The sequence below is a fragment of the Camellia sinensis genome, chromosome 13, assembly GCF_055761805.1.
Source record: "Camellia sinensis isolate YWXY chromosome 13, ASM5576180v1, whole genome shotgun sequence".
Lineage (NCBI taxonomy): Eukaryota > Viridiplantae > Streptophyta > Magnoliopsida > Ericales > Theaceae > Camellia > Camellia sinensis.
In genome coordinates, this window is record NC_138973.1 from 3,504,704 (window position 1) to 3,576,792 (window position 72,089).

Below are 72,089 nucleotides of genomic sequence, written 5' to 3' on the forward strand. Positions count from 1 at the left end.
GACTCGACAAAAAATGTAAAGCCTATCAATACAATTTACTCTATAAATAATATATATGTGTATATAAGGACTGATTAGAGAATTTAAGTTGAAATCCAAAACTTGCAGCTATATATTTATTTATTTATGATGAAGAATTTAAATTCCGTTTATTGTTTTGACTCTCAATTTCACAAAAATATAAAAATAAAAATAAAATGCAGACCGGCTGTCTTCTGAAAACTAGCTATATATGACGGATACATACATACAAGACTAGGGTCTCTATTCTTTTTTTTCTTTTTCTTTTTTGATTCATTGGAATTTAATAAACAAAGAGTATTATATCTTGGACTTGACGTCTAGATTTTTATGGACTTGCAATCTGATATTTTATTAAATTTTTTGTCACTATTTTGTTTTATTATTTATTTGTATTTATAATTGATTTTTATTTGAAAATAATCACTAAATAAATAGTGAAGACTTGTTATATATTTCATGATATAAAATTAAAAAAAAAATCCTATAAAATATAACAATCCTATTGAATACTATTTTCATATGAAAAAAAAATCAAAAAAAGAAAAAAGAAAAGTAGAGTATGAATGTCAACAAGAATATAGGTAGCCACATGAGCCTCCGTTTTGGAAGTGGGTTGGCTTTTTGACTTTTTGGTTTTTTTGGCTATTTGAGTCTAGGCTCAAAAGCTTAGTTTGGGAAGGGCTTTTTGGCTTTTTTGATTTTTTTTGTGAGAGAAGAGTGTAATGATTATGGGTTGGATGTGATGTTTTGTCTGTTATGGCTCAAATAGCCTATTCTGTCTTTTGTGGCTCAAAGAGCCAAAAGAGCCCAGATGAACTCTTCCCAAACGACACCTCAAGTGAGTTGAGACCATAAAGGCCCAAAGTATGGTTCATTCCATTATAATGAAACTCAGTAAGGAGGAAATTAAAGAAAATTACAAATACTATGGTGTGATTCGCCAACATTTATAATTTTTTTTTTTTACAAATAATATTAAATAAGTTTGTTCATTTTTTATAAAAATAAAAACAAAAATCATGTTTGGTATATACATATATTTTCAAAAACTTTTTGAAAACAATTGAGAATGGCCAGAGATGGTAGACAGTTAGAGGTGTAGTTGGAGGGGCCGATTATGACAACCCTCACTACTGATTAGTGCTAATCTATGATTAAGCATGTTAACTGACTGATTGACTGAAATTCTTAACTGATTAATTTAGTGTGTTAGTTTAAATTCATTTCTATCTGTTGACCGTTAAATGATTTGTTCATGTTTTATGTTTTAAACTGCAAATTGAAGGCCTTATTGGCGGCCGAATCTGATATTGATTATCGCTTTGTGTTAATTAGAATTAATGTAATTTTATGGTATATTTAATTGAAAATTGATTTGGTATGACTAAATTAGGTTGAATAATGATAAATTACAATAGTTGGACTTATTTACCTTTGTGCCATGATAGTGGGCCACTTATCAATTCATGTTTGAAGCCTATTACATGTTTGATCCATCAATTGTTCTCTATTTTCTGAGCCTAAACCGACTAGAGAGACAGAGAGTTACGAGAAAACTTGAGTTCATCAAAAATTGCTTGGGGACTTAAGACAAATTGAAGGAGTCTCGCATAATTGAGCTTCTACACTTGAAATTTAAGATCTAAGGTAGGAGAACCATCTTCTGGAGCTTGCATTTGAGTTATATCATGCATGATTCATGGAAGTTTAGTGAGTTGAGTCTAGAATTGGCTTAATGAGTTGAATTGAGGCTTAAATCATGCATGCATGTGCATATCTTGAAGTTTAGAGTTGCTTTCATGGAAATTATTGCATGCATGTCCATATTATTGTTATAATCCATGAATTCACCATATTTTTTGAAGGATTGGCTCATTTGATCTTGTGTTTGAAGCTTTAAGTTCATACAAGCTCATGCATGTTACATTTGAGTCTTGTTCTTGAAGTTTACTGAAATTGTGTTCAAATGGAACTACATTTGGGCTTTGATTTCTCAAATTGATCTTTGAAACATGTCATATAATAAGTTTCCAAGTGTTTTCCATAAAATTAACCCGAAAGGATCGAATTTGGTACATTTAAAGTTGATTTTGAGCTTGAAGGTTCAATCTGAAATTTCTAAAATTTGGACTCACGCTGGAGCGGGGACTCCACGCTCGAGCGTACAACCTGTGTTCATGCAGTCCGCTCGAGCGGGTAAAGTGACGCTCGAGCGGGAAATGCATGTATCCAGTATTTTGCATGTGTTACAGTCCGCTCGAGCGGGGGAATGTACGCTCAAGCGAGGACTTGTGTCTCACGCTCGAGCGGGTATCGAGCACCCATCGAGCGTGAATTTTGTGCATCCAGTACTTTTACAGTCCGCTCGAGCGGAACCCTTTTTGTCTGCATGTCCGCTCGAGCAGAGAAATCTACGCTCGAGCGGAACCCCTGTTTCAGCAAAATTTTGAGAAGTGTTTAAAAATGCATCTTTGCATCCTCATTTCATCCTAGGCATTCTTAGACCTAGTTTAAGGCATCTTAATGAGGATATTAATGTAGAACCACACCGAGTCTAAGTAGGGACTAAGTCTTCGATTCCCAAATATGTGACTTAATGTATGTTCATCCTGTAACTGTGTAGGGTTGACATCCGAGGACACACACTAGCTTATATGTAGCCCAGAACTCTGTGAGTAACAATGTTGTAAAGATATGTTCAATTGAGATTATTTTCGGAACAAATGACTGTACTGCTTAATGAAATGACACTGTTTACTGAACGAATGTTTGTCCTATTTTTGAACTATATTCGTGGCATCCATAGCAATTTACTGTTACTGAGTTGTTACTGCTACTGTTACAGAGATCTCTGTCGATTTCCCAAGTTGGAACCACTACTGTTTACTGATATGATAGCCATCAACTGACTGTTCGGTCTGTTAAGACCTGCTGTACTGTTTTGCTATTGGATGTACCACTTATGACTGCTATGATCGAATAACTGATATACTGTTCAAATGACTGTTTTAAATACTGAAAGGACATTCATTTTTAACCTCTTTATGCATATGTTATTCACTGGGTTTTAGCTTACTGTTTATATATATGTGTAGGTGTCCAGGCGCCGGATCGGAGGTAGAAGCGTTGGGGTTAAGCTCCCTTTTTGTCAAGCCAACAAACGTGCCTCACTACGAGGTTCCATGTGTGTCCAAGCCAAGGTTGCTTCGGGGTGTTTTAGTTTCCCCATTTCTGGCTCTGTATCGTATAGACTTGTACTGTACTATTATGGTAGGGATTTGGTTCCTAACCTGAATGTTTGTATATGTATGTATATACTGTTTGGTTCTGAATGTGAATACGTACGAAAGTCTTTTTGCATACAGATTGTCACAGCTCATTGGACATCTTTTATTACTGTTTTGGCTTCCGCCAGCCCCTGTACTCTGTATTACTGTCTTTACTGTTAAGCAGATCTTCGGTAATCAAGGATTACTGCCCGGTTATGGTGCTAAACCCATAGAGGCGGGTTTGGGTCGTGACACCGATAGACTCTAAAGATGGTTGTTGGTGGCAAGGGTGATGGTCAGAGAGGGTTATCATTGGCAATGCTGGAGGTGAGGGTGACCTATAGCAATGTTTGTGATGAGTAGTGATTAGAGAAAGTAAAGAATGCAAATTTATATTCAAAATAAGTAGAAGTATTTTTTATTTGTAAAATTTAATATATATTTCTAATGTGTGTATATTTTTTTGGAAGCAAAAACATACATCAAACAATTTTTGCTTTTAATTTTTAATTTTTTTATAAATAATATATATATATATATATATATATATATAAGACCTAAAAAGAAATGGAATTGTATTGACAATTTTACCAAGAAAGTCAACGCATTAGATTCTATTTTTGTCGGCTTTTAGGTGTCAATGTGAGTAATAGTAAACTTTCAAGTTTGAGTTTATGAAAAATATTAATCTATATTATAATCTAATTATTAACATCCTACCATTGCTATCTTGAAAAAATATATATATGTTGTCACTTTCGCTCTCTCTCTCTTTCCCTACTTCTCAAAACTCCCCCCAAAAAACCGTATTTGGTGGATAGATTCTCACATTTTCCACCAAAATTAGCAGCTTTCCTACTATCCAATCACTTCGCTAAAAGCTAAAAATAGGTATTTTGTTTTTCCAGCACATAAATAAATACTAAATAATACGTATAATTCATACAAATAGATCAAATCTTACCAGATTTATGCGTAGAACCTACTTTTGAAAATATTATTCATTTATATATATTTGGTGTCCGATTTTGTAATTAGTTTTTTTCTAATCTCATAATAAATTAACTAATCAACCAATAATAATTTTTAATGATATCACAGATACATTTCAATTAACAATTCTGATAATATTATTGTTGTATAAGAGAACAATTACGAATTTTATTTTTTGTAAACTTTGTTGAATGACAAATTCTGACAAGCAGTATTTGTAATTTCTAAAACCACAAGAGGTAATCTGTATTTTAAACAAATTTCAGGAGTGTATTTGTCACTTACCTTGTGAAGGTATTTCTTGGAAATGAAAATCAATGGATATTAATATTGGAAAAATAAAAATGGTTAATTTATTATAACTTAAAAGTTTATAATCATAAAGTATAAGTCAAAAACACTTCCTTGTTTGGTTTTGATTACTTTTTTTGAAAATTATGTTTTTTATTTTTATTTTTATTTTTTTTAGTAATTTTTTTATTTTTAAGTAAATTTTTTTATTTTCTAGATGCACATTAATTAGATCCATCTAAAAAGTAAAATATTTGTGAAAAGTATTTTAAAAAATTATAAAAATATACTGAATTTTTATATTTTTTTTTGTATTTGATGAATTTTTAAAAAAAATTCCATAAATATTATATTTTTTAAGTATATCTAGGTTAGGTGCATCCAAAAATTCTTAAAATATTAAAATTTTTGATTAAAAATTTAAAAAATACGAAAAATAAAAAACTCAATTTTTAAGAAGTGGGCTCAATTTTCTAAAATCAAACAAGTTTCAAAGTTTTGAGATAATAATTTTTAAAAAAACTTATTTAAATTATTTTTGTTTAATAAATTATAATTAAAAACTATACCAACCAATATAGCACAGACTCTTAAAAAAATAAAATAAAATAAACTATAAACAATTCAAAAAAAATTACACCGACAGTACCAATAAAAACAGTCTGTTATCATCTTTTGCTTGCCAGTATTACATTATTTGGTTTGGTTTTGTTTTGTTTTGTTTTTTTTTTTTTTTTTTTGGGTTTTTTTGTTGGGCCCTTGTTACAGTATTTGGTTGGATATTAGTGAGTTGATGGACAATGCTAAACAATTTTTTTTTTTAAATGTATAATTTTTTCTTAATAAATAATGTGGCATTGAAGTGGTCTTAATTCAAAAGAAAATGATATATAAATCTATTTTTTAAATTCTTTTCTTTGATGTGTCAATAATATGATTGATTGATAATTAGAAAATAAATTAAAAAAATATTTAACTCAGATATTTTAATAGAATGACATGTCATTGAGTTTAAAAAATGTGACTAACTTTTAGATTTAAATAATAATACTTCATTCAAAAACAAGAGAGAGTCAAAAGATGCCTGTATTTGCTAAGCGTTCTGCATTTCCTGTCCAAGTAAAAGATTATTGAGGAATTTTTTTTAAGTTCCCTACTATTAACATTTTATAAGATAAATTACATAAAATATTTTCATAATAGTTAAGATCTCTCAACAGAAAAATTCGACTCGAAAAAATTTTGGTCCCGGGTATGATCACAGAGAAATTCATCGAGGGACCTTAGCTAATAAAAAAATATATCTTTGACCTCTTATACTATACAAAGTTGGAGAAGGATATTTCACTAATTTTTTCAATAATATTTTGTCAAGGGAACGCTGTGTATCATATGTATTCTACCACAATTGATGTAACTTTATCACGAAATTTTATGACATCAATTACAAAATGCCTAACCTCATCACAAATTAATGTAACAAAATATTCAAAATTTTGTGGTTTATGTAACAAAAATTTGTGACTTGGTTACGATATTCTTTATTATGTCAATTTGTAGCAATGTTACTCATTTTGTGATTAATATTATGAAATTTTGTGTTAAAATTACATCAAATTGTAGTACAGTACATATGGTACACATCCTTGAAAGATTGTGTACCATAGGATTTTCCTTTGTCAAATAATGCTAGAGACCCACATTTGAAACCCATAAATACACCCTTAATGATGTGAAAAAGAAATAGAATCCCACATAATTAAATGTGACAAATCAAAATTGACATTTATCATTTCACATCATTATAGATAAAAAAAAAATTACGAAAATTTGATTAGGTCACTCAAATTTTTTCTAATTTTATCGAAGTCTTTTCACCTTATGTGGGGATATATTTTCTGAGTACCAACATGTGGCAAGGTGACGCCGATGTGTCAACCGAGGTGCCACGTGTCCTGGTCGTGACGCCGAGGTGATCTCGGCAAGGCCGAGGTTATCTCCGAAGATATCGGAATCTGAGATAAGTGGATAAGGGACAAGAGTCCTAGAATGAAAAGGGAACTCAACCTGGATGAGGGACAAGAGTCCTAGAATGGGAGAAGACTTCAGTTTGGATAAAGATAAGACTCTTAGAGAGTTTATCCTAATCTTACTGGGAGTCCAAGATTAGCAGTAATCCTGAGTCCATAGAAGTTAGGCTTCTATTGGGACTAGGTTTATGTTGGCTATAAAAGAGAGGCACCCTCATGGGTCTAAGGTATGCTTTTAATATTTAAGCTTGTGAGTTTAGCTATTGATTATCTTTGAGAGATATACTGACTTCATCGTCGGAGTGCCCCCGGGTGGACGAACCATCGCGGGATTCTTATATTTCTGTTGCAGGTTAGCTGAAGCCATCTATTCAGTCGGTGCTCTCCAGCTGAATTACTAAGCGGGCAGTGTGGTCAGAAAATCACCCACACAATTTGGCGCCGTCTGTGGGAAAGAAAGAAGAATAGATGGCCAATGACGGACAAAAGGATCAGATTAGAGACAACGCTCCTGCTGGGAGTGGGAGACCTATCGATCTCGACGTTGAAGGGGACGACCGCAACACAGAAACTCATGACCAGAGTCACGGAGTGAAAGACGCCGGCCAGGAAGGTGACGCACCAAAGACAACAGATCGAAGCGGATACTACAAAAATGACCTCCAGGTATAGAAGGATAGATACCTGAGGAGGAACGAAGACCCTTCCAGAAAGGATGCAAAGATCCCAGAAGACATGATCTCGGCCTAGATGAGTAGGTCCGAGAAAAGAAGAGCTCAACCTGAATAAGCAGATCCAAGATTCCAGAAGATAAGATCTCGGCACCTGAGTCCGAGAAGAGAAGAGCACAATGAGCAGATCTCAGATCCTAGAAGATAAAAAAGAAACACACAAGATCAGACTAAAGTTGGCCAGAATTGAGAAGTATGCTAGGGCCGAGGAGGACATGCCGGGAACAAAGGCATCGGAACAAGAAAAAAGAAACGGCTCGCCGATGCGGGGCCAAAAATCAAACTCAGGTTGGAGCCAAGTAAGATCAATAGAGAAACCAAGGCTGACAACCTCGGCTTGAATTCAACCTCGGCGAAAAGGTCGAAGCTACATGTATGATGAGAACCCAAGTGGATTTTAAGTTCACACGGGGGGCGCAGAGAAGAAGAATGCATTTACCACTTGTTGAAATTTGTAGCAATTTATAAGTTGGTTAAACCGATATGATGTTTACCGCTTGTTGAAATTTGTAGCAATTTACAAGTTGGTTAAACCGATATGATGTTTACCGCTTGTTGAAATTTGTAGCAATTTACAAGTTGGTTAAACCGAGATGATACTTAACCGAAGCTAAGCCGAGATGATGCTTAACGGAAGTTAAGCCGAAGATAATGTTTAACCGAAGTTAAACCGAGATGATGGTTAACCGAAGTTAAGCCGAGATAACGTTTAACCGAAGTTAAACTGAGATAATGTTTAACCGAAGTTAAACCGAGATGATGCTTAACCGAAGTTAAGCCGAGATGATGCTTAACCAAAGTTAAGCCGAGATGATGCTTAACCGAAGTTAAGCCGAAGATGATGTTTAACCAAAGTTAAGCCGAGATGATGCTTAACCAAGTTAAGCCGAGATGATGTTTAACCAAAGTTAAACCGAGATGATGCTTAACCGAAGTTAAGCCGAGATGATGCTTAACCGAAGTTAAACCAAGATGATGCTTAACCGAAGTTAAGCCAAGATGATGCTTAACTGAAGTTAAGCCGAGATGATGTTGAAACTTAAGAAAAGTTTACAAGTTATGTTAAACCGAGAAGATGCTCAAACACTTGTTAAAACTTGAAAAGAGTTTACAAGATTGAAGACTATGGTTAAATACTTGTTGAAATTTTTTGAGCAAAAATTTACAAGTTGAACAAGCAAAAATTTACAAGTTAAATCAAGGTTATGTTGAAATAAGTATCTACATACTTACCGAGATTACCATATTGCCAAGACTTGGAAGAAGTTTGAAGACAGAAATCTTGCTAAAAGTGAAGTATCAAGTTGTAAATAACACTTGTGGAAATGTTATGATAAATATTTTTCAAGTATTAGGTCAAAAACCGAGATAAACTGATTAATGGATATAACCAAGGTGTTACACCTCGAGGAGATTACACAGTTAAAGGTGTATATTGAAGGCGGGCATATGACTCAGGTCTGCAGAAACACTAAGAGCACACTTAGAAGATCTGATGAGGCAAGGCGATCTGAAGGGACCTCGTCGATGAGACCAGAACAAGGGAAGAACAGGCAAAACTGCCTCAGGCGCCAGCAGCTCCGCCTCCCCCAGCAAAACAACCTCAGGCAGAAAGACCTCGGGTAATTAATGTAATTCACTCGAGGGTCAACGAGAACGAAATTAGGGGGGAGACTCAGCACCTGCAACATGTCTACAAAGTCGGGGACAAGAGACATCGGACAGATAAGTGCTTGGGACCAGTAGTATCTTTTACCGAAGCCGACCTCGAGATGGTCCAACACCCTCATAATGATGCTTTGGTAGTATCCCTCCAAGTTGGGGAGTGCCAAGTGAAACGCATCCTGATTGACCAAGGAAACTCTTGTGACATCATGTATGTCTGATGTTACAAGGAGCTTGGCCTTCATCCAGACGATATGGAGCAACCCAATGGCCCAATGGTTGGGTTCAATGGAACGCCGACATGGGCACTAAGAACAGTAAGCTTGGAGGTGCAGGTTGGCACTAGAAAGATCACAACATAATTCACCATCATCGACACTCCATCTCCTTACAAATCTTGGGAAGATCATAGTTGCATGCAATGGGGGCAGTTCCCTCAACATTGCATCAACTACTGCGGTTCCCAACAGAACATGGGATTGAAGAAGTCAGAGGGGATCAACTGCAGGCAGAGAACTGCTCCATGGCAGCAATGAAATCCACCTGCAGCATTCGAGAATCAAAGAAGGCAGAGATTAAAGACGAGGACATAAAGGTCTTAGATGATGTCGGCAAGGAACCAGCCGAGAAAATTGAAGAAGCACTGAAGAAAGCCCTCATCCAGGAGGATGATCAAGAACGTTTCTTTCTTATCGGCTCAGGCTTAGGCGAAGAAGAAGAAAGAGAACTGGAAACTTTTCTGAGAGCAAATATAGAGGTGTTCGCTTGGACACCTTATGAAATACCTGGCATTGACCCCGAGGTCACATGCCACAAATTGAACGTCGACAGGTCGGCCAAACCTGTAATCCAACGAGCAAGAGGGCCAACGTTAATGCACGTCGAAGCAGTAGAGGAAGAAGTAGACAGACTTCTGGAGCTTAGGGCCATCCGAGAAGTCTATTACCCGACATGGCTATCAAATACAGTGGAAAAAGGAATGATAATCAGGGAGCAAGGAATGTTAACATCGGCCAACAGCAGACATTTTTCAGAAGCAAAAAAGGTTACATATGCAAAGAAAACAAAAGTACAAAAATGAAGACCCAAGAACTAGGGACTAAGGCAAGAACGTCGGACTAATCTACATCAACGGTTGACGGTGGTTCAGCATTGACAGTCAGCTGGGAGAGCTTCTCTACCATTATCTCGGCAACAATTTCAAGAAAGGACGTGGTTCTAAGACTATGCAGAAAACAGAAACGAAGGCAAGAATATGGAAATACAATAAGAAAAACAAGAAGAGAAAAATCAGAGTCAAGAAGATGACAAAATTCAAAGAATAAAGCCAAGTACACAGGCACTAAGTAAGTATGTGAAGAACAAGAAAGTAATGAACCAGACATGATGCTAGCAACAGAAAGCGGATATGACAAGAACAGTGCCAGGCATTCAAACAATTCAAAACTTGAAGACAAACGAGAACAGAAGGCCACAGATGGCAAATAAACAGATTCAAAGTAAATCAGAAGAGTTATGAAAGATTGAGCTTAATAAAAAATTTATGAACCTACCAAATGAACGCCGATATAAAGATCGTCAGAGTCAAATAGGTGACTGGAAATCAGGAAACCCACCGGAGAGTGTGCACGGAGCAGTTGCAGAAAGCTTTAAAAGAGATCGATGAAGGATTGGGGATATTTAAAGAGAAAAGTTTTAAGAAAGCACATGAAAGAATGCAAGATGAAAAGACAAAGGGAAAGAGAGAAAGCTTTGTTGAAAACTCGAAAAGGCGACAAAGGAGTATTGAATTGTACCTTGGGTGGCGTACCTGTCAGGCGACGTGCGCAGAAAGGACGCAAACCTGATAGCGCGTACAAACCAGTAAGGGATGAACGCATGAACAAAACGGTTGAGGAGCGTATGCATGGTAGCTCATGCGCAGTTGCAAAGTTTCTGGAGTTTACGAATTGATGGAACCATAAACCTCGGCTAGGAGGTGTGATCTCAAGTAGCCTGGAAGGCATGAATCTTGATACTTGACACAAGTGGACAGTAAGGTCCAGGGAACTTTGAGGTCGGCGAGTATAATCTCGGACAGAGGGGCACAGATGAACGAACAGTGTAGGTTCCATCACCTCAGAATGCCGAGGTAATAGAACCTAGGGGACAGTTGTGGGGATATATTTTCTGAGTACCAACACGTGGCAAGGTGACGCCGACGTGTCAGCCGAGGTGCCACGTGTCCTGGTCGTGACGCCGATATGATCTCGGCAAGGACGAGGTTATCTCCGAAGATATCAAAATCCGAGATAAATGGATAAGGGACAAGAGTCCTAGAATGAAAAGGGAACTCAACCTGGATGAGGGTCAAGAGTCCTAGAATGGGAGAAGACTTCAGCTTGGATAAAGATAAGACTCTTAGAGAGTTTATCCTAATCTTACTGAGAGTCCAAGATTAGCAGTAATCCTGAGTCCATAGAAGTTAGGCTTCTATTGGGACTAGGTTTATGTTGGCTATAAAAGAGAGGCACCCTCATGGGTCTAAGGTATGCTTTTAATACTCAAGCTTGTGAGTTTAGCTATTGATTATCTTTGAGAGATATACTGACTTGATCGTCGGAGTGACCCCGGGTGGACGAACCACCGCGGGATTCTTATATTTCTGTTGCAGGTTAGCTGAAGCCATCTATTCTGCCGGTGCTCTCCAGCTGAATTACTAAGCGGGCAGTGTGGTCAGAAAATCACCTACACACCTTGCATCTTTCTCTGCCGTTTTGGAATTGGTTTCATAATTGCATTACCTTAATGAGAAAAATTTATAAAATTAATTAATTTGTATGGTACCCTACTCTTCAAGCTTATGTGGAATTCATTATAGAGCATTGTTATGTAAGACAAAAAAAATATATTCAATTTTTAAGTTTAGTAATGTAGTAATCAGTTAAGATATTAAAGGCAACACTTGCTCTCATATTTTCTCTAATCATCAATCAATCATATCACTTACACATCATCCAGTCTAGAAAATAGATATGAAAAGTAAATTTATATATCATTTTTCATTCATTAGGTCAATCGTTGTGAGACTGCCACATTAAATAAAATACTATAAATGAAATGTGATAAAAACAAAATATGATTATTATGATATTATTATTTTTTTAATATTAAGATTGATTACTAATCATTTTCACGATTAATAACATTATAATAATTATATTTTATTATCATAATTCATTTATCATCTTATGTATTGATAACAAGTAGTAGTGGCAAGAGTCATTAAATCAATATAGTATTAATATAAAAAAAAAGTTAATTATCCCAACATTATTGTTTCAAGACATGCTTTGCCAATTTTTCCATTTTAAAATCCTTTGGATAACATAAACATTAATTATCCTCAAAAGTGGTACTAGTAATAACAATAATAATAAAGAATACATTACATTGAGAATTTTGCCTATATAAACCCCATTGGTAGTAACAATTAAGGACACACACCTAATACAATACAAAGTCTCTGTTTTCCCAACAAATGAAGCTCTCTTTCGTCACTATTCTTCCCTTTGCTTTCCTCTTCGTACTCTTCTCTCTTTCCCTCACAATTTTCTTTAACCAAAAGGCCAAAGCCTCCACCGCAGCCACCGGCAACCTCCCTCCGAGGGAGACAGGGCTGCCGTTTCTCGGCGAAAGCCACGAATTCCTCTCCGATGGCTGGAAAAGGCAATCTGAGAAGTTCATACATGAGAGGATGGCTAAATTCTCTCCCCAAGCCTTCAAAACATCGTTGTTCGGAGCACCGACAGTGGTGATGTGCGGTGCACAGGGAAACAAGTTCCTCTTCCCCAACGAGAACAAGCTAGTGACGGCGTGGTGGCTGAGCTCCATCAACAAGATCTTCCCTTCCTCCAACCAAACTTCTTCCAACGACGAAATGAAGAAAATGCGAAAGCTTCTCCCTTAGTTCCTCAGGACCGAAGCCCTCCACCGATACATCGGCATCATGGATACCGTAGCCCAGAGGCACTTCGACTCCGACTAGAAAAACACTGATAATAACAATCATAACCATGACGTCAGCCTGGTAACGGTTTTTCCATTGTTGAAACTGTACACCTTCTGGCTGGCATGTCGGTTGTTTATAAGCGTGGAAGATCCCGAACACGTCGCCAAATTCTCGAAACCATTCGAGCTTGTGGCGTCCGGGATGTTCTCCATCCCAATTGACTTGCCAGGAACCGCGTTCAATAGAGATGGAAATCGGAACCCGGCCCAACGGGGACCCGATCCCCCGACCCCGAATTGAGTGGTGATTTCCCGAAAAATACCCCCGACGGGCCGGGGGTGGTATTAAAAATTAAATCCCCGATGATATACGGGCCGGGGACAGGGATACATGTTTCAGCCACGCCCCGACCCCGGCCCCGATCCCCGCCCCGTTTTCCTCGATATAAAATTACTGTTTTGCCCTTATATATATATATAACATATATAGGGTTTGGTTGAACCAAACCGCAGCCTCTTCTCCTCCCTTTTATCTTCCTCTCTCTCTCTCTCTCTCTCTCTCTCTCTCTCTCTCTTACTCTCACTCTCGCACCTCTTCGCGACGCCGATCGCCTCCTCCGTCGTCCTCCTCCGCCGTTCGTCCTCCTCCGACGCCGATCATCCTCCTCCGTCGTCCTCCTCCGCCGATCGTCCTCCACCGACACAGATCTTGTTTTGAAACAAATTTTGTGTAGAGGGTTTGTATGAAATACCATTAACCAAACCAAACCTCAGCCTCATGCCCTAGGGTTTGGTTTTGTGTAGAGGGTTTGGAAATACCATTAACATATGTGTATAGGGTTTGTATGTGCATGTATGTATGTATACAATTTTTTTTTTTAATTTTTTTTGAATGAATACAGATTTGTTTGTGTATGCAATTTTTTTTTTTTTGAACGAATATAGATCTCTGTAACAGATCTGTAAGTGAATTTTTTTATTTTTTTTTGTGTAGAGGGTTTGTATGAAATACCATAACAAAACAAATCTGTTATTTTTTTTTTTATCGGTTATTGATTTTTTGATCTGGTGGTAGTGATGTTTTTTGATCTGTTGATGAGGATCGGGGAATTTTGGGGTCGGGGAAACCCGATCCCCGTTGGAGACGGGAATGGGGACTGTGATTGGTTCCCCGCCGGGGATTGGGGACGGGGAGGGTGATCCCCGGCCCCGCCCTATCCCGTTGCCATTCCTAGCGTTCAACAAGGGAATCAAAGCCGCTAATTTGATCAGGAAAGAGCTTACACTATGTTTGGATTGAGTGATTTGGAGAGAAAAGAGAAGAAATTGAGTGATATGTATTTCTCTTATTTGTTTGGATAACATAAGTAGAGAGAAATGGGAAGAAATTGAGAGAAATGGAAAGAAACTCATTTCTCTTATAAGCTTCATTTTCAATCTTCCCAAAAGTGGAGAGATTGGGAGAGAAAAGAAACCATTATTTTCATAATACCAATTTTGTCCCTTTAAAAATAAAAGAAATAAAATGATTGAAAATATAGAAAGGTTATTTTGATAATATAACATAAAATAATTTCTTTTCTTTTCTCTTAATGAAACCTAACCAAACAAGAATGAGAGAAATCACAATCATTTCTTTTCTTTTATTTCTTCCTTATCCAAACAAAAGGAGAGAAATCACAATCATTTCTTTTCTTTTCTTTTCTTTTTTCTTATTACTTAAGTAATCATTTCTTTTCTTTTCTCTCCTAAATTCCCAAACATAGTATTAGAGCGATCATAAAGCAGCGAAAGATCGATCTGGCGGAAAATAAGGCGTCCCCAACACAAGGTATATTGTCGCACATGTTGCTGGCACCGGACGAAAGATGGGAAGTACATGCAGGAGATGGACATTGCTGACAAGATTCTAGGGTTGCTTGTTGGAGGACACGACACTGCAAGTGTTACTTTCATAATCAAATATCTTGCTGAGCTTCCTCATGTCTACGACCTAGTCTTGAAGGGTAATAAACCTTACTACCACCTCCAAATTTTAGTTTCTTTCTTACTCAAAATATATATCTAAATTTATTGAATTATGTCTCTAATCTTATTCGATAATTGTATATGTATTGGGACAGAAAAAAAGGTAGAAAAGAATATGCATTTCATTAATTAATGGTTAGATTACATATCTTTAAGGGAGAGAATAAATCTTGGATTGACATTAAAGTTGACTTAATTTCCATTTTCCATTGAATAGATAATAAATCTTGGAATAATTATTTAAACCTTTCGGTTAGGTACGTATATATTGATCGACTATGATATAATAGTCACCCATAACTCATTGAGGTCTGCTGTTTTTAATTATTCTCAATTAGAAGAAACAGTCATATGGGATGAAAATTTGATTAGGTAGAAAAGGACACATGCATAATATATATATATATATATATAGGTACGATGTTTATTTATTTTAATGCATGCACTGCACGTGTGGTTTGACAAAAAAAATGAAAGTGATGTATTTGTGTTGTGTGACAGAACAAATGGAAATTGCAAAAGCTAAAGCACCAGGAGAACTATTGAATTGGGAGGATTTACAGAAGATGAAGTATTCATGGAACGTTGCATTCGAGGTCATGAGGCTTGTACCTCCCCTTGAAGGTGCCTTCAGGGAGGCCATTACTGATTTTTTGTATGCCGGTTTCTCTGTACCTAAGGGATGGAAGGTAATAGTTAAAGCCTCACACACATACTACAATATTGATGATCAATTTTTTTCACTATATTTTATTAGTCTTTTTTTCCTTTTTCTTTTTTTATATAAAAAAAAAAGTTTATTTCTTAAGACAAATATATTAGAATTTATGACTGTATTCATGAATAATTAATACAAAAGTCTATATGAGATATACAAACCCTACTCTTATAATGTACTATATTCCCTAAATTAAAAGAAAAAGAAATTCATTTGAATGTTTAATTTGCATCCAGTTGTATTGGAGTGCACATTTAACTCATCAGAACCCTGAATACTTTCCGAAGCCAGAAAAATTCGATCCATCAAGATTTGAAGGTACCGGACCTGTTCCATACACTTATATACCGTTTGGAGGAGGGCCTCGGATGTGTCCCGGGAAAGAATATGCAAGGCTGGAAATCCTGGTTTTCATGCACAACTTGGTGACAAGATTCAAGTGGGAAAAAGTACTTCCACATGAGAAGATTGTTGTCAATCCAATGCCTATCCCTGAAAAAGGACTCCCAATTCGCCTCTTTCGTCACAACTCCTCACAAAGTGTTTAATTATTAATTGCTCAGCATATCTAGAAGCTCTTGTTCTAGCTGGCTTGGAGAGTGCTTACTTGTAGACTTTTTGTATTTTTTTTTTTTTTTTTGGGTTGATTCCTTCAATGTCACTGAATTAATTAAGAAAGTGGAAGAATGAAATAAATTTTTATGTATAATTATTCTTATTGATTTAATAGTACTCACCTTTAATACTCGTTACTAATGCATTGTTGATAGATGATGTGATAAACAAAATATGCTACGCAAACGTTAACATCATAACATTATTGATCTTAAAAACAATTAATAGTCAATCTTAATTTGGACAAGTGAAGAATGATCAATAATGTTATGATGATGACATTTTTTTTTTTATCACATGATGCGACAATCTCAGAGTTGTTTTGTATAAGTCTCACATAAACTTGAGTTTTTCTTATTACTTTGAAATTTGAGAGAATACTCTTGCAACATAAGTTTTTTGAGGGATGCTACTCGTGTGTTTGGTGTGTACCTGATAGATCTGCTATCTGTTAGCATAAGTTTTCTCTACTGTTTTAGTATTTTGGTTGCTATCTTTTTTTTTTTTTTTTTGATCGGCAAAAACGAAAAAATTTTATTGATGAAAACCAAACAAAGTAAGGAGGATACATCAATAAAGAGGAGCTATCTGTTGCTATCTGTCTTTGTGTATCTGCTATCCTTGATATTTGTCTTTGTGTATCTATTGGTCTCTCACCAACAGGTGCTTGGATTGATGCTGCCATGTGATTGTGCGAATCACTTAGTGCCAACCTAGTTGGGATTGGGTTGTCTCATTATAATGGATTTTGCATCACTCCCCCCCGCCCCCTATGTTGATGTTTTTTCCTCACGTGTAAGGTTCTCTATCATCAATAAAATTTTCTTCGTTGTTGATCCAAAAAAAATAAAAAATTACGAAATGTTCAATACTATTGCAAATTGAGAAATGTACCATTCCTAATGTCATAAGAAGGATGCAAAGTTGGAAGAACTTGGACAAGATATTCTGAGTTTGTAGACGATGTTCTCATAAAAAGTTTTGTTACAAATACAAAAATGGTGCACAGACAAGACACACCATTCTATGCACTTAGTTTTTTTCTCTCATAAATTTTGCTAATATCCAACGGATTAATGTAATAGTGCAACATCTTGTGGCAAAAGAAGATAACAAAATGTGCTCATTCTATCATTATTGTAATGTAGTCTCAGTTTTTACAAACATTTTTACAAAAAGAAAAATAAAATTTGTTTTGCTTGATTGTACATACATTTCAAATAGGTGGTTGATACCTTCAGGAATGTTGACTATTTTTATTTTTCCAAGATTAATGTTGAATGCTTGTCATTTTCAAGAAATATCTTCACAGCCTCATCAAACAAAAAATATAATAAGCTTAGAAATAAATAAATCAGTCAAGAACCAAACAAAAAATATATATAATACAACATATAAGGATTTTAAGAATTAAGTTCTTTTTACAAAATATATTAGAAGATAAATTCCTGTAGTCATGAGACTTGTCACTAATAAAACTTTAAGTAGTGGTATATGAATTAATAAAAGTTTTCAAAAATTAATGATTATATAATAATTTAATTATTTGTATGATTTAAGTGTTAGTAAAAATAAAATACCTATTTTTAACTTTTAGTGTGGAGTGATTGAATAATAGGAAAGCTGGTGGCCGTCTTTGGGGTGTCTAAAAGTCAAAGGGAAAGAGAAAGTGACCTGAATTCAATCCCAGTAATATATTATTATGTTTGATAGTAATATGTTACTCTGTCTTACAGTAACATGTTACTCTGGTTCAAAGTAACATGTTATTTTGGTAATATTATTCAAGAAAAAAGAAGAAGATATTTTACTTTGTTTTTATTCAATTATGCGCCTACTCTTTAGACAGTTTATGAAGTAAAATAAATTAGGCTGTCATTTTCACCAAACAAAGGTCTAATAGAGGAGTTTTGGTTAAATTTTTCTAATATTTTTTCATAATGAAAATAACAAATATGTACATATTTTCGTGTGTTTGTTTAAAAATTTAAACTTTGGTAAAATTTTATTTATTAATATTCAAATTTATTAAATTAATATTTAGATATAATTATGTATGAAAAAAAATAAAGCAAGAACAAGTTGAGTTAGATATACTGTGAGTCATGTTACAATCCTATGCCCGGATCTAGCTAAGAAAACTTATCTATCAAAGAGTAAACATTCGGTAAATAATTAGTTAAAAGAGTAATGTTAGAGACCCCAAATATTCTACTAAAAGTTTTACCAAATGTCTGTGGGACCCACACAATGTGGGTCCCATGTGGGTCCCACATCCATGTGAGACATTTGGTAAAACTTTTGGTAGAATTTTTGGGACCTCTAGCATTTTTGTATAACTAATATCTATTCTATTACGTTTGAAAACATTATCCAATATTAGTGGTGTTTTGAAAAGTTAATAAAAAATTGACTTTTAATTTTTTTGGCAAAAAGCTGGTAAAACTAAAAAGCCAAAAAGCTGACTTTTTACCAATCTTCCCAAAGTGTCCCTTAGACCAGACATGTGCTGTGCTTTTGGCCTAGGACTTGCTTAAGAGAAGTGAAGTGTTAATTATTAATTTAAACTTTATATTTAAAATTTTAAGTTTTAACTTTATATTTTCTTAATAGGATTAAGAAATGTATACTTGAATTTTATAACTTTTATAAATTATTGTTAAATTTTCATTTCGATTTTCTTCTAAATTTTAAACTCGTTGTAGGGTTAAGTATGTTTAATTTTTGTTTTAAATTCTATTTTCTTTTTTATTTTATTTTTTTAAATTTAAAGTTAGATATGGCTAGATATACCAATAGTTTTATGTCACACATGTTTCATAGCACATATATATTTTATTTTCAAAAAAAGTACAAATATGTTCAAATTTTATAAGGATAAATTTTCATTTGAAATATTATTTTAATTTTTTTTAATTTCAAATTAAATATGACTTAAATTTTGATAAAGGATATGGCTTTGACTTTCTATATAAGTAATTTTAAAATTTAAAATTATAGAAATAGAATATAGATATAGATAGTAAATACAATAGATACCATAAATAAATAGTTCATAAATTAATAAATTTAAAAGATTTTCCATATTAATCAAGGATTTAATTAAAATATTAAAATAGAATAACCAATGATAATGTGCCATGTATATTTTTATAATTTTTTAATTCAATAATTTGAAAAAATTACATTGAGACTTACCCAATATCGTTGTTGCTTATATTATACATATATAGGTATAATAGTGTGCATAAGATCCACATTAAACAATATTATCCATCTTTGTACATTTTGTGTTTGGTTCTATGATCATTTTCTATATTATTGGAGTTATTCATAGTAATAAGGAAGAAATTATAGAGATGTATGTCTAATCCAAGTAAAAGTTTTAGGCCATAATTTTTTAAAAAAATTAGTGAACCATCCCTCTCTAACTTTACGTAATAGGAGAGGTCCAAGATAATTTTTTTTTTTATTAGATAAGGTCCCTTAACATTTTCACAATTCAACTAAGAGAAATTTTGTTCGACTCAGAGAAATTTCGGCCTCGATTTAGAGAAATTTTGAAATTTTACAAGTATGATCACAAAGAAATTTTCAAATTTCTCTGTGAAATTAGAGAAAATTTCTCTGTGAAATTAGAGAAATTTCTTTGAGTTGGAGCAAAATTTCTCTAAGTCGGACAAAATTTTTCTAAGTCAAATTTTCTCTGTAAAAATATTGAGGGACTTTAACTACTATAAAAATATTATATGTCTGTTATCTTATAAATCTTAATATCTAGTACCTTAAAAAAAATTCCCTAATTTTCACTTATATCATACCACAAAATCATTTGTGATTTTTTAATTATTTTCGTCTCTTTCAAGGATTTATAATTCTCTAATAATAATAGTATAAAGAGGACAAAGAGAAGTGTGAAATAAATAATAATAAATAGGAAATGTTATTCCGTAAATTAAATCTATATATTATATTATATAAGGAAAATGACGTTTCTGATAAGAAACCTCCTAAGCGCTTCAAATTTTCATTTTAAAATTATTGATTTTTCAATTTATGAAATATATTAAAAAAACCTATTGACTGATTTATTTATTTAATTATTTTAGAAATAATAATTATCCCTTAATTTATGGATTTCAAATGGGAAGATAACAAAAATATTTTATAATCTCTCCATCATAATCTCGCTCACCAATTTTCAAAAAAAAATTAAAACTTGCATTCCTTTTCTCTCATTCAAAAAATTAGATAACATTTTTTATGAAAGTTATGGGTATCTATCTATATCTTATATATTATATTATAACATTACAAAAAAATTAAAAATCAGATATACAACAAATAAAATTAATAAATTTGATTTTTATTTATTCAATTAAAATATTTCTTTTGCCTCTCAATATCCAATTTTAAATTTTAAAAATCTATAAAGTTTGTTTGAACAAATCTGATTTGAAAATATCCCCACTATCATACTTTTTTTTTTTTTTTGATCGGCAAAGAAATTCTGTATTCATGAATGTATGCAAAAAAAGATACAGGAAATCAATAAAGAGGAGCTTGGAGCTTACAGAAGCTCCAAGCGCCAGTTGGTGAGAAACCAACAGCGACACAAACAAGAAATAAGAAAGAAGGAAAACAGCAGGGTTGCACTACAGACTACAACATCACTATGAACTTCACACACACTTAAGGGACAAAACCACTGCTGCTTAAAAGACATCAGGATTGCACTACAGCTACCAATCCGCTCGACTTAAAAACCTGGACAGCAACTAGCCGTAAGTAACAATGACTACAGATCAGACTGCAGATCAGGCTTCACAACAATCGATTTGCACAAATCAGACAGCAGATGAGACTTCACAACAACCAAATTGCACAACAGTTCAAACCTGCAGTAGCAGCAACGGCAAAACCACTAACAGACCAAAATTATTTTACCAAAACAGCAGATCAGATTAACACTGCATAGGCGTTCACAGACCCAAATTATTTTGCCAAAACAGAACTTATATTAAGAGCATTCCCTAGCAACACGAAGTGGATCTGTTCAGTGGCACCTACAGACCAAAATGGAGCAGCAGGCAGTGCATGTGGTTTGACCAGAATTGGACTGCCAGAGCACAGATATAGCACTGATGCACAGCTAAACCGAACCAGCAGACAAAACAACAAGGCAGGCATGCAGAAACAGAATAGTAGAACACTGACAGAGCTTCAACCCAGGTTGCACACTGGAACATAACATCAACCCAGATAGCACTAGACTGAAGCTAGAGTGCTAAATTCCGCCCCTAATCTGCCTCCAATTGTGGACGAGATCATCAACTGAGTATGGGAATTCTTTAATGGAAGCTTTGAGCCAAATGGCAGATATGTATTTTATAAGATCTAACAGTCCTGAAGGAGAGGGTTGTGTATTAGAAAATACACACTCATTTCTGAGTTTCCAAATGGACCATAGTACAATTAAGGGGATTGCTCTCCATAATAGTCTGTCAAAATTATTGAATTTCCAGCCCATCCACCAATAAAGCAGGCCCTCTACAGACTTAGGAATGCACCAATGTAGGCCCCAATCCTTAATAACCACTGACCATATTGACCAAGAGAAAGAACAATGAAGCAGTACATGGGGAGCGGTTTCTACTTCAGAGTTGCAGAAGTGGCAGAGGGGAGAAGCATTGCTGTCAAGGGATCCAATCTTGAGCAGAAAATCAGAACATTTGATTCTAGATTTCTAGGCTAGCCAGGTGAAAAAAGATACTCTGGGGGGCAAAAGTGGGTTCCAAACAAATTTGCTAACCTTGAGATGAGGGCCTAAGAGGGATGAGTAGTGAGAATAGAGGGCAGAAGCAGAGAAGCTTTGACCAGATTCTGTGCACCATACGAAGCAGTCTTCACAATCCAAACACAGAGAAGGAGCAGAGGATAAGAGAGCATTCATTCTCACCTCTTCAGCCAATTCCCATGAATATAACTCTCTTCTATGGGGGAGATTCCAATCAAATGGGCTTGACCTCCTTGCGTAATAATGATTGAGGGAACCTTCCTTATCATTTGACAAATTGAAGAGGAGGGGAAAAGAAGATTTCAAACAAAGGCCACCACACCAATTATCAAACCAAAATCTGATTCTAAAGCCATTCCCAACCTTTACACCACATTGGCCCACAAAAAAATTAAAGATAGGCCTATTGAGGGCCCCTATTGTGAGGATGTCCCTCCAGACTCTAGAGTGTTTGTATGAGAGACTCAAAGGTGGGAGCCAACAAGAGTTGTTAATTTTATATTTGCTGCACACAATTGACCTCCAGAGAGCATTGGTTTGAATACCAAACTTCCACCACCATTTGAAGAGTAGACAAACATTAACGTCTCTGACCCTTCTAATGCCAAGTCCCCCTTGTTCAATTCTCTTTGTAACTTCCTCCCATTTCAGTAAATGCACTTTCCTTTTAAGATCACTGCTACCCCATAAGAAGGCAGCCTCTAGCCTTTCTATTTCCGTAGCCACTCCTTCCGGCATTTTAAACATGGAAAGAAAGTATATAGGTAAGCTAGATAGAGTGGACTTGATTAAAGTTAATCTACCAGCAAAGGACAGTAGTTTTCTCTTCCAACCTGACAGTCTAGCCTTGATTTTTTCAATTACAGGCTTCCAAGTAGATTTCCTTCCAGGATTAGCTCCTAGAGGCAGCCCCAGAAATTTTAGTGGAAGACTCTGTACTTTGCAATTGAGAAGAGAAGCATAGATATTTAAGCAGCCTTCATCTACACCGACACCACAGACGACACTCTTATGGTAATTAATTTTGAGGCCAGATAATACTTCAAAACATCTGAGAACCCTTTTAATGGATACCAATTGAGCATAGTCAGCTTCACAAAAAAGGATTGAATCATCGGCAAATTGCAAATGTGAGATAAGAACATTGTTAGATCCAACAGCCACCCCTTTGAGAATACCAAGATTGAGGGCTCTGACTAGAAGAATGTTAAGACCTTCCGCCACAATGTTAAATAGAAAAGGTGAGAGCGGGTCCCCCTGTCTAAGGCCCCTATGAGGTGAAAATTCCTCAGTTGGTGAGCCATTCACTAAAATGGAGATTCTAGCTGTGGAGACACAAATCTTCATCCAAGCGATCCATTTATCCCCTAAACCAAAACTGCCCATCAAAGAGAACAAAAATTCCCAGTTGACAGAGTCAAAAGCTTTCTCGAAGTCCAATTTGAGAATCAACCCTTGTTTTTTGGCCTTCTTCCATCCATCCACTACCTCATTAGCAATAAACACCCCATCCAGAATATTTCTCCCTCCCAAGAAGGCTGTCTGTGTTTCACCAATTATTGAGGGGAGCACTGACTTTAACCTGGATGCTAAGACTTTGTCCAGGATTTTGTATATTGATCCCACAAGACTAATAGGTCTGTAGTCAGATAGACCAATAGGGTTGTCCACCTTGGGAACAAGGGTGATAAATGAGCTATTAATGCCATATGCAAGCTTGCTGTTAGAGTGAAACTCTTTGAAAAATTGCATTATGTCCGTCTTCATGACCTTCCAGAATTTTTGATAGCACAGTAGGTTGAACCCATCAGGGCCTGGAGCTTTGTTATTGTTACAGTCTTTAATTGCTGCAAGTACCTCAGCTGCACTGAACTCAGCTACCAGATGTTGGGAGACATATTCCGGGTCAATGGTGTTGAATGCCCCTGACAGAGAAGGCCTGTTAACCCATGATTCAGAGAATTGGGCCTTGAAGTGAATGAGAACTTGTTGCCTAACTCCAGTAGGATCCTCAATGGACACTCCATTTACTGAAATAGAGTTGATGAGATTTCGATTCTGCCGAGAACTTGCAACTACATGAAAAAACCTACTGTTTTTATCCCCATTGATAACCCAATTCAATCTAGATTTTTGATGCCACATCCATTCTACCATTCTATATAGCTTCCACAACTCGCCTTTAACCTCCCTTCTTCTTGCCTTTTCTGAAGCACTCAGTGCTCTTTCCTCTGCAGTTATATCCAGAGCATGTAATTCATCTTCTGAAGATTTTATTTTAGAAGCCATATTGCCAAACACCTGAATGTTCCAAGATTTTAAGACTTGCTTCAGATGCTTTAGCTTTTGGGAGAGTATATACCCAGACTAGCCAACAAAAGAGGTATCTGACCATGATGAGACAAAGAATTGAGCAAAGCTTGGGTGAAGAGTCCACGCATTTAGGAACCTGAAGGGTTTTGGCCCCCAATCTCTGGAATCCTCCATCATTAATAGAGGGCAATGGTCTGAGATTAGCCTGGGTAAACCCCACAGTTTCATTGAGAATTTAATCATCCATTCAGGACTTAGTAAAATCCTATCAATTCTACTCAATTTCTCTGATTCCTGGGCATTGCACCATGTGTATCTCCTCCCATGAAGTGGTAGATCATGAAGCTCACTATTACCAATGAATTCATTAAGATGCTTCATGCCCCTGTCTCTCCTAGAACAACCAACTCTTTCACTAATATGGCTAATTTCATTAAAGTCACCACCCATGCACCAAGGAAGAGGGAAAAGGGATTTAAGCTTTAAGACACTAGCCCAAAAAGAAGATCTGGCACCAACATCATTGGGGGCATGTATATTAAGCAGAACACAGTCAAAAGTGTTATATAAGGAACCTGAGAGTAGAATGTACCTCCTATTGCAGCAGCAACCAGAGAGTGTGAAAACTGCAGGATCCCATATGCATAGCAGTCCTCCGGCTGTTCCTTCAGGATCAACAGACATAAACTCCATATTTTTACTTCCCCATAGCCTTCTAGCTTCACCCTCTGTTATAATTGCCCTTTTGGTTTCTTGAAAAAAAACAATATCAACATTTCTGTCCTTTAGGAGCGTCTTGATTCTACCCTGTTTCTCCACCTTCCCCATACCCCTGATATTCCAGGATATTAACTTCATGATAAACCCATTGATTCTCTCATAGGGCCCTACTCCTTTCCTTTACTGCTGGTCCTTCCCCTCCTTGGCAATTTTCTCCTTGTCTTTAAGTTCTAGTTCAGCAATTTTGTGGAGCACAATGCCTTCCTTCCCATGGTAGTCTATTCTAAGAGACTTCCCTAATTGTATTGTAGCTGCAGCTTCAGAAAGAATCACCTGCAAATGAATTAGACTGGGCTAGAGCTTTAGCAGCAGGCCTGTAGATAACAGATTTAGAATAGTGCTTCTTGGCTGCGTTGTTTGTGTACGCATGAATCCTAGCAAAGCTAGTGAACCCCTCCATTTGTGACTTCATCTTCCCTTTATTCCTCAGGTTTCGCTGATGTTCTTTGCTGGAGACTGAGATTGAGTCTTAAGCTGACTGGGTATGAGCAAAGTCATTCCTCATACACGGGTTTAAGTTGGTCAAAGGGCCAGAAATTGAACCATTGTCTGATGCAGGTACATTGGGCCTACTGGAAGGGCCATTGGAATGAAGGGGCCTGCAGTTTACGGGCTGCTTTTCAAAGTGGGCCAGGTCCACTTCTAAATTAATGCCGGGTCCACCACCAGCATTTGCCTCATTCATACAACGTATAAACCCAGGTGTATAAACTTGTTCAATACACTTTTGTCTCTCATCATTGATATTTGAAAAGTGGTCAGCCTTTTCCATCAAATCTATCAGAGGCCTCTCAGCACACGCTCCTCCTCTGTTTACGCCTCCATCACAGGGTGTCTCCTCAACCATTGTGTCCATCGGACACGCAAGCTCAGCACCAAACATGGCCTTACCCGCTGCCACCTCATCATCTTCTTCCCTCGCCTTACCATCTATCACTGGAATATTGTCTTCCTCAACACTGCAACAGGTTGCAAGAGAATTGGCCTCGTACATGCCATTATGGTACAGGTTACTGAGATCTGGTTGGAAGTCTTCGCACACAAAGATCTTATGATCTTCACCATTGCAGTCCAAAGTTAAAGATTTAGCAATAAACTCCATATTTGTAGTGGCTATCCTAATCCTGGCGTGGGAGAATGATTTTGGCTCACACAAGTCTCCCTCAATGCTGAGTACCGAGCCCCATAAACGACCAATCTTGGTGAGAGTACTGTTATTCCAAACATGTAAGGGTATCCCACAGCATTTGAGCCATACACATCGTTCTTGGACAAAATGATTTCCAGATTTGAGCGCTGCCACAAACTGACTCAGATCCTTAAACCAAGCTTTGAGATTGTCGATGTTTGATGCCAACTCCTCCTGAGTGTTAAAAGTTAATATTACATCTCTTCCACCCCCATGCCTAACCAAAATATGCTCCAGACCTTTCTCCTTCAATGCTTCACGAACACTGTGTATGGAGTGTTCTGTATTCAGGCGGATAATGGCACTCTCATAGAGCCAACCGTTACCCTCTTCAGTGACTTTGATGGAGGTGTTCGAATTCACCCCTTGCACAACATCAGCAAAGGATCTCTGGCAAGCAAATGGATTATGTCCTCTGGATCTGTTTGCTTCAATAGTTCTCCGGATGAACTGTGGTTTCATAAGTTCTGGATTCCGCCTGTTATTCTCCTCCCTCTTTCTTCTATCAAGAGTTGCAGCTTTGACTTCTAGAACTTTGTCATCCACCAGAAGACTGTTGGCTTTTTGAATGGCTATATCAGCTGCTACATTACAATCGAACCTCACAAATCCGAACCTAGAATGTGACACTACTCGTCTTTTGGAAGGAATGAATACATCCTTGACTATGCCAAATTTTGTGAAGAACTTGAACAATGATTTAGCATCCATTTTTGATGGTATATGATCCACAAAAACAGAGAAGAGTCCATGCGATGCTTCTATGCCTTTCCTTCTTCCACCTTTCCATTGATTTACTACCGGAATCCATCCTCCTTTTCTTTGTTGCTCAATAAAACTTACATATCTTTGACATATTTAACTCGCATAATAACTTATCTAAATAATAATAATTAAAAACAAATAGAAACCACAGATAAATTAAATTTAAAAAAATAGAAACCTGCAACTCCTTCCAAAACAAATTGGAAAAAAAAATAGAAACCACACAAAAATAAAGAAGATAAGAATTTAGATACGGATCTCAAAAAGATATAATGATATTAGAATTTGAATTATAATTTAGTAATATAATTATCTATTTTTTTGTATATCTATAAAAATTTGAAATCACCTAATGGGACAAATTAATCAATTTTCTAAAATTATTGATTTTTCAATTTATAAAATAGATTAAAAAAACTTGATTTATTTATTTAATTATTTTAGAAATAATAATTATCCCGTAATTTATGAATTTCAAATGAAAAGATAACAAAAATATTTCATAATCTCTCCATCCTAATCTCTCTCACGGATTTCCAAAAAAAATTAAAACTTGCCTTCCTTCTCCCTTCTCCAAAAAATTAGATAATATTTTTCATGAAAGTTCTGGGTATCTATCTTTATCTTATATATTAGATCATAACATAATAAAATAAAATAAAAACAAAAAAACAGATATACAAACAAATAAAATTAATAAATTCGATTTTTATTTATTCAGTTAAAATCTTTCTTTTGCATCTCAATATCCAATTTTAAATTTTAAAAATCTTTGAAGTTTATCTAAACAAATCTAATTTGAAAATATCTCTCACCATCATACTTTAAATCAATAAAACTCACATGTGTATAACATATCTAACTCACATCATAACTTACCTAAATAATAATAATTAAAAAAAAATTGAAACCACAAATAAATTAAATTATAAAAAAAATAGCAACACACAACACCATCTTAAATAAATTGAAAAAAAAAATCAAATAGAGACCACACACAAAATAAAAAAGATAAGAATTTAGATATGGATTTTAAAAAAATATGGCAATATCTAAATTTGAATTATGATTTAGTAATATAATTATCTATTTTTCTGATGTATATCCACCAAAATTTTAAATCACTTAATGGGACAAATTAATCAATTTTTAAGTCTTATTTAAAGAATAATTTGATTAGTCATCTCAACTCCTAGACTAAGTTGTTGGAGGTAGCATTCTCCCACTGCATAAATTTATTTGTTTTTTAATTTTATTTTTTCCCTGTGTGATTCTCTTTTTCTGCTGTTGGTTTAGTTTTAGTTCCGATTTTAGTGAGGTTTATGTGTTTGTTTACAGGTTTATATGGTGGAAAAGAATTATTGGTGATTATGGTTGCAATCGAGTATCTATGTCCGTTTTGTGCCAATGATTTTGATCAGATTTTGTTTTCTTCAGTGAAGACCATAGAAGTGAAATAAAAAAAAATGGGTATCAAATTTTTTATTTTTCATTTGTCATTTTATTTTATTGAAAATGTGAAAATTTATTAAGAATTTCAGATTTTACTATATCATTAGATTTTTGTATAATTAGATAAATTTAAAACTTTTAAATATCATTATGTTCTTTATTTTTATCCTCTTTCTATCTCATTATATCATTACTGCTATTTGTTAGTTTGTTAATTATAATTCAATTAATTGAGAATGAAAGTTTAATATAACTTTTCATATATATTATAGTTAATTTGTTACAATTATAATTGTATGTAATAGCATAATATATAGGGATAATTTCTAAATATAATTTCTATTTTTTTTATGTGATTAAAATAGTCCATCTTAAATAGTATATAGAAGAGTTAGATGATTTTTTTTATCTCTAAAAAACCCAATCTATTTTTTTTTTACTTTTTAATTTTTTAAATTGAAACATCAATTGTTTATGTCTATAAAATAAAACTAATAAACACATATCCAAAAGCTACACATTTTTTTTCTTTTTCTTTTTCTTTTTCTTTTTTTAATATGCAAGATAGTTACAAATGGAAAATGTTTGACGCTTCAAAACTTTTTCCATAATCCGACTTTTTTAGACACACCTAACATAAATACACTTAAAAAGTATAATATTTGTGAGAAAATCTTTTAAAAATACACTAAATACCAAAAAATACAGAAATAGTACATTTTTCATATTTTTGTGTATTTATTAATTTTTAAAATATTTTTTCATAAATATTTTATTATTTAGATACATCTAATTAAGGCGCATCTAAACAAGTAAAAAAACGCTTAAAATTTGAAAAATATTCACTAAAAACAAAAAAATACAAAAAATAAAAAATTCAATTTTCAAAAAATTAAAACGAAACACACTTGTTTTTCCGTCAAAATTGGTGAAAAGAAAAAAAAAATTGGAATAAGAATGAAAGTTCTTTTAAAAATTGATAAAATTTAATGAAACAATTAAAGTAATTGATATTAAATCAAAATTTTTATTCAAGTTTAAAATCAAATTAGATAAAAAAAAATTAAAAGAAAATGATGAAAGTTTGAAAATATTTTGAAACATTCTTATTCTTAAAGATTACAAATCTATGTGTGTATTATATTCATATTGTATTTTTAGTTATGAAATTGAAATCAAAATAAATGTAACTTAAACTATTGGATTAATAATAGAAACATCATATTGATTATTGTTAAATATCACTTCACTTTACATTTAATAATAAAATTGTATATTTGCCTTAATTATAACTTTTAAATTTGTATATTTTCATAATAAGAGAGGTATGAAATAACGCATTTAATTTTAGTTAATCAGGTTTAAATTTTTTTAATACAAATTATCAAAATTGCACTAAATAGATTTAAATATATATTTTTTTAAAATTTTTTTAAACTAATAATTTAAAAAGTTATAAACATAAAAATTAACTTATAAATTTCATGTATACCACAAAATAAAATATTAAATTATTTCAAGATAATTATAATGATTTTTTTTTTAAATTTATAAAGTTGCGTGCATGATAAGGGTTACCACTAGTATATTATATAAGCAATTGGAGATTTACAATAAGAAACCATGTGGGAGTTCCAAAATCTCATTGCAAATTTTTTATTTTTTTAATTTAAAAAATAATTATTGGCTAAATTATTTACAAAAAAATCTAAAAAGATTTCTTTGAACACTCCACTTAATACTAGTTTTATCTATACTCATAATATTATCACACCTAAGTGCACACTCACCTAATTTTGCACACCCTCTCTTCTTCTTTTCTTAGTAAACGATCAATAATTGAGAGATGATTGAGAATAACAAATGATTGAGAGACGAATCGATTTCTCTCTATTTTTCTTCTCTAATAAATGATGGTCTCCTTCTTCTTGTCATCTTGAACGATAGTATCTCAATCGGAAATCTCTTTGACGATGGTATCTCAGTCGGAAATCTCTTTGACGGTCTCTTTCTTTTTCTCTCAAGCAACCTTTAACTCCCCATCACATATTATTCTTTTTTTTTTATTTCAAGGTAAAACCCTCGATACAAGAGGTTTTAGAGGGAAAAACCCTCAGAAAAAATAAAAATAGGGCAAAATCCTACAAAAATGAAAACGTTTGGCATTCCAGTGCCAAACAAAATGTTTATGTTCAGCATTGTATTGCTGAACTAAATATTTTTGTTCAGCACTGTATTACTGAATAGAACTTTAATAGTTGGTAAACCAGTACTGAACCAAAAATGACCCAGAATCGTAAATACAAGATAGATAAACTTACCAATGCAATACCAACCTCATCAGAGTTGTTGTCATCCTCCTTCATTGCTCTATAATTATCAACGAATGGTAAAGACGACCACAAATGTAGAAACTTGGAATCTATAATAAGATTGTTTGAAATGTTAACTGATTTGGAATGCCGAACACATTTGAAACCACCGAATAAAACCTTAATTGATTAAGCGGTTCAAATATTTTTCACTGAAGTTGAATACTTGGGTTTTGGATGGTGATGAAGAAGAATACGATTAGGGTTTAGATTGGTAATGAATATGCATAGATGAGGATGGTGGTGGGTGTACAATATTATAGAGTGTTATTCTAATTGTTTTCATTTGGTGGGTAGGTCTTCCATTAAAAGTTGTCTTTTAATATAATTTTACTTTAGGATATAATTGTAATTAAAAAAAATTAAGAATTTGAGGGTCCAAAGAAATTAAGTATATTCAAATAGCAACGCTCATTATATAAGCAAAAAGAGATTTATAATGAGAACTGTATGGGGAGGAAATAATTCTCCTCGTATAATCCTGTTGACCAATTCCACGCTCCTTCGTACGACGTCGCTTTATCACCTGAAAACACAAACGTGAGCTAGCCGGCGGGTGTGTGCCGGAAACCTCTCCGATGCCTAAGTCAGTAAGTTTGACAAATAGACAAAGTTTTATGTTCTCAGAAAGAATTACGTTCAATTACCTCCTCCAAGGTGATGCTTGTGGGCTTTTATCAGTTTTCCGTGGCACAATCCTAGTAGGACTTATACTTCTCCATGCAGAGTCCTCCTAGGATTCATTCTCCTAAGGATAATGCTTATCCTTTTACACCCTCCCCCACTGCTTAAACCAAGTGGGATGGTTTTCTCCATGGCCGAATTACTATTTGACCGAAGTAACATTAGCTATGCCAAGCCACAAAGTGGGCCGTACTAACAGTAGTTTGGTTTTTCTTCATGCTACACCATATCTCGGTTCTCTCATACACGAACCGTGGTATGCTTGGACCGATCTACTGAGTAGCTACATTCCGACCGACCTACCCTGAATTCATCATGACCGGACTACCTTTCTTGGGACCGTACTAACTCAAGTTGTCCAAACCGAAGCAGCTTTACGATTCCTTAGCCGAAGTAACTTCATCTCTTTTGACCGTAGTAAGTCAACATCTCGGAATAAATCTATCGTTCTTGAACCGGAGTAACTTTAACAGCTTGGGCCGGAGTATCTTTTATCTCTCCTGGGCCGGAATAACCTTGCGGCCTTTTCACCAAGTCCTTGGTGCTTTGGGCCACGAAGCCCACCACATAGCTCGGCCCAATTTTTACCAAAAATTACCCTCTCAATTGCCCCTTAATTCCATCTGCATTGCATGATTGGGATTACCAGTCCACCAGCCGAGCTGGCGCCTGTTTTAAGCTTTTCCAGCCGAACTAAAAATACTTTAGCCTCTCCAGCCGTGCTAAAAACTCTCGAACTTTTAAGCCAAGCTAAATTTTACTTCGGGCTCCGTTTTGTCCGGTAAAAAACGTCTCTTCAATCATAGCGTCTGTAACGCTTCCCATTCCAGTGACACGTGGCAGGCTCTGATAAGCCGTGGCCAACTGTTACGCCGCCCTGCAGAAATTTCGTACAATTCCCGCCTCTTTTTGCCGCCTTTTTCTCTCCCTTCTTTCACAAAACAACCTTTCTTTTTCTTGAATCACTTCACCTTTCATTCTTCACTTTCTCTTCTCCTCTGTTTCCTGAGCTTTTGAGCTTTGAGCTTGTTGTGTTCGTGCCTCTATTGCTGCCATTGCCTCCATCTCTTAGCTTCTCTCTTACTCGGGTAAGCAAGCGTATCCTTCTTGCTCTTTTGCCTGTGTTATCATCTGTTTCTGTTTTGTATGTTTTTTTGAAAACACTTTTCTCCATTTGTTGCTTTGCTTTCGTACTTTTATGAAAAAACCAGTAGAACTCCATGTGTGTATGAACTATTATGTAGAAAACCACTCTTAGATCCAAAATCACATAGCAACCGAACTAGGATCCTGTTTGCCCCCAAATAGATAGATCTTTGTAGTCAATAACCGAACTAGAACTTGAAAGTTTCAAAGGGGTTACCAGTCTAACTCGCTTTAGCCGAAATAAGATCACCAAGTTTTGAATATAGCAAACTAGGAACCTCGGTGGTCAACCGAACTAAGCTTTTGGGGCCAAGTCGGCTCTCTTGGTTCCTAAACCGAACTCAGAAAGCCGCCCCCAGAGGCTTAACCGAAGTAACTCTATTCACATTGCAGCCGATTTAGGCCTTGGGGCTAAACCAGCTCTCTTAGTCTTTTAGACCGAACTCAGAAAGCTGCCCCTAGACGTTAAACCGGTCTACCGAGCAAACTGCTCAAACCGAGCTGCCAAACCTTTTGATGAACCGAGATAGAACCAGTTAATTTGAGGCCGAAGTAGGGCTCTTATACCTTGCTTTTAAATTGTAGCACGGTCCATTGATCAGTGCTTTAACCCCCTCTGTTTTTTACTTTGCAGACTTAGGTTACCCAGGCACTCCTGTGTGCGCTCAACCGAGTTACTGAGCACGATTTTTGCACCGAAATAACTTATCCATAAATTATACAACAAATGGGTAAGTATAGGTATTTAGTTGAGACCCCTGGTAGGATGGCCGAGTTCAGGAAGGACTATAACATACCGGATGACGTCCATTTGACTTTGGCAAAAAAGAACGTTATTCCATGGGACAACGAAGGTTTTGTCCCCTTTACCCTACAATCCATAATAGAAACCGGACTACGGTTTCCTGTCCAACCATTGATCTGTGAGTTCCTTAGGCAAACTAGGCTATGCCCTACCCAACTGTCCACCAATACATACCGTATTATTATGGGAATAGCCGCACTAAACCACCAAACCGGATTAAACCTTGGCCTTGCCGAAATATTCCATCAATATTCAATCGGCTCGAAAGATGCTGGGTGGGTCTATTACTTAGGATCCGCCGCCGCCGAGAGAAGATAGTTAAACACACACCAGACAAAGATCTTAATGACGATGATTTCTTCTGGGTCTCTGGGAACTTTGAGGATTTTCAAGCTCAAATTCCTGGCCGACCTATAAATTGGAAAATGGGCGAGCCTGGTAATTTAACTTCGGTCTTGTTCCTTGTATGTTATCTCGGTTTTTTTAGTCTATTGACCGAACTAACACTTCTCTTTTTTTGCAGATTTCGCCCACCTCCGTTCCCTGTATAGCTATCCCAATCTTGCGGTTTTGCGAGCCGCACTACGGATTAAAGAACGAGGTTGGGCCAAGCTTCTAAATTTTGAACCGACCTACCGATATAGCGGTCGCCGAAAAGCAAGAGTAACCGATTTCCTACTTGAGGAAGCACCAGAACCGGACCCAACCTTGCCAGAAATACGACTTGTCCCATTAACTGCTGAAGAAGAGATGGCAAAGAGAAGCAGAGTTAGGGCCCTTCTGACCTCGACAACCAGAGCCGAAGTACCAGCGACGATTGAGGAGCAGCCTGCCGTTGTGGCCCTCCCCTCTCAACGGCCTTCTTCATCTCGCCCCTCCAAACGCGCCCGATCTACATCGACCGAACAGCCACTTGTTGATGAGGTTGAATCCATCCCCCGAAGTCCTCAACCTTCCCCCCAACCGGAGCAAACTGACCGAGCTGAATCTCCAAAGTGGGCTCCGCCGCTGACCTTCAACGACCGAGACATCAAAGCTACTGACTCGGTCGTGGCTGAAAAAGACCACCAATTGGCCTTTAACTTGGCCAAAAGTGTGTGCCTTCCCAAGGACATGGAGCACCACTTGAAGCAACTGAACACCGAAATGAAGTCAATTCAGTCTGCTTCCAAGTCCATGATCTTGGTAAGTAGCTCTGTCTGTTTTTTCTGTCTAAATTTTTCCAACTTTTACTTCGGCTGAAAAGAAATCTTTGTTTTGCCAGGCCTTGCAAAAGAACAATATTACATACAAGAAAGTCCAAGAACTAAGAAAAACTACAAGGCAAGCAATGGCGGAAGCTGAGGCCAAGGCGGCCGAACTAGCGGAGGCCGAAAGGAAACTGACCGAGCTTCAAGCAGAGAACGGTCGACTTGCCGATCTGGTTAGTTCGGCTGAAGCGGAGAGGCAAAAAGCGGCCATTGTAATGAAAGACAAATATCTGCGTGAGCTGCTAAAGCTAGAAAAGAGAAAGGATACCGAAATAAGCCAACTAAAAAAGGGTGCGGAGGTAGCCGAAAAAGAGGGTTACAAGCAGGGCTACAAGAAGGCGGAGGAAGCCTATGTGAAACAGTGTGATGCTGCCCAGGAGTTGTTCTTCAAATGTGGCTGAAGGGCGGCTGTTGAGCAGCTCGGTCATGACCAACAGACCGAGGTCTTCAACCCTCCAGACTACTTCATACCGAAGTCCCTTGCGGAGTATGCCGATACCCTGCAGCAAGAGTTTCTGGAAGACTCAGGTTCCGATGACTCCTCTTCTGAAGATACTCCGGTCGATAATGTGGACCAGCCAGTTCGGTCGGTGCCCACTGTTGAAGACCTAACTGTTGATCTTCCCAGTCAGACCGTGGTTCCAGCCGAAGTGACTCTCCCCGTTGTGAATGAGCTCCCTCCAGAAGCCGGTCTTCAGGTTGGTGGTGACGCAGGTTTTGATGCTGATATTGAAGAACTTTTTTCCTGATTTTGTACTTTTTTTTCTTTGTAACCGAACTATGCCCCTTTGTATTGACTTTTGTTTTGAATGAAAATTTTACGCAACTCTTACTCCGGTTTTGATTTGTATGTCTGCACTTTGTAATGTCTTCTATTACTCCAACTATTATTTCGGTTTTAGATGGTTAAACTATACTTGCCAGCCAACCACTCCTTAGTCGATATGCTTACTTCGGCTGAGGAGTACAAAGTGTTGTTTTATTCCGGCCAACCACTCTTCAGCCATGCACTTACTTTGGCTGAAGAGTAACAAGAGTTGGTTTATTCCAGCCAACCACTCTTCGGCCATACCCTTACTTCGGCTGAAGAGTAACAAGTGTTGGTTTATTCCAGCCAACCACTCTTCAGCCATACACTTACTTCGGCTGAAGAGTAACAAGTGTTGGTTTATTCCAGCCAACCACTCTTCAGCCTTGCACTTACTTCGGCTGCAGAGTAACAAGTCTTGGTTTATTCCAGCCAACCACTCTTTAGCCTTGCAGTTACTTCGGCTGAAGAGTAACAAGTGTTGGTTTATTCCAGCCAACCATTCTTCAGCCATGCACTTACTTCGGCTGAAAGAGTAACAAGTGTTGGTTTATTCCAGCCAACCACTCTTCAGCCATGCACTTACTTCGGCTGAAAGAGTAACAAGTGTTGGTTTATTCCAGCCAACCACCCTTCAGCCATATACTTACTTCGGCTGAAGAGTAACAAGTGTTGGTTTATTCCAACCAACCACTCCTTAGCCATGCACTTACTTTGGCTGAGGAGTAACAAGAGTTGGTTTATTCCAGCCAACTATTGAAGTTAGTTTTTCCAGCTAACTTATAGTATTTGGTTATTCCGACCAAATGTCCTGCAGCCTAGATCCTTATCCTGGGCTTAGGAAGGGTGTTGGTTTAATCCAGCCAACCTCTGAGTTAGTTTTTCCAGCTAACTTAGAATAGAACGCTTGCAATATACTTAAGTCTTGAAAGCTAACTTTTACAAAGAGTAATTTGTGCTAAAAAGAATTTCGTATTTTATTGAAAGAAGAAAAAAATTACACATGTTTGAAAAAAGAAGAGCTAAAAGTAAAATAACTTGAGATTGGCCGTATTCCATGGCCTAGGGATTGCCTTGCCATCCTTGTCTTCTAGGTGGTATGCCCCTTTGCCTGCTAACCCAACCACCTTATAAGGACCTTCCCAATTTGGGCCTAACTTGCCGTCTCCTGGGATCAAGGTGTTTCCCATTACTTTGCGTAGTACCCAATCCCCAATCTTGAATTGTCTTGGATGCACCTTTTTGCTGTATTTTCTGATTAACTCTCGTTGGTATGAGGCGATGTGGACTAGCGCTCTTTCTCTTCTTTCTTCTGCAAGGTTGAGTTCTAAGGCTATGGCTTCTCCATTTAAGTCTGGATCAAAATTTTCGCTTCGAATTGTGGGGAGGCCAACTTCTAGTGGGATTACTGCTTCCATTCCATAGGCCAAAGAGAATGGTGTTTCTCCAGTTGATCGCCGAGGCGTGGTGCGGTAAGCCCATAAGACGTGAGGAAGTTCATCTGCCCACTTGCCTTTTGCTTTCTCTAGCCTTTTCTTTAGTCCATCCAAGACGACTTTATTTGATGCTTCAGCTTGCCCATTTGCTTGAGGATATGCCGGTGTAAAATTGTAGAATTCTATCTTGTATTCTTCACAAAAGCTTCTAAAGATTCTGCCGTCGAACTGAGTTCCATTGTCTGAGATCAGTGTTTTTGGTATACCGAACCGAGTGATGATATTCTGCCAAACAAACTTCTTCACGTCTTTTTCTTTGATTGATGCCAATGCTTCTGCTTCCACCCACTTTGTGAAGTAGTCTGTTGCTGCGAGAAAGAATTTTCTGCCCCCGGGCGCTGTTGGAAGTGGTCCTACTATGTCCAAGCCCCACATTGCGAAAGGCCATGGGCTAGTTAAGGGTAGGAGTTCTCTTGCTGGTTGATGTATTTGGTGTGCGAATTTCTGGCATTTTTCACACTTCTTCACATATTTCTCTGAGTCTGCTTGCATATATGGCCACCAATATCCTTGCGAAATAGCCCTGTAAGCGAGCGACCTTCCCCCTTGATGACTTCCACACACCCCTTCGTGTATTTCAAACAGGAATGCTTCTACTTTGCTGGGATGAACGCACTTGAGGTAAGGCCCAGAGAACGACTTCTTGTATAATGCCAAAGATGGAGATAGCCAAAATCGCTGCGACTTTGCCCTTATTCTGTTGGCTTCTTTTTTCTCTTCTGGTAGGATGCCGTCTTTTAGGAATAGGATGATGGGATCCATCCAAGAAGGGCCTAATTCTGTGCAACATACTTCTTCTGCTTCGGGGTCTTCTATGCTTGGTCTTGGTAAGAAGTCGATGAGTAATGGATAAGGGATTGATGTATCTGCCAGTGAGGCAAGGCCTGCTAGCTCGTCCGATCGGCTGTTTTCCTCCCTGCCAATTTGTTCTATCCTTACCACATCAAACTTCTTGATTTCTGTTTTGACTAACTCTTGGTACTTGGCCATTCTGTCGTCCTTTGCTTCGTATTCGCCAGAAATTTGGTTTACCACCAGCAGAGAGTCACTGTATACCATTAGTTCGGTTGCTTTCATGAAGTGTGCTGACTTAAGTCCTGCGAGAAGTGCCTCATACTCTGCTTCATTGTTGGATGTTGGGAAGCCAAGGTTGATTGCTTGCTCCACAACCAGGCCGTCTGGTGAGATGAGGACTATGCCAAGCCCTGCGCCATGTTGGTTGGATGCTCCGTCCACAAAGAGCTTCCACATCTCTCCAACGAATAATTTCCAGCAAGTGGAAGGATCAGATGATGCCGTGAGGTCTAGAATGGTGTTTTCTTCAAGGTCCATGTTGGCTATCTGTCCTTCGTCCTCTGTTTGAACTGTTGGTGAGCCTTTGTTTGTCTCTTCCTTGTTGTCCTTAGTGTGGTTTGCCTTGGTGCTTGATTGACTACCTTCTACTAGGGGTTGTGCTATCCCGGCGTCAACTTCCGTCCCTAGTTCGGTTGTGTCAGTTAGGTCGACTAGGCAAATATGATGACTTCCAGGAGTAAATTCTGCGACGAAGTCTGCCAAGGATTGGGCTTTTATTGCGGTTTTAGGTTGGAATTTGATGTCGAATTGTCCCAACTCTACTGCCCACTTCAAAATTCGCCCACTAAAGTTCGCCCTTTCAAACAGAGCTTTTAATGGAAAGGCTGTGAGGACGACTATGGTGTGGGCGTGAAAGTAATGCGCCAATTTTCTGGATGCCATCATTAATGCTAATGCTAGTTTCTCCAAGGGCAAGTACCTCGTTTCGGCTCCCAACAATGTCTTGCTGACATAAAAGATGGGCAAGTGTTGTATTCCTTCTGCACGAACCAACACTGCACTGACTGCGTGCTGAGAGACTGCCAGGTACAAAAAGAGTTCTTCACCAGGTACTGGAGTAACGAGTAGTGATGGGGAAGACATGTACTCCTTCAAGCTTTCCAGAGCTCGGTCGCATTCCTCATCCCATTCAAACTTGGCCTTTAAAGCTTGGAAGAATGGTCGTAGTCTGTCTGATGACCTGCTTATGAACCGGTTGAGTGCAGCCGCCATGCCAGTGAGATGTTGCACTTCTTTGACTGAGTTTGGTCTCTCCAACTCCTGGATTGCTTTAATCTGAGAGGGGTCTGCTTCTATACCTCGGTTGGTCACCAAGAAGCCCAAGAATTTGCCAGATCCAACTCCGAATGCGCATTTGGACGCATTAAGGCGCAACTTGTGTTTCTTCAGGATCTGGAACATCTCGCCTAGATCTTTAAGATGGTAATTCTCATCCTTGCTTTTGACCACCATATCGTCGATGTAAGCCTCCATTGTTCTGCCTAACAATGGTTCAAACATCTTAGTGACCATCCTTTGGAATGTCGCCCCTGCGTTCTTTAGGCCAAACGGCATGACCTTGTAGCAATATAACCCCCTTGGAGTTGTGAAGGATGTGACCTCCTGGTCTGGTTCATGCATGGCGATCTGGTGGTAGCCTCTGTACGCATCCAGAAAGCTAAGTCGGTTATGTCCTGCCGTTAGGTCCACCAGTTGATCTATCCTTGGTAGAGGAAAGCTATCTTTTGGGCATGCCTTGTTGACTGTTTTGTAGTCGACGCAGACACGCCATTTACCATTCTTTTTTGGCACTACAACTGTGTTGGAGATCCATCTTGGGTAGTGCACTTCTCTTATTGCTCCTGCCTCCAGCAGGTTGCCTACCTCTTCTGCCACTATTTCGGCGTGGTGGAGTGCCGACCTGCGTGTGCGTTGAATGACTGGTCTGGCGGTTGGGTGGACATTGAGTTGGTGACTGATGAAGTTTGGGTCAATACCTGGCATGTCGTAGGGTGTCCAGGCAAACACTTCGATATTAGAGGTCAAGAATTCCAAGACCTCTAATCTCTCAGTGCTGGACAACGATGAGCCAAGCAAGAAGAACTTATCCGGGTTCTTCTCATCTATTTTTACCTCCACCAAATCCTCCACCGCTTTCTGATCGGCCTCTTTGCCGACGTCTGCGAATAGTTCATTACTTTCTGGTTCTTCCACCAAATGAACGTATCCCTTGGCAGCTCGGCTTCCATTCGCTGTGGTGAAGCATTGTTTTGACATGATCTGATCGCCATAGACTTCTTCAATTATGCCGGTGTCGTTGGGGAACCGCATTACCTGATGGTATGACGACGCTACCGACCGCATGGCATGCAGCCATGTTCTGCCCAGGATGATGTTGTATGTGGAGGGGACTTTTAATACCCAGAACTCCACTTGTTTTGTTACACTCCCTGCTCTGACTGGAAGGATTATTTTGCCGACAGGCCACTCTGGCATGGAGTTGAATCCAATCAGGGGAGAAACTGCAGGCGCCAAGTCTTTGTCTTGCAGCTTCAGTTGTTTGAATGTGTCGTAGTACATGATCTCGCATGAACTACCTTGGTCAATCAGAATCCGCTTGACGTCAAAATCCTTGACTCGGAGAGTGACGACCAAGGCATCATTATGGGGGCAATATATTCGATCCAAGTCCTTATCTGAAAAGGACATGACATTTGTTGCCTCTGTCTTCCCCTTCTTGGCGGCAGGTTGGGCACTTAACACTTCCCTAAAGTGCTCAGCCTTCTTTATCGATCCCCTGAGCTCGCATACACGCTCAGGTTCAAAGACTCCATGTATTACATTGATGATGCCTTGTGGTGGGGCGTCAATTGGCATTCTGTTGGGATGATTATTATGATCTTGGGGGGCTGGCTGCGTCCCTCCTTCAATGTATTCGTCCAAGTGGCCTGCTGCCACCAATTCTTCCAAGTGCTGTCTTAGTGGCGTGCAATTCTCAGTTCGGTGCCCCTTTTCTTTGTGGAAGGTGCACCGTGATCTGTCATCGTAATTTTTCTGACCTTCCCCTAACTTGGCTGGCCACTTGACAAAAGGCTCGTCTTTTATTTCGCTCAGAATCCGATATATTGGTTTTTTGAACACCGTTGTTATGGCAGTGCGGATTCTCAACCATCTTTTGTCTGGGTCTTCACTGTTATCTCGTCTGCCACGCCCGTTTTTGTTCTGCCTATCTACTGTATTGACCTTTGCTGAGGCCTTCTTTTCTGGCACCGTGGTTGCACTAGATTTTGCTTTTGCACGTGCGCCATCCTCTTCTACCCGGATGTGCTGATGCACTCTTTCCATCAGGGCCTCCATGGTGAGGGGTGGCGTCATGGTAATCGAATCCCTTAGTCTGTTCCCTACTGGTAGGCCTCTTTTATATTGCGCAATGGCTAGATTGGTGGGGCAGTCTCCAATCTGGTTGAATGTCTCCCAGTAGCGACTGTTGTAAGATTTGAGGGTCTCTTTTTCACCCATGTCGATGGAGAGTAACTGGTCTATCTCCACCGGTGTTTTAGTGTTTGTTCGAAACCTTGTTACGAACGCTTCTGCCAATTGGGCCCAGGAGGCTATGCTGCCCTCTGGGAGCTTTTCGAACCAAGTCAAGCCTAGGTCGCCAAGACTTGACGGGAAGAGTATGCACATTAAGGCCTCGTTTCACCTGTACACAGCCATGACTTGGCGAAAGTGACTTAAGTGTGAATACGGGTCCGTCTTCCCTTCATATATGGTGAATTTCGGCTGAAGGAAGCCTGATGGTAGGGGCGCGTTTTCGATTGCTGGGACAAACGGTGAAGTCTGTAGTCTTGCCAACGCCTTGTCCGTTGGTTCGTAGGCCGGTCGCGGTATCGGCATTCCAACCTCGACGCTTCCATACGTCCGAGGAGCCAACCGTTGTAAGGCTGAAACACGGTGTGGATCCCTCGCCCTAGCGTCCTCCTTGCATCGTGCTTTTTCTTCGAGCACGGTTCGTAAGTCGGATGACCTGGGCAGCTCGGTTTGTCTAGATCTGGTTTGGTGTGAATGTGAAGGCCAATACGTGCTTCCTTCAGTGTATGATCTTTCGGATCTCGTCCTCTCAGACCTGGAGTGACGAGTCCTTGATGATAAGGAATGAGTGTCGCCTGTCCTGAGGCTTCTGCTCTCTCCTTGGGAGGGTGTAGTATTCCTACTACGATTCTCTGAGTGGCGAGGGGGCGTCTTGTGCTTGCGCCCCTCTCCTGTCGCCACCTCTTTAGTCTTCATCTGGCATTTTAATGCTTCCATGTCCGCCGCCATCTTCCGAATTAGTTCATCTTGTTCCTTCACGCGATCTTCCAGGGCTTGTGGATCAATCCTCCTCCTTTGCCTGTCAGGACTTTGAGAGTGACGAGGGCTGCTATTCCGCCTTCCCCTGCCACTCCTCCTGGAGCTATGTTGTTGGGGCTCCAGATCCGCCATAAGAGGGACAGAGGGTAATCCTTCTCGCCTTGCGCCCCCGTCAGGAGTTAGCCCGTCGACGGCGGACTGCGGTAGTTCTTCAATGTGTGCCATTGATTTGAGAAAAAGGAGAAGCTTAGTCAAGAGGTTTTTGTTCTTGTCTGTTCTTCCCACAGACGGCGCCAATTGTACGGGGAGGAAATAATTCTCCTCGTATAATCCTGTGCCGGAAACCTCTCCGATGCCTAAGTCAGTAAGTTTGACAAATAGACAAAGTTTTATGTTCTCAGAAAGAATTACGTTCAATTACCTCCTCCAAGGTGATGCTTGTGGGCTTTTATCAGTTTTCCGTGGCACAATCCTAGTAGGACTTCTACTTCTCCATGCAGAGTCCTCCTAGGATTCATTCTCCTAAGGATAATGCTTATCCTTTTACACCCTCCCCCACTGCTTAAACCAAGTGGGATGGTTTTCTCCATGGCCGAATTACTATTTGACCGAAGTAACATTAGCTATGCCAAGCCACAAAGTGGGCCGTACTAACAGTAGTTTGGTTTTTCTTCATGCTACACCATATCTCGGTTCTCTCATACACGAACTGTGGTATGCTTGGACCGATCTACTGAGTAGCTACATTCCGACCGACCTACCCTGAATTCATCATGACCGGACTACCTTTCTTGGGACCGTACTAACTCAAGTTGTCCAAACCGAAGCAGCTTTACGATTCCTTAGCCGAAGTAACTTCATCTCTTTTGACCGTAGTAAGTCAACATCTCGGAATAAATCTATCGTTCTTGAACCGGAGTAACTTTAACAGCTTGGGCCGGAGTATCTTTTATCTCTCCTGGGCCGGAATAACCTTGCGGCCTTTTCACCAAGTCCTTGGTGCTTTGGGCCACGAAGCCCACCACATAGCTCGGCCCAATTTTTACCAAAAATTACCCTCTCAAGAACCCTTGTCGGAGTTTCAAAATTTCATTCCAAATTTTCTATTTTTTTAATTTAAAAAATAACTATTAGCTAAACTATCTACAAAAAAAACAATCCAAAAACTGTTGAAAAAAAAATCAATTATGCATGAAAAGGACACCTAATTAATCCAATCAACTCTTTTTAAATATATATATATATATATATATAAATCTCTTGATTTATTGTATCTCTTTCCATATCAAGTCACACTCTCTTTTTTCTCTGTATAATAGTCTATAGTTACAATATATTTCACCACCTTCATTAGAAATTATGTAGGAGAAACCATGCCACCATCACCAAAAAACAAAAAACAAAAATTCCCAATTAGAGAACCATCGATTCACATTGGTTGGAAATCGGTTGCATGCAGTGAGGTCGAGCATGGTGACGCTGGCTGAAGGGAATGATATCAACATATTCACATTTGTTGCAATACGATGAGTTTGGCAGCATGTAGATTTTATAATTTATGGATTCACGAGTGCTTTTTAAATCTACATTGTGTGATTAACACTTTACTTTTGCAATGTAAGTGTGACATGTATATCTAGATTATATATACATTTTTTTTATCAGCAAAACGAAAGACTTTATTGATGATAAAACCATACAAAGTATAAAGGATACATCAATAAAGAGGAGCTTGGAGCTAAACAAAGATCCAATCTCCTAGTTTGTGAAAAACCAACAAAGAAAACAAAAGAAAGCAACAGAGCAGAACAAAAGTGCATGAAAGCAGAACAAAAACCAGAACAGAACAACCAAAATAAAGCAGATCAGCAAACTCCAGCAGTGCATCTGCATAAGAACAACACAACAACAGAGCAAAGCTCCAAATATACATACGTATAGTAAAACATGTCCATTCAATTTAATTATATAATTTTTTTGTTAATTTTATATTTTTAGATGTTTTTGAGTTTTTTAACTGGTCTTTCAAATAAAATGCATTAGATTGATTAATTCTATTTATAAGTAGCCTAGAATCAGTTCTTTTTTTGTAGTCAACTTGGTTCTATTAATTCAGTATCTCCGTAAACCTGTATAATAATTTTGAAATAAGTACCTATGGGTTTTACGAATTTTATTAATTTGATTATTGTTCTCCATATAATGTTTAGTTTATGAAAATGTTTGATTTCATTGGACTTATTCATCAATGTCCCTAGTGACTAACGAGTTTGTCTGTACAATTTTCAAAATTTGTATATTTGATTTCTCAAAAAATGAATTTAGATTGCATGTGATAACATTACTATTTTTTATATGATTTGGTTTGTTCATCCATTTTATGCATGTCTTAATATAAAGAATCAATTCTATCTTTTACGTTTAGGACTCTTTGATAATTTAAATAAAGTTCTTGATTCACAAGTAATTGTAATTGAATAAGTCAAATCTCATGTAACACTCACAAATAAACATAAGCCAATCAAAATCAATGAGTAGTCTAAATTTGGGAATCATTGGCGTCTTTTATTAATTCTTTCAAACTCATGAAAATAAAAATTCTTCACTCATAAATAAATATAAGCCTGTTTTTTTTTTTCAAAAAAAAAAAAACAAAACAAAAACTCTTTTAGAAGGATTTTATATAAATCTTTTCTTAAATATTTAGGAGTCAAATCCCATATAAATATTTCCTTAAGTAAACTTCTAAATTTATAATTAGTAACCAAATAGGAAATAAAATTCAATATAAATAAATCTCTTAACTCACAAATGACCATAAATTAGGGATCAAATCTCTTGAAAATATGTTTTTCTTTTATTCAATAAATACAAATTTACATATGATTGGACAAAATCTTAGTAAATCGAGTGTGAGTTACGATTGATTTTTGGAGTAAATTTACGAAGACAGAGGCTTTGCAACATTAAATGAAATATATATATATATATATATATTTAAGTGAAATGATACAATTTACAATTAAAATAAATTTAAAAAAAAAAACTATCATAATAATAGATTATTGGAGCACTTTTTTTAATTGTAAATTGGAAATATCTTCAACATTCCTTTCATATTGCATTGAGAATATTATATGTCAGTCATTTTGTAATGCCAAATTACACTTAAATTATGTAATTTTTTTTTTTCAGAACCTATAACTCCATATAAAAATATACATATAGAAATATAATGCCTTTATATTGATCACAACAACACAATTATCATATATATGGAGGAAGATATGGGAAGATTGTAGTAAATCATTAGAAAAAGAGAAATATATTAACAAATCCATTTGGGAACATAACTTTTTACCCATTTTGGGTCACATCACCTCTCACATAAAACAGTAAAAAAAATTAAAAAAATCAATTTTTAACTATCTTTCCGAAACACCCTAAGCAATACATGTTCTTAACTTCTTAATAAAAACATGTGTTCAAATATTATTGGATGAAGTATCATTACTTTTTTGACAATCAATCAAATTTAGCCTCTAACGCTTTTAGTAAAATTTTTAGCATAGAATTATTCTAAACGAATATCAAATGTTGTGAAAAGAATGACTTTTTAATTTTTTATAAAAAGATGCATAAAAAAAGTAGAGGGAGGAAATGATTTTTTTACAGTGATTTTATAATTTTTTTAACTATTTTAAGTGGTTCTCAAACTTGGCCTAAAGTTGGTGGTATTAAAAAATATAGAACACGATAGCCCAATGTGAAAAAAATGATATCCAAATCATATCACAATTTTTGTTTATGAATTATTTCATTACATATGTATAAGGTTATCTATTATATTTTATTAAATTATAAAATCCAGTACATAAACGGGGCTTACCGCTACTAATACATATAAAAAGTTATTTCTTTCTTCCACTTATTAATTTAGTGCCATTGAAGGAACTAAACAAAAATCAAAATAAACAAAAATATATAAAAGGTATTACAAGTAAGCACTTTCCAAGCTAGCGCTAACAAGTGCTTCTGAGGAGAGAGGATGATAAATATAGGTGCCAATTTAATTAAGAACTTTGTGAAGGGTTATGAGGAAAGAGGCGAATTGGAAGGCCTTTTTCAGGGACAGGCATTGGATTGACAACAATCTTCTCACATGGAAGCACTTTTTCCCACCTGAATCTTTTGACTAAGTTGTGCATGAAAACTAAAATTTCCAATCTTGCATACTCCTTGCCGGGACACATCCGAGGCCCTCCTCCAAATGGAACGTAAGTGTAGGGTACTGGTCCAGTCCCTTCAAATCTTGATGGATCAAATTTTTCTGGTTCAGGAAAGTATTCAGGATTTTGGTGGGTTGAGTGTGCACTCCAATATAACTGCATACAAATCAAATGTTAAAATATATATAAGATATATGAGGAATTGTCAATAATTTTTTTTTTTTTTTTTTTGGTGATGTTATATACAAACAAAAAAGAATATGTAGAATTTATATACAAAATGATATGGTTGCATTGGAACTTATTATTTTAAAATAAAATGATAATTTAATTTTAAATATGTAACAATCGTTTTGTAAAAAAATTATGTAAAACAGTAAATATTATTTATTTATTTTTGACTTGGGAATATATTTTAAGAGGAACAAGACTGGTCAAGTTCCACCCATGGACTCACCATGAGCTCCATTCCCGTAATTTGATATATTCATTTTATAGGTATTTGCGTAGATTAAAAAAAAAAAAAAAAAAAGTCAGAAAATTGTGTAACTATGACTATTGAATTGGTGAATTGGAATGGATGAATTGGTGATAGTTTGATCTCATAAAATTCAGGTCAGTGGTTTTGTTCCATGTTGTGGTTCTGAATTGGTGAATTGGTGGGGTGGATGTTTGCTCTGCTGTCCGCCTGTATTTCTGGTGTATGTGGCATCAGTGCTATTCTGGTTTGTTGTGCATCAGTGCTGGTCTGTCGAAATACTTCAATGCCTGTTGTTCTACTTTGGTTAGGGACTGCTCCTATTGTAAGTTTGATCTGCTGGGGCGGAATGGATGAATAGTCTGCTGGGGTGAATTGGTGAGGTCAGTGGTTCTGTTCCAGGTTGTGGTTCTGAATTGGTGAATTGGTGGGGTGGATGTGTTATTCTCAATGGTTGTGTTCCTCACAGTAGTCAGTGTATAACTGCAGTGCTATAGATGCTGTCCAGGTATATCAACTCAGTGGATTGGTGATGGCTTGGGTGAATTGATGATGTCAGTGGTCTTGGTCTAGTCAGTGAAGTTTAGTTTTTCTGTTTTTGCTCCTCTTCTGCTTCTTTTTGTCTTGGTTTGTTGTTGGTTTCTCACCAACTGGCGCTTGGAGCTTCAGTTAGCTCCAAGCTCCTCTTTATTGATGTCCTGTATACTTTTTGCATACCTTCATCAATAAAGATTTTCTTTGCCGATCAAAAAAAAAAAAAAAAAAAAAAAAATGACTATTGAATCAATATTTTTTTTATGCATGTTTTATTTTATAGAATATATACACATTTCATACATAAATAAATTTTTCATTAAATTTTTTAACCACCACCACAAAGTAATTAAGTAGAGTCCACATGAATAAATACAGGTAGGATCTAATCTAAGTCTCGGGGTATATTGGTAAAAAAAAAACATTAGGTAAAAAATATATTTTATATATAATATTTGGATTTGGAGTTTTACCTTCCATCCCTTAGGAACAGAGTAACCAGCATACATAAAATCAGTAATGGCCTCCCTGAAAGCACCTTGAAGGGGAGGTACAAGTCTCATGACTTCACATGCAACGTTCCATGAATACTTCATTTTCTGTAAATCCTCCCAATTCAACAGTTCTCCTGGTGCTTTTGGTTTTGCAATCTCCATTTGTTCTGTTCACACAAGACAAATACATCACTTCATTTTTATCAGCCATATATATATATGTTTCTTCTAACCCCAACCCCAAACCCAACACACATACATCAGAATATGTTTCTTCTTTTTCTTTTTTTTTTTGGAACAGAGAATATAATTCTTCTAATATCTATATATATTCCAAGTTTTGTCATCGTATCAAACAAAAGTTAACTTTTCATGTCGATCCAAGATTTATTCTCTCTCCCTTCTAGCTATCAATTAATGAAAAATACTGTATATGTATATATCATATTTTTTCTCGTAATCATTTTGTCGTACCCCAACTTCGGGTTGGGCACGTCATACAAAAATAATTATTAAATGAGTAATGCAAGCGATTAATATAAAAAGAAAATTAAATTATATATAACATTACTGTTAATTAATTACCAACCACAATATACGTTCATATGTGGATCGATCCTATTCTGAATACTAAATTAAATACTTTTATATAGAGTATATATATTGATTTTTATTTATTAGGCACCCTAGCAAAAGTAGACTCTGGATCTCCTCTCCAATTATTTTTACAGTAGTTTTACATTTACACAATTTTTTTCCTTGTAATTCCCTTAATAAAGTGATAAGACAAAATGCACATAAGGAGAGTTTTGAAGAAATATTTAAATGTGGATCAACTTTCAAATTTTGCTTACCATGTCATTTGAGGAATTTAGGAGAGAAATTGTGTGAATGAATCATTTTTCTTCTCTTTAATTATCCCTATTTCAAAATATTTACAGTCATAAGATTATGTTAGAATCTCAAGATGGAGATATCTTGAGATATAATTCAATAATATTGTAAATATTTTAAGATAAAATAACATGAAAATTTAGAGAGAGAAAAGGGTAATCCTGTCTTGGTAGGGTTGGGAGTAAGGAGTTGTTTGGGATGACCTAAATAAGTATATTTTTTGTCTTTTTACAAAAAGATATGCAGAAAAGTAAAGAAATAATGTGATAAAAAAAGATAAAAAGATGAATTATTTTATGTATGTCAAAGTTAGACTAAGGTTTATTACCCTTCAAGACTAGGTCGTAGACATGAGGAAGCTCAGCAAGATACTTGATAATGAAAGTAACAGTGGCACTTGCAGTGTCGTGTCCTCCAACAAGCAACCCTAGAATCTTGTCTGCAATGTCCATCTCCTGCATGTACTTCCCATCCTCGTCCGGAGTGAGCAACATGTGCGACAATATATCTTGTGTCGGGGACGCTTTATTCTCCGCCAGATCGATCTTTCGCTGCTTTATGATCTCTCTAAGCTCTTTCCTGATCAAATTAGCGGCTTTGATTCCCTTGTTGAACGCGGTCCCTGGCAAGTCAATTGGGATGGAGAACATCCCGGACGCCACAAGCTCGAATGGCTTCGAGAATTTGGCGACGTGTTCGGGATCTTCCACGCTTATAAACAACCGACATGCCAGCCAGAAGGTGTACAGTTTCGACAATGGAAAAACCGTTACCAGGCTGACGTCATGGTTATGATTGTTATTATCAGTGTTTTTCCAGTCGGAGTCGAAGTGCCTCTGGGCTATGGTGTCCATGATGCCGATGTATCGGTGGAGGGCTTCGGCCCTGAGGAACTGAGGGAGAAGTTTTCGCATTTTCTTCATTTCGTCGTTGGAAGAAGTTTGGTTGGAGGAAGGGAAGATCTTGTTGATGGAGCTCGGCCACCACGCCGTCACCAGCTTGTTCTCGTTGGAGAAGAGGAACTTGTTTCCCTGTGCACCGCACATCACCACCGTCGGTGCTCCGAACAATGATGTTTTGAAGGCTTGGGGAGAGAATTTGGCCATCCTGTCATGTATGAACTTCCCTGATTGGCCTTTCCAGCCATCGGTGAGGAATTCGAGGCTTTCGCCGAGGAAAGGCAGCCCTGTCTTCCCCGGAGGGAGGTTGCTGGTGGCCTTTTGGTTGAAGAAAATTGTGAGGGAAATAGAGAAGAGTATGAATAGGAAAGCAAAGGGAAGCATAGAGAACAAAGAGAGCTCCATTTGTTGGGAAAATAGAGAACTGAGCGTGTCCTTAATTGTTGCCACAAATGGGGTTTATATAGGCAAAATTCTCAATGTAATGTAATGTGTTGTATTCTGCCTCCATTATAATATTATAAGAAAAATGATATGTAATTTTACTTTTTAATTACATTTTTTAGACTCAATGATATATTAATAAGATAATTGATTTAAAGTTAGAGAATAAATAAAATAAAATAAAGAGAGAATTGATTTAAATAATTTAATAAAATCTCAAATCATTAAATTTAAAAAATAATTTTAATTTTTATACCTGAACTTTTATTATAATAAGGTGTATCTTTGGTGGTGCAGCTGATTAGCGAGTGGAGCTTTGTTTTGGAATAAGGTGACACACTTCACAGGATAGGTGTTATTCAGTAAAAATTAGGTCAGTAGTCCGTTATATGTAATTATTTTAATCTTTATAGTTTTAATTAACTTAATTTTGATTCTTAATTTTAGATTTTGCATTAATTTGGTTCAATTGATTACGTCGTTAGGATTTTTGACAAAAAAAATTCATTCAATTGGTTGAATTTAAGTCACTAAATTGATCAAATTTTATAATTTTGTTATTAAAAGTACGACAAATGTCGTTCATGTACGCATTTTTATAAAAAAAAAAAAAAAAAAAAAAAAACTAACAATTGGAAGTAATTGAACCAATTTGAGACAATATAAAAAATTCAGGTTCAAAATTAAATGTCAAAAAAATATTTTTAATTTTTTAAAAATTATTTTTATCCACCAATGATAAAATTATGTAAAATTGATAAAATTTAATAAAAATTACATGATTAATTTTTAAAAATTAATTTTACATGATCATCATCCAAACACATAATAAAAATTAACTTGGTAAAAAAAAATAAATATCTAAAAGATTTATCAATTTTACATAATTTTATTTTTAGTGGGTAGAAATAATTTTTAAAAATTCAAAAATATTTGTTTGACATTTATTTTTGTCAAATTAATTTATATTTTATCAAATTGACGATTTTACCCTTAAAAAATATAATGATATCTTTAATTGTTCTTATTTAGAATAAGATTCAAAATTCATACTCAAATGTGTCACAACTAAAAAGTCAAGAACCAAAGTGACATAAGCCCCAAACTATAAGGACTATTGGCGTAATTCACCCTTCAACTTTTGTTATTAATTTTTGTGCAAATAAAACAACTGTTCAAATAAGAAATTGACACCTTAGTGAAATGTTGACCAATTCTATTTTTCCAAGATTAATGTTGAGTGATTATCATTTTCAAAGAATACTTCCATTGCCTTAACGAATAAAATAAAAATAAAAATAAATACCTTTTTTCGGCGATTAGTGGGGTGATTAGATTGTACAAAAGCATATTAATTTGGTGAATTTGAGAAGACTAGAGCTCAAAAGATTTATCAAAATTCTACTAAATTCTTATATGGGTTTCACATTGTGTGAATCCTATATTTATACAAGATATTTTATAAAAAAATTTATAAATTCTAAAATTTCTAACATTTTTTATTTATGAATCTATCCTAGATTGGGTTTGAATTGATTTTTTTGCTAATTTTTTTTTGATACTTTTAGGTGTTATTTAATTCGACAAATTTAAAGATAAAATATTTTGACACAAATTAAAAAATATATTGAAAACAAAAGAAAATTTAAAAAAAAATAAAAAATTTTAAGTGAAGTATTTGAAAGTCAAGAGAAAAAGAAAGTGACCTCAGAAAAAGAATTTGTGAAGTTGAACATCTGACGCAAAACCTCCAAAAAGAGAAAGTGACGCACAACCATGTTTGCCGCCATTAATTACGAAGGGACAATTTAAAAAGTTAGTAAAAAATTATTTTTTTAATTTATTTTGAATCATATTATTTTTTATATTTTATAAATATAAAATAATTAAAAAAAAATAATTTTTAACCGACTTCTCAAATTACTCCTAAATTCAAGTAGGTTGACTTTCTTGGTAAATTTTTGTCAATTCATTTCTAACAATATTTTGAGTTAATTATAAAAAAAATCTCAAAATTGCACACGGTTTTCATTCTTAAATCACAATATTTCAATTTTAACAAATTAAATTTTAAAATTTCATCCGTATTTCAATGTATCACTCTGTCAATCTTTGTTTGTGTAAGGTATGGATAATCATTTTAGAGTTTAAAGTAAAAAATGCATAAAATTTTGAGTTTTTTTTTTTTGTAATTAACCCTAATATTTAATTTTGTGTGTGTGTGTGTATATATATAACTTACATACCTTATGTGTACGTATATATATGCTTGAATATATGGTGAAATTTTTTTATTCAAAATTTGACTCTTTCGATGATAAAATTTTTAGTTTGTCCCTAATTTACCACTTATGAGATAAAAATAACTTAAATAAATTTTTAAAAAATGGCTTTTTGGTGTTATTTGATGCAACTTATTTGACTTATTTATAATTTTTTTATTTTTTATTTTGCAACTTATTAGACTAGTTTATAGTTTAAGCCTTGGGATTTATATATATTTTTTATAGTATTTGGTGTTGTTTTTATTTTGATATATTTTTCAAATAAAAAAGGTTAATTATAAAAAAAAATTAAGATTTTACACATTTTTCGCTTTAAACCTCAAAACAATTCTCTGTTATCTTACACATATGGAGATAGATGGGGGTACATTGAACTACGAATGAAACTCTAAAATTTAATTTATTAAAATTGAAAAACTAGAATTTAAAGTTAAAAAAAAAAAAAAAAAAAACCTTGAAACCTTGACTTTTTTTTATTTATTTATAATTAATCCTAATATTTTTATGTCTCATTTACAAAATGGGCATTTTTTCATAAATTCATTTTTACTTACTTATGTTCCATTGAATCCATATTATTTTCTTATATTCCAATAAGTCATATAGGTGACATAATTACCAATATACCACTAATAATATTCACATTTATAGTGTGAATGTTTCGTGATATGAATGCCCATCCCCTATCTCCTCCCAAATCATGGAGTACATCTCATATCTCCTCCCAAACAATATACATATACAATTTATTTAAACACTTATTATATACAATGATCAATCAATACACACATTTGTTGTATTATTCCAACCGTCATATTTAATGACATATTCAATGTGATTAGTTTCAGTTTTCCCTAATCATCATACAATGTCTACAACAATCAAGACTATCCTCCACCGATAGTCTAAAGTAGTTATCTCTAAACAGATAATAAATTTATCGAACAGATAATAAATTTATCGAACAGATAAATAATCAACAATTTCATAAATGGGTGATAAATTAATCCAACCACACCATTCAATTACAATTCCATCCAATTTCATGATTTCCAACCCAATTTCACATTTTCCCAAATTAATTATTCAACATAATTATGGCATTTTTTCCTTTTTTCCATTATCAACCCTAAGGTTCAATTTCATCAATTTAACAACAATAATCCCATTTTCCAATGTCTCACATACACATGGATTTTAACATTTGAAAATCCCCTTTTGTAAATTACTCATCAAACCCTAACTTTTTCCGAAATTACACCATCTAATCAAAATGACTAAAATTTATGTTAAAACTCATAGAATGAAGTAGGTTATCCCTACCTCGAAGTTAGAAGCCCAAATGAGTAGATGAAGAAAACCCAAAGTGCTCCAAATCCACTATTTTTCAGATTAAAGTGAAGCCCACACCACCCTCTATCTTTCTTACAAAGAGATTAGGGTAGAAACACTCTAGAAGTAGATGGAATCATAGCGAGAAGGTATGTAGAGAGAGAGGGAGCAGCCGGATCTGGGGTTTGTGTAAAAGAGATGGTGAAGAAATGAAGTGTAACCCCGCTGCTGCCAACTGATATATTCAAGACTCACTCGAGCGAAGGAATGGTCGCTCGAGCGACCAGACACAAGAAACCTCGCTCGAGCCAACAAATCGAAGCTTCAGGTCTGTAACCCAGAAACACGCTGGAGCGAAAAAAAGCTCGCTCGAGCGAAGAAACCCAAAACATAGTCCTCGCTCGTTCGAGCGAAAGAAATCTCACTCGAGCCAAGAAATGCAACTCTCAGGTCCAGAACCAGACGTAGACGCACGCTCGAGCGAAAGAACCCTGGCTCGAACGAATGAGCTAAAACACAGAGCTCGCTCGAGCGAAGAAACAAAATTCTGGGCAGCAACTATTGGTTTAAACTCACTACCAACCTGTAACAAACCTGTCCAATACATCCCAAAACTCGCGTACAAAGAATTAAAGGATAAAAACAAGATATATACAACAACCAACACCATGGAACCAAAGTCCAGAATACGACAACCAAATTGAGGGAAAACCGGGATCGCTATAATGTTAGCTCGGTTGTTTTGTCATACTACCGAGGTAAAACCATCTCACTTGGTTTACACAGTGAGGGGGGTGTTAAAGGATAAGCATTATCTTTCAGGAGTGTGATTCCTAGGAGGACTCTACATGGAGGAATAAGAGTCCTACTAGGATTGGGCCACACGGAACTTATAAAAGCTCACAGCATCACCTATGGAGAGGTAACACAACTTTGATTCCCAAATACACAGAGCTTTTGTCTATTTGTCTATTTTGCTGACTTAGGCATCGGAGAGGTATCCAGCACACACCCGTCGGCTAGCTCACGTTTGTATTTTGAGGGAGTAAAACGACGACGTTTAGAGGAGCGCAGACTTGATCAACAGGATTATACGAGAAGAATTATTTCGTGCTCGTACAATTGGCGCCATCTATGGGAATTCCAGAAAGAACAAAGCCTCTTGATCAAGTTTTTCCTCTCTAATTGGAAGCAATGGCGCACAACAAAGATTTGTCGTAATTCGCTATCGACGGACAAACCCCCGAGAGAGGTGGGAGGCGCGAAGGTTTACCCTCTATCCCTCCCATGACGAATTTAGAACCCCAGCGACAGAACCCCCGGAGGGATGCAAGGGCAAGGCGTGCTAACAGCCCACGTCGCTCTCAGAGTCCTGAAAGACAGAGGTGAAGGATCGACCCTCAAGTCCTGGAGGATCACGTAAAGGAACAGGACGAGTTGATAAGAAAGATGGAGGTGGACATGAAGTCAATGAAGCGTCAGATAAAAGGAAAAAGGATGGCGATAGGAGAGGGGCACAAAGACAACACGCCCCTTCACTACTCGGAAGATTGTGGTAGGCGCACTACACCATTGCAAGCAGAAAGTAGGAGCCTTAGAGCAAGCGGCACGCAATCAAGGACTTTCAAGACTTGTTACTCCAGGTCTGAGAGAACGAGAACTGAGAGGTCATATACTGAGGGAAGCACCTATCGGCTTCGCACACGCACCAGACGTCATCTAGGCACACGGAGTTGCCTAGATCATCTGACTTACGAACTGTGCTTGAAGAAATGGCACGATGGAAGGAAGATACCAAGGCACGCGACCCACGTAGAGTTTCAGCCCTTCAGCGGTTGGCCCCTCGGACGCATGGGAGCGTCGAGGTAAGAATGCCAATACTGCGTCTTGTTTACGAACCAACGGACAAAGCATTAGCAAGGTTGCAGAGCTCACCGTTCGTTCCGGTAATTAAGAACGCACCACTACCCTCGGGCTTTCTCCAGCCCAAATTCACTACTTACGAAGGGAAGACAGATCCCTACATGCACCTAAGCCACTTTCGCCAGGTTATGGCAGTATACCGACGAAACGAGGCCTTAATGTGTATCCTATTCCCATCCAGCCTGAGCAACCTAGGTTTAACCTGGTTCGAAAGGCTACCAGAAGGCAGCATCGCCTCGCCTCATGGGCGCAGTTGGTAGAGGTGTTCGTAACTAGATTCAAGACAAACACCAAAACACCAGTGAAGATCGACCAGTTACTCTCCATTGACATGGGCGAAAAGGAGACGCTTAGGTCCTATAACAGTCACTACTGGGAAACCTTCAACCAGATTGGGGATTGCCCTACGAACCTCGCCATTGCACAATACAAACGAGGCCTGCCAGTCTGCAACAAATTGAGGGACTCAATCACCATGACTCCCCCTCTCACGATGGAGGCCTTAATGGAGAGAGTACATCAACATATTCGCGTTAAGGAAAATGGCACCCAGGCTAAAGCGAAATCTGGCACAACAGCAATACCAGATAAAAAGACTTTGGCAAAAGTCAACACAGTAGAACGACCAAGCAGGAATGGGCGAGGCAGACGGGCGAACAAAGAGGATCCAGACAAAAGGTGGCTAAGAGTTCGCACTGCCATTACCACGGTGTTCAAAAAACCAATCTACCGGATTCTCAGTGAGACACGTGACGAACCTTTCGTCCGATAGCCAGCTAAGTTGGGAGAAGCACAAAAACACTATGACGAAAGGTTTCGGTACACCTTCCATGATGAAAAGGGGCACCGCACTGAAAATTGCACGCCGTTGAGACAGCATTTAGAGGAGTTAGTGGCAGCTGGGCACCTGGACCAGTACATAGAATGAGGGACACAACCAGCCCCCCAGAACCACGACAACCCAAACGGAATGCCAATCGACGCCCCACCTCAAGGCGTGATTAACGTATTACATGGGGTATACGAACCTGAGCGGGTATGTGAGCTCAGGGGAATGATCAAGAAGGCTGAGCACTTAAGGAAGGCATTAAGTACACAACCTACCATCAAAAAGGAGAGAAAAGACGCCACGAATATCATATCTTTTTCAGATAGAGACTTAGCAAGGATATATGACCCTCACAATGATGCACTAGCTGTCACTCTCCGCGTCAAGGATTTCGACATCAAACGGATTTTGATCGACCAAGGAAGCTCGTGTGAAATAATGTACTACGAAACCTTCAAAAAATTAAAATTGGAAAACAAAGACTTGGCGCCTGCAACATCTCCCCTAATCAGATTTAACTCAATGCCAGAGTGGCCAGTGGACAAGATAATCCTCACGGTCAGAGCAGGAAACATGACGAAACAAGTGGAATTTTAGGTATTGAAAGTTCCTTCCACTTACAACATAATCTTGGGAAGGGCATGGCTGCATGTCATGCAATCGGTAGCTTCAACCTACCATCAAGTATTACGGTTCCCCAACGAAGCTGGAGTAATTGAACAGGTCTTTGGAGACCAAATTATGTCCAAACAGTGCTTCGTCATAGTAAATGGTAGCCGCGCTACCAAAGGATATGTACAGATGGTGGAAGAACCTGAGAGCAATGAATTGTTTACGGATGTTAGCAAAGCCGCTGAACAAAAGGCACTGGAAGACTTGGTACAGGTAAGGATAGATGAAAAGAACCCAGAAAAGTTCTTTTTGCTCGGCTCATCTATGTCCAGCACTGAGAGAATAGAGGTCATGGAATTCCTAACCTCTAACATCGAAGTGTTCGCTTGGACGCCGTTTGACATGCCTGACATTGACCCAAACTTCATCTGTCACCAATTAAACGTCCACCCAAATGCCAGACCAATTATACAGTGCACTCGCAGATTAGCACTCCACCACGCCGAGATAGTGGCGGAAGAAGTGGGAAACCTTCTAGAGGCAGGAGCTATCAAAGAAGTGTACTATCCCAAGTGGATATCCAATACAGTAGTGGTACCAAAGAAGAATGAAAAATGGCGTGTCTGTGTGGACTACAAAACAGTCAACAAGACATGCCCAAAGGACAGCTTTCCCCTAACACGGATAGACTAACTGGTAGACCTGACGGTAGGACACAATCGACTTAGCTTCCTTGATGCGTACAGAGGTTACCATCAGATCGCTATGTATGAACCAGATCAGGAGGTCACATCCTTTACAATGCCTAGAGGATTGTATTGTTACAAGGTCATGCCCTTTAGCCTAAAAAACGCAGGGGCAACATTCTAGCGGATGGTCACCAAGATGTTTGAACCATTGTTAGGCAAAACAATGGAGACTTACATCGACGACATGGTGGTCAAAAGCAAGGATGAGAAGGACCATCTCAGAGACCTAGATGAGGTGTTCCAGATTCTGAAGAAGAACAAGTTGCGCCTAAATGCATCCAAGTGTGCATTCGGCGTAGGATCGGGCAAATTCCTAGGCTTTCTAGTGACCAACTGAGGTATAGAAGCAGACCCCTCTCAGATCAAAGCAATCCAGGATCTTGAGAGGCCCAACATAGTCAAAGAAGTACAGCATCTCACTGGCCTAGCAACCGCACTTAACCAGTTTATAAGTCGATCGTAAGACAGATGCCAACCATTCTTCCAAGCATTAAAGGCCAAGTTTGAGTGGGACGAAGAATGCGACCAAGCCCTTGAAAGCCTAAAAGAATACATGTTTTCTCCACCGTTGCTAGTAACGCCAGTACCTGGAGAAGAGCTCTTTTTGTACCTGGCAGTTTCACAGCACGCAGTTAGTACGGTGTTGGTCAGAGCGGAAGGAACCCAACACTTACCCATCTTTTATGTCAGCAAGACCTTGCTAGCCCCAGAAACCAGGTACTTACCAATGGAAAAATTGGCTTTAGCCCTGATGATGGCCTCCAGAAAACTGTCGCATCATTTCCACGCCCATACCATAGTCGTCCTAACAGCTTTCCCATTAAAAGCTTTGTTTGAGAGGGTAAACTTTTTTGGGCGAATCTTAAAGTGGGCAGTGGAATTGGGACAGTATGATATCAAGTTTCAACCCAAAATCGCAATAAAAGCTCAAGCTTTGGCAGACTTTGTGGCAGAGTTCACGTTAGGAAGCCATCATATCTGTCCAGTTAACTAGACTGGTACAATCGAAGTAGGGACAGAAAGTGCTACAGGAAATGTGCAACCCCTAATACAGAATACTCAGCCACATCCCAAGGCATATCGGATTGAGGAAAGAGCAGAAGACTCATCAACAAACAAAAACTGGGTACAGTCAAATAGTAAGGGGCAAACAGTAGAGGTGGAATTTGAAGAAGACATCAGCAATACTCATGACCCCAAGTTATCATCCAGCCCCTCCACTTGCTGGAAACTATTCGTAGGAGAGATGTGAAAGCTCTTCGTGGATGGAGCATCCAACAGGCACGGTGCAGGACTTGGCATAGTCATCATCTCACCAGATGGCTTAATAGTGGAACAAGCAGTCAACCTAGGATTCCTAGCATCAAACAGCGAGGCAGGGTATAAAGCGCTCTTAGCAGGCCTAAAATCAGCACTCTTCATGAAGGCCACCGAGCTAATGATTTACAGTGACTCCCAACTGGTAGTAAACCAAATTTCAGGCGACTACGAGGCAAAAGATGAAATGATGGCTAAGTACCAAGAGTTAGTCAGAAAAGAGATCTTGAAATTTGAGGTAGTACGGATAGAGCAGATCGGCCGTGAAGAAAACAGTAGAGCAGACGAACTAGCAGGCCTCGCTTTGATGGCGGGTACATCCATCCCACATCCATTACTGATCAACTTCTTACCAAGACCAAGCATTGAAGAGCCCGAAGTAGCTGAGGTATGTTGTGCCGAACTAGGCCCTTCATGGATGGATCCCACCATACTATTCTTAAAAGACGGCATCCTACCCGAAGAGAAGAAAGAGGCTAACAAAATAAAAGCAAAGTCACAGCGATTTTGGCTATCTCCATCAATGGCCTTGTACAAGAAATCCTTCATAGGACCTTACTTAAAATGTGTTTATCCTAGCAAGGTTGAAGCATTCTTGTTCGAGATACATGAAGGCGTATGCAGAAGCCACCAAGGAAGAAAATCATTGGCCTACAGAGCAATTTCACAAGGATATTGGTGGCCATACAAGCAAGCTGATTCAGAGAACTATGTCAAGAAGTGCGAGAAATGTCAGAAGTTCGCACACCAAATGCATCAACCAGCTAAAGAATTCCTACCATTAACTAGCCCGTGGCCCTTTGCAATGTGGGGCTTAGACATAATAGGATCACTTCCAACGGCACCTGGCAACAGGAAGTTCTTTCTTGCAGTAACAAATTACTTTACAAAGTGGGTAGAAGCAGAAGCACTCGCCTCAATAAAAGAGAAAGATGTGAAAAAGTTCGTCTGGCAGAATATCATCACTCAGTTCGGCATACCAAAAGCTCTAATATTTGACAACGACACTCAATTCAACGGTAAAATTTTTAGAGGCTTTTGTGAAGAATACAAGATAGAATTCTACAACTCTACACCGACATACCCCCAAGCAAATGGCCAAACGGAAGCATCAAACAAAGTCGTCTTGAATGGATTGAAGAGAAGGTTAGAAAAAGCAAAAGGAAAGTGGGCTGAAGAGCTTCCTCATGTTTTATGGGCTTACCGTATCACACCTCGGCGATCAACTGGAGAAACACCATTCTCCTTAGCCTACGGCATGGAGGCAGTAATCCCACTGGAAGTCGGCCTCCCCATAATTAGAAGTGAAAATTTTGACCCAGAGTTAAATGGAGAAGCCATAGCCTTGGAACTCGACCTTGCAAAAGAAAGAAAAGAAAGAGCACTGGTTCACATCGCCTCATACCAGCAAGAGTTATTCAGAAAATATAACAAGACAGTACATCCAAGGCAATTCAAGATTGGAGATTGGGTGCTGCGCAAAGTAATGGGAAATACTCTAGTACCCGGAGACGGCAAGTTAGGGCCTAATTGGGAAGGACCATACAAAGTGGTTGGATTAGCAAGAAAAAGGGCATACCACTTGGAGGATAGAGACGACAAGGCCATTCCCAGGCCACGAAACACTGCCAATATCAAACTATTTTATTTTTAGCTTTTCTTTAAAGTACTTGTAATTTTTCTTTTTTTCAATAAAACAAGTAGTTTCTTTTCAGTATAAGTGTTTTCTTTTGTAAAAGTTGTTTTAGTAAGTTAGGGGCATTAAAAGAAGAGGTTGGCTGGAAAAACCAACACTTCTCCTAAGCCGAGGATAAGGATCTAGGCTGCAGGATGTTTGGCAGGAATAACCAAACACTTCGTTCAAGGTTGGCTGGAATAACCAACTTTGAGCTCTCTTCAGCTAAGATTAGGATCTAGGCTGAAGAAGTTGGCTGGAAAAACCAACACTTCTCCTAAGCCTAAGACAAGGATGTAGGTTGCAGGACGTTTGGCAGGAATAACCAAACACTTCGCTCTAGGTTGGCGGGAGTAACCGACTTTGAGCTCTCTTCAGCTAAGATTAGGATCTAGGTTGAAGAGGTTGGCTGGAAAAACCAACACTTCTCCCAAGTCTAAAATAAGGATCTAGGCTACAAGACGTTTGGCAGAAATAACCAAACACTTCGCTCTAAGTTGACAGGAATAACCAACTTTGAGCTCTCTTCAGCTAAGATTAGGATCTAGGCTGAAGATGTTGGCTGGAAAAACCAACACTTCTCCTAAGCCTAAGATAAGGATCTAGGCTGCAGGACGTTTGGCAGGAATAACCAAACACTTTGCTCCAAGTTAGCAGGAATAAGCAACTTTGAGCTCTCTTCAGTTAAGATTAGGATCTAGGCTGACGAGGTTAGCTGAAAAAACCAACCTTAAGTACTCTTCAGCCGAGATAAGGATCCAGGCTGAGGAGTGGTTGGCCGGAATAACCAACTTTAAATACTCTTTAACCGAGATAAGGATCTAGGCTGAAGAGTGGTTGGTTGGAAAAACCAACCTGAAGTACTCTTCAGCAGAGATAAGGATCCAGGCTGAAGAGTGGTTGGCTGAAATAATAATTTTTTGTAATCTTCAGCCGAGGTAAAAACCTAGGCTGAAGAGGTTGGCAGGTATGACCAGATAGGTCTCTAGGTTAAGACCGAGATAGGTATCTCGGTCAGAAAATGTTATACTGCATTCAAATTACAATTGGAAAGTAAATGCAAACATGGCAGTTAACCGAACTAACAGTTAGAACAAAAAACGATTTCATTCAAAATGCAAAAGAGTTACAAGAAGTGGGACTTCAGCCCGATTACAGTTCCTTTTTAAAAGTAAAAAGAGAAAATACAACATCAAGCAAAGAGGTCGTCAAGATCTGCGTCCAGGTCAACTCAGAGCCCGGCTTCAGCAGGTAGCTCGATCACATTTTCAACCAAGTCTTTCACCGGTGACTCCACCCAAGCTGCCTGAATCACGGGATCATTAGCGACGACCGGGGTATTGTGGGGTTCTGGCGACTCTTCTTTGCCCTCAACTTGCAGAAATTTCTGTTGAATAGCATTTGCATACACCACCATGTAGCTCGGTATAAAATATGGAAGAGGGTTTAGGAAGACCTCGGTCTCTAGGCTATGACCAAGTTGCGACACAGCGGCTTTCCACCCATATTTGAAGAAAATATCTTTCGCTACTTTGTATTGTTAGATGTAGGTGGTCTCCCCCTCCTTGTAACCCCGGTCTTCAGCGTCCTCCACGCTCTTCTCCAACCGGGCGATCTCGGCATTTTTCTTTCTCTCGAGCTTGGCCAACTCGCGCAGATATTTGTCTTTCAGCACGGCCGCAACCTTTTGTTTTTCTGCTTCAGCCGAACTAACAAGACCGGTCAGGCGGGCCACCTCGGTATGTAGTTCAGCCATTTTCTTCTTGGCCTCGTCTAGCTCGGCCGATTTAGCATCGGCCTCTGCCACAGCCTGCCTTGTGGTTTTTTGAAGCTCCAACATGCGCTTGTGAGCGACGTGATTTTTCTGAAGGGCTTGTAAAAAGAGGAACAGTTTTGAGTTGAACTGAGCAAACAGATGTAGAAATTAGGGCGAGAGAAAGGAGAACTTACCAACACCATTGATTTTGTTGCCGAGCGAATGGTCTTCAGCTCGGTGAGATGGTTGTGATGCTCCATATCAGCTGGAAGGCATACACTCTTTGCAAGGTTAAAAGCCAACGAATGGTCTTTTTCGGCGACCGCTGAGTCAGAGTCAGTGATAGCTCGGTTCTTGTAGGTGACCTTGGGCATCCATTCTGATGGGCTAGCCCGATCTGATCGCTAAGGTTGTGGGCTTAGTGGTGTGGTTTGTGGAAGAACAGTTTCATCCTTGTCAACAAGGCGTGGCTCGATTGTGGAAGTCCGAGCACGCTTACTGGGCCGAGATGAGGAAAGTTGGGCGGTTGGAAGCGCTACCACGGCCTCGTTTGTCTGACCGGCTTGTGGTACCTTGGGCTGGTTTGTTTCGGTGATAAAAGCTCTTACTGCTCTCTTTTTTGCCATCTCTTGTTCTGCTGTTAATGGAATAAAGTTGATTTGTAGGAGGGTTGGATCAGGTTCAGGAGAGGGTTCCAGCAAGAAGTCTGTCACCCTGGTCTTTCGTCTACTGCGGTATCTATATGTTGGCTCGAAATTAAGCAGCTCGGCCCAACCTCGATCAGGATGTCGAAATGCGGTGCGGAGGGCGTCTAGGTTCGAGTAACTGTACTGTGACTTTAAAAAATCCAAATCTGCATAAGGAAAAAAGACAAGGGTTAATGCGGTTCAAAACTTACAAACGAAGTAAAGAAAGCACAAAAACTAAGCCGAGGTAATTTTACCGGCTACTCCTTTATTCCAGTTGATGCGGTCTCCTAGTATTTGGGCTTCCTGGTCTTCAAAGTTACCAGAAACCTAGAAAAAATCGTCATCGTTTACATCTTTGTCTGGGGTATTTTTTATTATTTTCTCTCCGCAGTGTCTTATTCTTAAATAATAAACCCATCCATCTTCGTTTTGGCCTAGAGAGTACTGGTGAAATAGCTCGGCTAAACCGAGGTTGAGGCCAAGCCGGTGATTTAGCTCGGCGATGCCATTAATTATTCGGTAAGAATTGGTGGAAAGCTGGGTAGGGCAAAGGTTTGTTTGTCTGAGGAACTCACAAAGGAGTGGTTGGACGGGGAATCGAAGTCCGGTTTCTAAAATGGAAAGAAGGGTGAAAGGAACGAAGCCTGGTTTTCCCCAAGGAGTGATGTCTAGCTCGGCTAAAGTAAGATGGACATCATCAAGGATATGGTAGTCCTTTCGGAACTCGGCCATAGCCCCTGGAGAGTTTACTAAAAACCTATATTTACCCATGTGGTCTTAAATTATGTATAATTTAGCTAGAGTATTAGCTTGGTGGTGAGATAACGCTGAGTAGCTCGATTAAGCATTCAAATGAGTGCTTGGCCAACCTAAGTCTGCAAAGTGAAAAAAGAAAGGTGTTAAGCACCGATCGTTGGACCGTGCTAAAAGAAACAAAGGTAAAATACATGTTGCCTTAAGCTCGGCTATGTGGGATACTATCCATTCTTAGCTCGGTTTGAGCGAAGGACTTTAGCCCGGTTGAAGCTTATGGAGCAGTCTCTTAGTTCGGTTTTGACTAAGTCAGGGAGCTGATTTGGCCCCTAGTTATAGCTCAGTTAGCAATTGAAGCTTAGCATGCAGCATTCTTAGTTCAGTTTTTATTAAGTGAGAGTTGGTTTGGGGCCAAGTGGTAGCCCGGTCTTTGGTTAAGGTTTTCTAGTTCGGTAGTTCGCACACCTAATACAGTTCCTTAGTAAGGCTAAGTGAAACTGAAGGGAAGACCTATTGGTTGGGTGCACACTTTAAGTATAAACAGGTTCCTAGCTCGGTTGGAATTCTATTTTGGATTAAACGGGTCATTTTTCAGATTATTCATGAATACAGTGGTTCTATTACGTAATTCTTTCCCAGAAAAATGGAAGCAAAAAAAGGTATATGTGTTTTGAAAAGCATACGAGTATTATGCTATGTGCTACAGAAACTAGACAAAACAAAAAGGAAATGGGTTGAGTTACTTACAGTTTGAAGTCGAGAGGATGAAGATCGAGATCACAAGGAAGAGCTTTGTAGACGCAGTGATGAGGAAGAATAAAAACTCAGAAAGTAGAGAGAGAAGAAGATGAATAGTGATAAGTTGGTTTGAAAAATAGGGTTTTGTTTTGTGTAAAGAGAGTGAAAAAGGTGAGACTGTTCAAAATTCGCGAAGTACGAAGTCGGCGTTGGCAGCTGTACTCAACCAGTAGGGGCCTGCCACGTGTCTATAGAATAGCAAGCGATTCAGATGACAGCGTAACTGAAGAGACGTTTTTTGACCGAACCAATAGGTAGCCCGATGGCATTTTATCTCGGTTGAAAGGCTAAAAGTTTTAGCTCGGCAGGAAATAGGTAGTCCCAATCATGCTGCACAGATAGAATTAAGGGGCAATTGAGAGGGAAGTTTTTATGTACATTAGGGCCGAGCTAGGCCGAGGCGCGATAATGGGCCGTTCAGTGGGCCGCGGTAAAAAGGGCCCAATGAAAGGACCTTGCGTTTAGCTCGGTCCAATTGTGGTTTACCACGGACGATATGGTAATATTTAGCTCGGTCATGGTATTCAGAACTAAGGTATTTGGGGCTTCTTGTGATGGACCTTACTCTCGTTAGCTCGGTCAAAGCTTACTGCGGTTAGCCCGGTCTTAGCGGACCAAACCGAGGTACAAGCAATGAAGGGAGCACCGAGCTAGTTGGAGCTCAGTCGTTTCTGCTGCTTAAGCATGGCTATGTTAGCTCAGTCGTTTTGTCATACTGCCGAGGTAAAACCATCTAACTTGGTTTACGCAGTGAGGGAGGTGTTGAAGGATAAGCATTATCTTTCAGGAGTGTGATTCCTAGGAGGACTCTACATGAAGGAATAAGAGTCCTACTAGAATTGGGCCACACGGAACCTATAAAAGCTCACAGCATCGCTTATGGAAAGGTAACACAAATTTGATTCCCAAATACACAGAGCTTTTGTCTGTTTGTCTATTGTGCTGACTTAGGCATCGGAGAGGTATCCGGCACACACCCACCGGCTAGCTCACGTTTGTGTTTTCAGGAAGTAAAGCGGCGACATTTGGAGGAGCGCAGACTTGATCAACAGGATTATACGAGAAGAATTATTTCGTACTCGTACATTACCTGTAAATAACAAATTGTAAACGTTATCACATCACACCCTTTTTTTTTTTCTTCTTCTTTAATCTCCTTCTTTCCGAGTTTCATACCATTTAATGAATCGTACTTTGTGTGGTCTCACCTAGGAATGATCATGGGACAGATTTAAGGTGAGTTTATCATCTTCCGTTCCTACTCTTATTTTCAAACCCCACTCCCGGCCCCAGCCCCCGTCCCCAACCCCCGTCCCAACTCTGCTACTCGTGAAGTTCTTCAATCCCATCCTTGCCCGTGTGGATATCCAACCACATTTTAAATAGTCAAAAAAATTGACAATCATTTAAATTCTAAACACACTAAATAATTTTTCTTGTTTTCATATATAAACAGTAAGAGTTTTAGAATTATTATTTATTTATAATTAAACAGAATCACAAGCTTTTAGTATTCTTTCCTTATAGCTAATTATATTATATATATACATATACATTATTAATTATATTAGGTCGGGTTTAGATCGGGGGAGGCGATACCCGCCTCCAACCCACCCTGTTGTAGATGACTAAAATATAATCCATCCCCGTCCCACATAAGTCTCGTTTAGAAACAGATTATTTTAATAATATTTTAACTTTTTAAGAAAAAATGTAAAAAAAATAAAAATAATGATGCAATAACTTATAGTTATTATTTAACTTTTTGATTAAAATGTTTAATTTCTAAACGATGCCTTCTTATCACCGTAATGTTATCATACACACCATTCACATTATCGTTATATCAATATATATATATATATATATATATAAGGAAATAACAAATCAATGTTATTTTTGAAAAATAATTACAGATCTATGATAAACTTTACATACTTTAATGATTAAAGTCATAATGTTTTTCATAAACTCTTTAATTATTTTAGGATAGTATCATTGATTTGTAAATTCTCCTATAAGTAAAGCCGAACAATTAAAGTATTCAAACCTTTTTTTTTTTTTTTTTTTATAGATGGAAGTAGTATTCGAACTTATATTCAACAAGTCAAACTCAATATATATTAGGACTGATTAGAGAATTTAAATTGGAATCCAAATAAAAACTCAATATATATATTGGCAAATTATACCATAGTTCCTATATTTAGATGCTCATGTTATTTTAATATTTATAATTTTAATTTATTTCATTTTAATCTTAAATTTTGCTTTTGTCTCAATTTAATCTAATTAATAATAGTTGTTTGTATTTTTCTAATAAAAAATGCACACATAAGTGGTATATGTCATTATTTTAGAGGCAAAATTGTAAATTTGCACAACTCAATGGGTTAATGTTAACCACCTTAATGATACTCTTTTGTTAAAACCTCTCGCAGAATTATTAATTAAGAGTCAAAATTGAATCAATTAAAAATTTATAAACTAAAATGACTCTAGAAAAAATGTAAAAACTATCAGTGCAATTTACTCTATATAATATATATATATATATATATATATATATGTGTGTGTATAAGGATTGATTAGAGAATTTAAGTTGAAATCCAAAACTTGCAGCTATATATTTGTTTATTTATGATGAAGAATTTAAATTCCGTTTATTGTTTTGACTCTCAATTTCACAAAAATATAAAAATAAAAATAAAATCCAGACCGGCTGTCTTCTCAAAACTAGCTATATATGACGAATACATACATTCAAGACTAGGGTCTCTATTCTTTTTTTTCTTTTTCTTTTTTGATTCATTGGAATTTAATAAACAAAGAGTATTCTATCTTGGACTTGACGTCAAGATTTTTATGACTTGAAATCTTATGGAAAATTTACCCATAAGTCCTAATTTTTGAAACGTTGAACCATTTAGTCTTAAAAGTTTTCTTATGCTCCATTTAGTCCCATTTTTACATCAACATGATGTGAATGATGTAAATGATCTGATGTTTCATTCTATAATTTCAAAATTTATTGAAATCTGATGAACATTAGATGTTTTTCATCCTATATTTTCAAACATTATTGAAATTTGATGAACATTAGATGTTTGAAATCCAATGTTTGTAACATGACTCTGATGTTATTAACATTGTATCTGATGTTATTAACATTGTAATGGGACCTTTCGGTCTATAAGAAAACTTTTAGGACTAAACAGTGCATAAGTTATTAATTTGGGATTTATTGGTGCATCCCCCAATTCTTATATTTTATTAAATTTTTTGTCACTATTTGGTTTTATTATTTATTTGTATTTATAATTGATTTTTTATTGGAAAATAATCACTAAATAAATAGTGAAGACTTGTTATATATTTCATGATATAAAATGAAAAAAAAAATCCTATAAAATATAGCAATCCTATTGAATACTATTTTCATATGAAAAAAAAGAAAAGTAGAGTATGAATCACAACAAGAATATAGGTAGCCACATGAATGTGGTTTGTGAGTTGAGACCATAAAGGCCCAAAGTGTGGTTCATTCCATTATAATGAAACTCAGTAAGGAGCAAATTAAAGAAAATTACAAATACTATGGTGTGATTCGGCAACATTTATAATTTTTTTTTTTTTGTTTACAAATAATATTAAATAAGTTTGTTCATTTTTAAAAAAAATAAAAACAAAAATCATGTCTGGTATATACATATATTTTCAAAAACTTTTTGAAAACAATTAAAAATGGCCAGAGATGGTAGACAATTAGAGGTGTAGTTGGAGGGGTCGATATGTAAGAATTTATTCTTAATTAGGTTGTCATTGACTATATTTTGTTTGGTTTGTGAAAAACGGGTTGAACGTGATTTAGATAGATTGACTGGTATGAGCCCAAAATTATTATTGTGATCCATAAAGTTTGGGCCATGGTCATCTTAGTGTATATATTATTTTATATGTGGATATATGATATGGAGGTGTACGGCCTGTTTTAAGTTTTTTGGGTTCCTTAATAGGAGGACCCAGTAATTGTTTTATTTAGGCCCAGTCCCCTCTCCTATCCTTATTAGGGTTTACATATATCTATATATATGTAGATCAAAGGGTTGTCAGCTCCATTGAAAGACAACATAAAGATTAGGAGAAGGAGGGGAAGAGCTGGTGTTAAGGTTTTCCGATTGTGAATACCATCTTCTTTCAAAGAAGTAAAACTCAAGACAATCATGGAATTAAACGGTATGTATTTAAGTTTATATTTTAGTAATTAATTATATTCATAGTGTTTTGATTTCTAGTATATAGATCCTATAATCTTACATGTGGTATCAGAGCAAGTTTATACTAGAATCAAAATCATGATAGATTATTTCAGTAAAATTATTTTATATAATGATAAGGAATAAATTAATATTTCTTTTACTGAATGATGCTTTTGCATCTCAAAATCGTGCTTTAGTAATTTCAATAAAACTTTTTCAATGTAACAAATATATACTGTTTGTGTATTGATAGTTTGCTTCCAATTGTGTTTTATGAAATAAAAAATAGTAATTTGGATCTGGTAGTTTTATGAAAATTGTGAAATATGGACGTGTGTATATTGAATTTGTATTGATATATATATATATATATATATATATATATATATTTCAAATCTCACCTAATCAAATATTTGCAAAAGATATGAAACATATTCATTTTTATGACTTTTACATAAATATTAAGATTGTTTAAGAGTTCTATATCATGCATATCACTTTGGTGTAATTTTTGTAAATTCATATGCGAGATATTATTCTTAAGTAACTGTTTAGTGGTGATTCATAGTATGATTTTTAGTATATATGATTTGATGGGCACTTGGATATGTCGAAAATTTAATAAAAGTCATGTGACCTAATTGTTGTGTGTCACCCACTTTATATGTTAAAATTAATTTGTATAATTTATAAATTATGCGTTTGATTTCTTACCCCCAAAAAAAATGTTATTGTTTTTATTTTTATAATTAAATAATATATTGCATGATGGGTTATAGATTGCATTATTATTAATAAATAAATAAAGTTTTAAAGGTGGACAAATATTTATTTTTGTAGTCCCAGTTGGAAGATTTTTGAATCAATATGGGTGATACTGCCGAAGTGGTTAACTTATTGAGATTTAAACTGATTTACCGATAAGGATTCTGGAAAGCTCTTCTAATATTATATCACTCAATTACCTACCCAAAGGGGGTTAATTGAGTGTATTAATTTTAGAAGTAGTGTGAGCCACTAGTAAGGGAAATTTTATTATTTTTTAAAGAATTTATCTACCCAAAGGAGATAATTTCTTGATAAATCATTCTTTCTAGTTGACTTGTTTATAGGTATTAGAATGTGTCTTATATATTTAGCCCAAAGGTATTTATATGATGATACATTCTGAAACATCTAATAAGATTGTTAAAGTTTATTTGCAGCCCATTGTTGTGAGATTATAATTATTGCCCATGTATAATTAATTAAGATTATATTGAAGTTTAAAGATGTTGATTGTATTCTATATATTCAACCCAAAGGTGTTTATATAGTGATACATTCTGGCACATTTAAAGTTTATTCGCAGCATATTCTTGTGAGATTATACTAATTGTCTATGTATAATTAAAAGTTGGAGTTGTGAAAATGCTTTCTATATATTCAGTTTAAGAGTGATACATTTTAAATATTTGAGAATATTAATTGTGATTATGAAATTATTATTGTCCATATATAATTGAATGATATTATATTGAATTGAAAGCAATGAAATGAGATATTTTTATGAAAATCAAATTTACTCCATTAAAGTTTTGGTTGTAAATCCGTAAATGGATATTGACTTAGTTTTAAATCTAACTAATTTAGATGTTGAAATACTTGAGAATGCACCTTCTTAACCATTTATATTAACACCTCAATATAGTGTGAAAGATTGAAATTATATTCAATATTAACTATTTAACAAAGCAGAGTTTTAGAATTCTACTAGGTGATTCTTATAAGAAAATATAAATTATATTCTATAATACTCTATATAATACCTTCGATTTTTATAAATTGTTATCTCTCTTCAGTGTTTTATGTTTTCCTTTTCAGAATATTCTGCAAATCTCTTTATATATTATTAACTCCAGTAAGAAAAATTCTTTAGAATTTTTTGTGAGCTATGACGCTCTTCCCACCTTCGGAATCTCCTTATTTATTTTTAAATTGCTTCAAAAAAATGCTTGTGTTAATCAAAATTTTATTTTCTAGTCAAGTTATTTAAGTTATAGTTTAGTACTGATCTTATTTTAAAGAATGTTATTTTTATATTATCCATGAAATACAATTCAATTTTAATGTCAACAAAATAAGCATTGTTATTATTTTTAATTTTGGTAATAAATAAAATAATAATAATAATTGAAATAGATTTTATTTTGACTTGGATGATAATTATCATAAAGTGTGTGGGAGAAATTATTCTATCAATTTTATAAATGAGTATTGATGTTATGCATTTGTCTATCTCATTTATGTTGAAAAACATATTGGTGAAGTTTTTTAAATTACTAATTGAAGATGGATATTAAAGTGAACATGATAATTTTGGTTAATGTAGTAACCTCTTATTAATTTTTTACAAAATTGTGGAATCAATTTAAATATATCATGCTTGCAACTTCAGAATAAAGTTGAGTACTTGAGAGTCGTAATTGGACTCTAATAAAATGATGATGTGTATGTTAACATGTTTAGATTATACGAGTGTTTTTGTGAAAGAATGTTTTTAATTATTATATATACTTGTGTATACTTTACATATAATACTAAGTTAAAAATAAAATAAAATAAAATAAAATAAAAAAAAAAACACTTTTAAATTGTGAACTAGTAGAAAATTTAGAATAACTTTTGAGTTTGGGATTGTACACAATTAAAAAATTTTATGATATATTTTTGAAATCAAAATGGGACCTATAGCTATTTGCTGTT

The 72,089-nt window shown here is 36.7% G+C and overlaps 2 protein-coding genes and 1 pseudogene across 2 annotated transcripts; 1 reads left to right on the forward strand and 2 right to left on the reverse strand.

The window, feature by feature from the left end:
* Window positions 1–12,523: 12,523 nt before the first annotated feature.
* Window positions 12,524–16,287, forward strand: LOC114267624 (beta-amyrin 28-monooxygenase-like; annotated as a pseudogene).
* Window positions 16,288–24,518: 8,231 nt separating this feature from the next.
* LOC114314219 (uncharacterized) lies at window positions 24,519–25,292 on the reverse strand. Its single transcript, XM_028260674.2, has one exon. The coding sequence runs from the start codon at window positions 25,290–25,292 to the stop codon at window positions 24,519–24,521; it is 774 nt and encodes a 257-aa protein (XP_028116475.2).
* Window positions 25,293–46,174: 20,882 nt separating this feature from the next.
* Window positions 46,175–50,349, reverse strand: LOC114267580 (beta-amyrin 28-monooxygenase). The gene is made up of 3 exons (XM_028208617.2): window positions 49,353–50,349; window positions 48,110–48,297; window positions 46,175–46,780 (listed from the first exon to the last, which is right to left on the reverse strand). Exons 1-3 carry the CDS (start codon window positions 50,326–50,328, stop codon window positions 46,469–46,471), a joined length of 1,476 nt encoding a protein of 491 aa, XP_028064418.2. The 5' UTR covers window positions 50,329–50,349; the 3' UTR covers window positions 46,175–46,468.
* Window positions 50,350–72,089: the final 21,740 nt, after the last annotated feature.

Excerpts from the sequence above, each read along its gene's own strand:
- LOC114314219 (XM_028260674.2), bottom strand. The coding sequence starts at position 25,292 with ATGGGGAAGGTGGAGAAACAGGGTAGAATCAAGACGCTCCTAAAGGAC.
- LOC114267580 (XM_028208617.2), bottom strand. The coding sequence starts at position 50,328 with ATGGAGCTCTCTTTGTTCTCTATGCTTCCCTTTGCTTTCCTATTCATA. Across the intron at positions 48,298-49,352 it reads CTACGACCTAGTCTTGAAGG|AACAAATGGAGATTGCAAAA; the intron begins GTAATAAACCTT and ends TTGTGTGAACAG. Across the intron at positions 46,781-48,109 it reads CTGTTCCTAAGGGATGGAAG|TTATATTGGAGTGCACACTC; the intron begins GTAAAACTCCAA and ends ATTTGTATGCAG.